A 69637-nucleotide genomic window follows, 5' to 3' on the forward strand; every position below is an offset into this window, starting at 1 on the left:
AACTCACCCGAAACTCTGGCTGATTGGGACCCACACCCAGTTTCACACCTTGGCTCTGGCGATTAGAGGATCATCAGGGGGTCCTTTTGTCCCTCTGTGGGGGGATACTCCCACTAGGTTTATATCTGGGACTCTCCACCATTTGACCTTAGAACTGAAGAAGCTTCTCGGATGAGAGGTGAAACGTCTTCAAGTAACTTAAAGAAGTCCAGACGCTTTTCTTTGCAAGCTCCTTTGACAATCACGTTAATCGTGATGACTGCTTAATCTGCGTTAACGCATTCATTTTGACAGCACTAATTCAAACACCTGTATGCTTCAGTGCTTTGGAATGCTCATGCTCCGATGGATGTGTCAGAGAGCAACTCAGCTTTAGTATCTCGTCATGGGATCGAGCCACCAAATGTCCAATCAGCTCTAGACAGTGGGCCAACTCTGGCCCCCGGGCCTCATGTTTGACACCTCTGATACAAAATAAAACCAAAGTCATTAAAGGCAAACCTGCACACGTGTGTATGCAGTTCTTTCTTAGAGCGATCAACAAGCAACCTAATGAGTTACCATGGAAACAGAGTTCTCAGGTATGTGTTTACAGACAGGTGATTGGCCTGATTCCGGGGTTTGGACATAACCTGTGATCTGAGTGGAAGCAGGTTCGGGCCAAACTGACTACGTTTAAAGAGTAGATCTCAGGTATGTGTTTACAGACAGGTGATTGGCCTGATCAACAGGAGCATCAGCCGAAAAGCTCCACCTTCCTGTTAATTCTGACTCTGGTTAATTGCTCCATGGGTGCTGCTGTTCTTATTCAGGTCAGCTTCAATGATTCATTTCCCCTGGGTGCTGTCTGACAGGCTGCTTAAACATTAATGAGGCTGAGCATTTGCCTTCCAGGAGCTCGGCCAATCAAAGCGTCTCAGAGGCAGAAGTGCAACAACAGACCCAATCACAGCAGAGCAGGAATGAGGTCAGACTTCCTGCTGCTCCCTCTACAATGGCGTGATGAACCTGGAGCTCGAGCCTGCCTCTGGCATCACATCTGTTTATTCACGTCACAAAGTTTGAGTTTACTGGACGTTTACAAATAAAAAGCTGAATCACCTGCGGACTGCACGTAGGTGCGTCTCAGGTGAGCCTCACTCTAATAGTCCTTTTTTTTCCCCTCTCAACTCTTGTCTGGCAGGAGCAGCTGCTCGCACACCTGCTGAATTTTCTTGGGACTTCTTCTTTTCTGCAGTCTCGCACTCTCTGCGGCTTCCTGTTTCCACTCAAATGCCTCCATGCACATGCACAGTGTTAACCACAGACGCATGCTGCTCTGAAGCAGTCGACTTCCTGTGTGTTCACCTCTTGATGAACCCTCTCTCGTGCTTTTTGTTGAGTTCTTCATAGAATTATCTTTGTGATCACTGATGTAAGGCACATCCAACTTGCCATCCACTCTCACCTTATCTGTGACCCTGAAAAGTCTCAATGTGACAGAAAATAAAGTTCCTGAATATTAAAACTACAAAATAAACTTCACTGTCACCAGCCATCAGATTAAACAGGAAGTGATTCCATTTTATTTTTAGTTAGTTTGTGGGTGATCACAGCCAATCAGTGAAGAGGTGATGACGATGAGACGATTCCATCCCATAATTCATAGTAGCACTCCATCAGATTAAAAAAGAAAAAACTATCAGCAACTCAGATTTGTTGATAAATGCCTGACGCACCTGAAGCTTATAATTCTGTTTATCTGAGCTTCTTTTTGGACACAATACTGTTCACTCTCTTAGTTGTCAGAGGTCAGGGTAGGTGGAGCCTTCAGTGGGACTCACAGCTTTCTGTTTTTATTATCTTTATTCATTTCTAATGTGGTTCTGTTAATGTTAATGTGTTTTAATGTTGCGCTCTGTAAACTTTTCCTAGCGTGGACGCTGACATGTGTTCTGTATAAATAAAGTTGTTCTTAAAAAAAACAAAACTGTAATGTCAGCATTTTGTAGTCCGTCTTCTGGGTGTTGTAGTTTTATGCTTCCAGCATTGGGTTATTATTCTCCAGGTTCTCTGATACTCTCGTTATCTGATTGAGGAAATGGAGGTGGTTTAGGTCACGTGATCATACGATGGTTATATGGGGGGGGACAACTAAGCTGTAGTGTTTGCACAATAGTCGAAAAGTGCAATAGACAATTGGCTGCTACATCTCATTAATGAGTATTTTTCACTGCCTATTTATATATTCTGTATTTATATATGTGTATATATGCTATATTTATCCTTATGCTTCTATTCACATTCTCTTTCCCCCCTTTTTTATATTCTAATTTCTTTACTATGCAAATTTCTGTCTGTGTCCTGCTACTGGAAACTGATCACGGTTACATTTCAGTCAAATTGCTTTAAAAAAGTCCACATGAGTGAAAATGAAAAATTTACATTTTTTAATGATGACAGAAGACATTAGCCATTCACTGAATACAGTTTAAAAACTGTGAGACCAGGTGTGTGATGTAGCTACGGTTCAGAGAAAACAATAATGTGAGGTCACCTGTCTGTCCGGTTGAAGTGCTACAGTAAAAACATTCACACCCTGCAGGTGTGAATGTTTGAGATGCAGTTACATGTTTCTGTGTCTGCGGGAGTGGCCACGCACTAGGTGTTCGGCCATCAGGTACGATGCTGCTGTTTCAGTCTAACACGTGGCAGCAGGGAGGCTGACAGTGTGCAACACAGCAGTGCACACAGAGCACTGCAACATCACAGATCAACGTCTCTCAGGCCTTATTCAAGTCCTCGTGTTTGTGTCACCTTCTTTACTCTAGCTTCTGTCTCTAAAGTTCTTGTTCCAAACATTTCTGTTTTTGTTTTTCTGTGCATGCGTAGCACTCAAAGCCCCCCGGTTCTTGGTCCTGGCCCTCTGCGGTCACCTCAGGACACTGCAGTGTTGGGGAACCGCTACCTCAGGTCCCGGGTGGTTTTCCTGCTGCCAGCCTCTCACTGCCCGTGTTGAGCTCTAAAGAGTTGTTGATCGGCTGGATTTTGTTTTGGCTGGTGTTGGACGGAGTTCTCACCAGCACTCTGCCACAGACCTGTGCAAGTCCTCGCCGTAGATCCTTTCGAATGTTGTTGCTTGACAAGACGTACAGGATTGGGTTGACAGCGCTGTTGATGGTGGACAGGCCCAGCGATATGGTGTAGGGTGTGTACATGGCCTTCTGAAACGAGCAGTTGTCAAGCCACGGGAAGTGGAAGATGATGCCTCGGACCAGTAGGATGATGTGGTATGGGGCAAAGCACACCAGGAACAGAACCACCACACCCACGGCCAACTGCCGGACACGGCGTTTTTGTGCCGACTGCAGCCCTGTGCTGCGCTGCACATTAGCCAGGATGCCGCGGTTGGTGACCACCAGCAACAGCAGCGGGAGCAGGAAGCCGATGACGAAGCGAGCGTAGTAAAACCCTGTCACCATCGCGCTGCTCTGACTCGGCTCGAAGCAGTGATGCGAACCCTCTGTGGCGCCCTCCTTCATGGTGAAGACAGGGGCGTGTCCGATGGCCACCACCAGGATGATAGCGAGAACGACAAAGGCGGCGTGGCGTTGCCGTCGCAGGCCACGGGACTCCAGGCTGTAGACAACGGCGACACAGCGGTCGAAGGAGACACAGCAAAGCAGGAAGATGCTGATGTACATGTTGTTGAAGAAGATGTAGCCCGTCAGCTTGCAGAACGCTGACGACCATGGCCACCTGTGACCGCTGTTCACGTAGATCGCCCACAGCGGCAGCGTCCCCAGGTAGGTAAGGTCACAGACCGACAGGCTGCACAGGTACACGCCCAGCACATTCTTCCTGCGCACCTGCAACCCCGTGAGGAGGACTGTCAACAGGTTGGCGGGCAGACCGACCAGCAGCACGGCGCTGTACAGCAGCACCAGCGGTAGGCGGCCCTCATCATGCGGCAGCGTGCAGTTCAGGTCACTTCGATTGGTCGTCTGGGTCACCATTTCGGTGACTGCCAGCATGATGTCTGCGGGGAGAGACAACCAATCAGAGCCCAGGGCTAATCATCTGCAGAGAGATACAGCCAATCAGAGTCTTTGGCTGTATCTCAAAGACTGATATCAGCATAAATAAAAACGTAACTTAAAGCACAGAGAAAGGAATCACACAAGAAGGTCAGACAGGATCCATGGAGACGGCAGCAGAATCCGACCCAGCTGAGCATGCTCAGCAGCGAGAGCTGCTCTGATCAGTGTCACGCTGAAAAAGCACCTGAAGGTGTCAATCAAACGGCGGTCTGAGAGGAGGTTTTCAGCTGCTGTATGTGGGCTGCACAATTCATATAACACCTGGCACAGCCCTGAATAATGACCTTCAATGGAGAGAGTGGGGATAAAGAACACAGGCCTTTTGGTTTCTGCATGATTTTAACACCAAATGAGGCCAAAAACAGCTCGATCATTAAAAAAAGGTCTGAGCTCTCACATCTCACCCACACTCTTATTCTGAAACTTGATTTATTCATCACTACATACTTGAATGAAAAGAACTTTCCCCTCACAGACGAGCGCAGGCTGAGTGGCTGATCTGTGACAAAGAGTTAAAGCCATACTGGTGAGCGCCGCAAAGCAAGAATAAACCAGGTGATCAGAAATCTGTTAAATGAGATTAAAATAAACTAAACCCTGAAAGAATTTGAGACTGTAAAGTAAATTTCACTTCCCCTTCCTTCTAAAGTCAAAAACCTTCAGTGTCGTAAAGGAGCTTTTAACCATCTAAATTCTGAAAGCTGGATCACCAGCTGCCTGCAGGTAAATTTGGGATTTCTGGACTTGTATCAGGACTGAGCTGTTATCAGGAGGTAATGAATTCACTTTAAGGTGAGCCGACCTGTTCCAGATCCAGGTCTGGGACTATTTATTTATGCTCTCCAGCCTCAAGTATGCAGATTTTCATGATTTGCTCATGTTCATTAAAAAAAGGAAAAGTTCCTCCGAGGTCATGAAATAAAGTCATGTCAATTCATACAAGACATCGTCAGAGGTTGAATCTGTTTCTAGGTGTTCACACGTTGTTTTTTTAAATCTTAAAGGGTTCTTAAAGGGTCTTAAAGGGGTTTTTTGTGCTCGCTGTTTATAAACTCATCAGCGAGTTCATCAGCGACCTGAATCTTTCCTGTGGGCGCAGTCAGACACTGTTAGCTTCCTCTGACCTTTATACCACCTGATCGATTGGTCATCAGGCTGACCGATCACGATTATGAGATGACTTCCTGTCTGAAGTGAGCCTGCACAGGAAACTGCTGCAGGAAACCTTGCCACAATAATGGTTCTCACGTCTGTCATGCTGAAACCTCACCTCATCGGCGCATGGAAACCACGCATCTCTGGGTCTGGCTAGGTAAGCTTTCTTTTTCTGTGGTTTCAATCTGAGCACTCCACAGAGTGCAATGTACTCAGAGAAGACAGTTTACCTGAAATGATCCTCCTCTTCCTCCTCCGGGAATATAATGAGTCTGAAATGTGCAATCAGAATCCATCAATCAGAGGTCTCAGCTGATTCCTCCCCTTTACACACCTGACACAGGAATACATACTTGAAATGGCGATCGATAACTTCACCTCCATACTGATCCCTCATCAGTTCACACATAAAGTCATTGTAACAGTACTTCAAAGGAGAGCTGCAGAAGTACTGTGTACAATGCACTATTAGTACTCTAAGTGCACGGCAAGTTTAAAGTGTACATTAAAGTACTCATTTGTTACTGCAGTAAAAATACACAAGTACTCAGTACTACAGTTATTGTTACATTATTAACCAATCAACTATCTTCTGTTATTACTCTTACACATACTACAAGAAGAGCTGTTTCTTCTTCTGCTGACAGCTCTATGTCACACTGCGTTATCTTTGGCGTGTTTCAGAGTCACTAGAGAAACAGGAACAAAGAGCCCAGGGACAAGGCTGCACTTGAGGTTCAGTGTGAATATTTGATGCTCTTTGTTCTCATCCTCCTCTTCATCACCGACTGACTCACTTTAAACGAATATTTCGATCAGCTGTGTGTCCCGCTGATCGATCGACTGGATTAATAACTCGATCAATAATACTGGTTCTTCATCAGTAACCTCTCTGTACAGTACTATGTATACTGCAGTACTACGTGAACTGAAAGTACACTCAGAATATTTGAAGTACACCAAGTGACTTTAATGCTATTACAGCAGAATGAAGTACTCTGTCTAATAAACCTGGCAGCACTACAGTGTATTTGCAGTAAGTGTATGTCTCTGTACCTGCACGCGCTGCCTGCTGTCCTCAGGTGAAGCTTGCGTCTGTCCTCGTGCTGCTCCTTAACGAAGTGATGCTCAGTGACGTCCCGCAGAGTCACGTGACTCCTAACCGTCTCATCGACACCTCGTTTTCGTCTGTTATCGGAGACCATCGATAAACGCCAGCCTACACGCGTTCAGTCTCCTCAATGACGTGAAACCGCGACCGCGCGCCGCCTGCTGGCAGCACGAGGAGTCTCATAAAATGCACGGGGCTGTAAACACAAACCTGTACAACACGTGTAAAATAAGAAGGAAGCGCCAACATTCAGAGCCAGCGGAGTGAAAAATATCGATGTTTGGCCTGAAAACTCGATAAATATCTGAATGTTTGCTCTTCAAAGCTGCTGTTTATTTCCCTTTAATCTCTCATGTGGTGATGAAAGAAATCGTCATTATATACAAACGAGGAGAGTCAATAATTGATATATAAATGTTTATTGGCTGTTTGTAACAGACAGATGGGTTTTGGGGATGTTTGTGTTTATTTTGCACTTTATGTTTGTGAACAAATAAAAGGTTAAAAAAATCCATTGAGCAAAATTCAGCTGTTTCTGATGTCTCTTAATTAAAAGTTATGATTTATTTTCTCACACAGTACAGGAATATTTAATACATCAGTCTGCTCTTCATGTTAACAGAAACATGGGATTGATCACAGCTTTTGGATTTTTGTTTTACTTGGGAAACTTTTAGACAAACTTCAAACCCGATCACTTTAGGACAGATCTGTCTATGAGAGGTGGCAACCTGAACATTTGAGAGCACACATACATTCTCGGACAAATATGGCAGCAGCATCTGTATGCCAGCATGCTGTCCTGAAGCATCAATCTGTGTTTTTATTTTATTTGGCGTGATGATGTCAGAATTAATGTCAGAGGTGTGTCCAATTATCTGATGAAACATGAAGAAATAACTCCGTCCACTCTTTCTCACATCAATACAGTCACTTCCTGTTTTCAAAGGAACATCAGAGTCATGACTCTCCCCCTTCCTGGGTATGTAGGCAGAGCTACATCGATTCAGACAGCCACAGATGGGCTGGAAGGACATTCATGTTGCCATGGTGACAGCCATGTTAGTTTTTCCAGCGAATTTGCTGAAAGAAAAGAAATAGTTTAGTCACATGTCAAGTCACATGATATAGTTCACAAAGGAGCCCTCCTCACCGGGTTGCTGAGCAGGTCATCAATCTTCCTCTCCTCCGCTGAGCCCCTCACCACCTTCCCACGGTATCCCAGCAGCAGCTGCCGGTCCTTCATGTCCCGGTATGTCTGATTTGCCCAGAGATACAACATCATCATGACATCATACAAAGTATTGTTCTCTGATTGGTCATTTTTAAAGCAGCAGTGTGGTGGGGCGTGGTCTGTGGTGCCGTGCGGACGCACCTGCACGGCATCTGCAGATCGCACCTGTGGTGTTAAAACACGGGGACTCAAGGGTTGGTTGTTGTGGTGAGAAGTGCTCAATAAAATGGCTCAAAACTATGATCCTTGGACCCGTCGTGCCTTAATTCCACCACAAGCAGCTAAATCAAATTTGGCAGACTCACACTGATGACGATGTCGTGACATTTATGTTTCTGAGCCAAAGTGAGCCTCAACTCTCCGTCGTCCACGAGTGCCACGTAGTCCTGCAGCACCTGACAGTAATCAATAACCAATGATCAAAAGTCAATAACAAGCTGATGGCTACGTCTCTCTCTACCTCTGTACCAGGTGTGTTACAGTAGCTCACGTGTGTGGGGGCGGAGTTCTTCTGTAGGATGTCAACAACTCGCTGGAAGCTCAGTGGTGATTTCTTCCTGGTGAACCCGAGCCAATTCCTGCTGGCAAACAGAGCGTCCACGTCCAGCCATGCCTTCAGCTTCGCCCTTGCAGCCAAAGCAGTCACAAAGTACTGCTTTTCTGAGATCTGAGTTCAGAGGTCACAGGTCAGTGAGTCAAACAGATCAAAAGAGGTCAAAAGTCAAAGCAAACCAGTCAGCTCTCACCTTAAAGGTCTGACGGATATTTAACGGACTGCTGAAGGTCCCCTGAAATATAAACACTGTTGCAGGTTACTGCTAACTCAGGCTAACAGGGGCTAACACTAACTCAGGCTAAGAGGGACTAACACTAATTCAGGCTAACAGGAACTAAAACTAACACAGGCTAACAGACTGACCTCTGGCTCAGTGTAGTGGTAGAAGCAGCAGTAGTACAGCGTGGTGATCAGCGGCATGTTGAGGATCAAAGCTTTTCTGGGAAACTTCTGGAAAATTTCCACCTTCCCTCCACGCTCAGCCTGCCGGTCTGTCACCTAGCAACAACAGTGATTAAACTGGATCTAGTCAATCAGAAACCTTCAACCTCATCATGAACTTAATTAACTGGTTACTGACCTCGATGATGATCTGCCTTTCCAATAGAGTGTAGTGATCCTGAACATGGGCCAGGTCCTCAGCAGAAAATGGGAGGCTGAAAACAACGAACAAACAACTGTAAACAACAAACACTAACAGTTACCTGAGTGTAATCAGATTACTGACCTAAGGCAGTTCTTCAGGAAGTCCCGTCTTTTGTTTTCATCTGTGATGCTCAAGTGTTCCTTATACTGAAGCAGCTGTTGCCATGAAAACAGGAAATGGCATCATCATCAGCCCAATGAACGCCAGAAGAATTAATGTTGATTTGTTTATAGCTACAGAGTACTACATACCGCCGCATCCTCAGCTCTGCCCAGTGCTCTGAGGAACAGGAAGAAAGCAAACACATCAAAAGAGTTCTATCTGTACAGGTGTACACCAGATACCTGTGACACACCTGAATGTCTACCTGCCGACCTGAACCTCATCACTCAGTCACAAGAACACTTGCAGCATGTTCAGCATCACGCTTCATACAGACGAGGGCAGTAATCAGCAGGGACAGGTGTACTTGTAGGTGAGAGCAAACCTGTGCAGTTCCAGCAGCAGCCTCTGGTTTTGGGTCTCACTCAGGTAGTGGATGAAGTGTCTGAGAGCTGTCTGCCTGGACTCCAGCTCTCGAAACAAAACCTCTGAGAACAAAAACAGAGTCAGTGGGAGAACCAATCAACCAGCAGGACCGGGATCAAGACCACACTCACCTTTACAGAGCGTCCTCTTTAGATAGATTAAAACCTGAAACATAAACAGAGCATGCTCAGTTGTGTCTGATGGGATGGTTAATAAAGTTTAAATGATGCCGTTATGAATCAGATCAAGTTACAGCCGTGATGACGTTTCCATCATGAGCAGCAATGGCGTGATCGAGCAGCAGCAGTTTGTCCTGCAGTGTGCGGAACCTCTCCAGAGACACAGCCTACAATGCAGTACAAATAATCACAGTACTACTACTATAGAGTACTGACGCTCAGAGTACCACACTGAATTTTTCCAGAGACACGGCCTGCCACACAGTACAAATACTTACAATATTAATACAGAGCAGAAATACTCAGACTTGGGTGAACAGGTGTGTTACCTTTCCTTGCTGAAGTCTCTGAACCGTCTCTTCAGGTGACCAATCACTGACATAATCCTGACATCACAATAACCATATCACCATTAGAAATGACAGCACAGGACTACAGAACTGTAATCACATTACCCCAGAGTAATTAAATTAGCATCCATCCATTCGCTACCGCTTATCCTTTTCAGGGTCGCGGGGGGGGGGGGGGGGGGGGGGGGGGGGGCGCTGGAGCCTATCCCAGCTGTCATAGGGCGAGAGGCAGGGTACACCCTGGACAGGTCGCCAGTCTGTCGCAGGGTCAACACACAAGGACAGACAACCATTCACCCTCACATTCACTCGCACATTCACACCTAGTGACAATTTGGATTATCCAATTAACCTATCCCCACAAGCTGCATGTCTTTGGACGGTGGGAGGAAGCCGGAGTACCCAGAGGGAAACCATGCAAACACAGGGAGAACATGCAAACTCCACACAGAAAGACCCCGGCCTGATGGTGGAATTGAACTCAGGACCTTCTTGTAGAATAAGGAGGGGATGTTTTTCTCATTATCATTTAATATTTTAATATGGCATTATTAGTTCATTAGAAGTATATAACCAGCTTTGCATTAAGCATGAATTGAAGTTTTTGATCTTACATTATTCTTTGCATTACAGTGATGGTGATAACTTTAGTTTGATCTTTTCTTACAGGTACCAGAATAATAACATGATTTTCCATTGCAGATGTAACCATGATCATTCCATACACATTGCAGTTTGTTGCTTATTCTAGAGTTGTGCTCAAGGTAATTAAAGGTTAAAAGCTACAGCCAGCGCGAGTCTGGCTGATCTATGGAGGGCAAAGGCTTTGAGCTTGGAAGGCCGCACGCGCTTACACAGCACTTATAAGATGTTATTCTTGGTGATTTTGTGCTTAGTCATGTTTTAATATGTTTTAAGTAGAAGTAGCTGATCCAGCAATATTCATTTAATATTATATACTTGATTTAGAGCAATACACACTGATGGTCTTAATAAATGAAAGAGTCCTTGTAGCTGCCATGTTGTGTCTTAGCAGGGTACAGACGGTTCCAGGAGACGGGGGCAGTCAGCGTCTGCCCTCGGGAAGGAGACAATGTTATTCTTTGTGTTAAATAAAATTGTCAACATTGATTGTATTACACCTGTCACTACGCATGAGGGGGCGTTCTAATACCCTGATTTCATAAAACTATGGTGATGTGTTTTTTGAGATGAGATCTGAGACTGTCTGCATACAGTGTCCATCTCCCACGTGTGTGTGATCATTAAATCATCGTTTGACTCAACCCGACCGGACCAGTGTTGTTATTGTGGGTTTTTTCCTCTGGTGTCCATCCCCAATATTCTGAACCTTAACATTTTGGGGGCTCGTCCTGTGGTATTGGGGTGGAAGTGTGAGGTGTGGACGGTCTGAGGTTGTCGAGCGGACAGGCACGGACCAGGGATCTGATGTGAGTGAGCTTCCCGGGTGCTTCTAAAGGTAAGGCACTGCCTGTTGAGTTGATTCCCAAATTGTGCCAAATTGGGCTGCATTAAATTAAAAGCCTACTCACTGACGTTGCTGGTGGGTGTCTGTTTTGATTTTGATGAGAATCACCGTGTGTTATGCAGTTAAAGTTGTTTAAGAGTGTTTAATGAAGTTGAAGAAATATGAAACTGTTCTGGAGGTAACAGATATAATGTTGGGTTTGAGTCCCTGGATATTGAGCTGAAGGCTCAGGTAGTTTGGTAGGGAAATTAGGACAGAAACTGTTCCCAGAAGTAACAGAGACTGGTTAATAGTTTTACAAATTAGGTCAGAAACTGTTCCCAGAAGTAACAGAGACTGTTTAATTGGTCGTAAAAAAGTTATCTTTCTTCGGTGAGACCTGTTATGGTAAAATTTCTCAAAATTGGTTAGGTGAAAATTGTTATAGGACGGCACTGGAAGATGCTAAGAAGCACATAGCCCGGAGGTTACGCTCCCTCCTGGCCGTGGACGCGCGGTCTTGACCTGTCGGCGAACAGGGTTAGTTCAGTTTGGCTTAACTGTGGGGTACAGGGCATCCTGAAATAAGCTAGGAGTTACCGAGTCTCCTCATCGTTTAAAACGGTGTCATGTGCTTGTTTGGACACAGTTAAATTGAGTTAGGGATTTTAGAAATCAGGCCATAGGCTGTTCTGGAGGAAACAGATACTGGTTAATTGATTACAGAAAAGTTATCTTGCTTCGGTGAGATGGTAAAATTTGTCAAAATTGTTTAGGTTCTTTAGAAATCAGGCCATAGGCTGTTCTGGAGGAAACAGATACTGGTTAATTGATTACAAAAAAGTGAGACTTTCTTCGGTGAGACCCGTTATTTTAAATTTGTCGAAATTTGTTAGGTGCTGAATCTGTCAGGCCTGTCAGTGATTGTAAATATAAGACGTCTTTTGTGAATAGAATTCTATCTGAGCTTTGTGTGACCCTGTGTGTGATGAGAGCGCAGCTGCAGCGCTGCGAGCTATTTTTAGACGGTGTGAACAGGCAAATGAGCTGCATTTGCAAGGGAGGAGAACGGAGCTTTTCACTTCCTGCACAGAGTGTGTGTGAGCCTTATAAGCAGAAGGCTTTTTATTGCTGAAAGTTTGTAAATATGCTGCTGGTTTTGATGTTATAACAATGTAAATAGTTTTTGATTTAAAAAGAGTGGTTTAAATAATTTTCAGACACACCTTGCAAATGTGCTTATAATGAGTTGGCACTCGGCCTTTGAAGGTCAGAAGCTTCATTCGGCGTGACTGTCCGGATTGATAAAGTGTAGTAAATGCCTTGAGTGCAGAGGGTTAAACGCAAACAAGCTTACACACACATAGGTTATGATCAGAATAGGTCCCTAGAAGGCTTTTGAATGTTTTAAACCAAGTGTGAATCATTAGAAGGTTATTAGTTAATCACAGTTGATTTATGTAATGTAAAAAGCATTTAAGACTGAGTAACTTCAGTTTTTGAGGAGGATAAGAGAGCGTTCCTAGATCAGAGTAAGTTGCTGTAAGTCAGTTGAAAATAATTTAATTAAATCCTAAACATTTTATACTGATAGCATAACTGATTTAAAGCTATATTTCGAGCAAGTAAAGTTCATGAACTTTTCTGAGCTGCCATGACACAGAGAAAGTGGAGTGTTTCACCCTGAAAGGATGAAATGATGCTCTGCCTTTGTTGTCAAGTTCAAACATAGGCCGTAAATAAATATGAGCCACTAATAAGCGTGACATAATTAATAACTTCAAACAATAAAGCATATTGGGTGAGTGACCCAGATAACAATAATTTATGAGCACGCAATAAAGTGGACCTGTTAGAACCCCTTTGACATTTGTCCCTTCAACAATAAATGATTATATTGTGTCCCATGCATTAAACAGTCCCATTTAACACAGATAATTTCCTATTTATATAAAATATAAGCAAACATGGCAGCGCTGCATTCTATCACTTGTTGTATAAAAATTACTGAAATGGAGGGTGTGCTGGGGGTCGGCTGTGAGTGTCACATTGTTGCACATGAAGGTGATGCACCTTATGAGATGACAGTGTGGTCTGAGATTGAGATGCATGAATTAAGTGCCTATGTACAACGTTGTCTTCTCCTATTTCGAGGCTTAAAGGACATAACTGAGAATGAAAATGATCCAAATTGGGTGCCTACAGACGCGGCTCATTTTGCCTATGCTACGGTACAACACGGTGAATTTGTCACTTTGTGAGCAAACATGATATTGCTTTGGGGCAATTTTCTGTGAAAAAATTTAAGGCTGTGTGAATGAATTCGAGCTGTGTTATTGTTTTGTGCCCCGAGGTCAATATGTAGTGTGTATGATATTATAACATTTATATTACAGTGTGAAAAGTGGTCATTAAAAGCGAATATTGAAAGAGGCTTGGTTAAGACTAGACACACTGCGTTGGCGGTGTGTCTTACCAAGCAGATCATAAGGAGACAGTGACCCTTGGAGGAGCGAAAGTAATTCTGAAAGCTAACAGGCAGACATTGCGGAGTGATCCAGAAGGAGGAGCCGTATAACGTCACAAAAAAGGGAGGTAAGCTTGTGTTCTAGGATAATGGCTGACGGCCCGAGCACGACACCTACTGGGCACAGAGGCTATAAGCCTCTGAAGGAGCAGCAGGAACAGTTAAAAAGAGCTATTCGCTTAGCTTGCCCTGGATCATCAAAGTTAGCTGAGAAGGAATGCAAAGCAATGGAAGCTGAGCTAAACAAGCTTATTGATTCCCAACAGAGAGGGCTGGATGACAAAATAGCCCTAAGTCTTGTGCTCAAAATAGAAGGAGAGAGATGTGAGCAGCAACTGGAACAACTGCAAACCGAGGCAGAGAAAAGTTCAATTAACTGGAGAATTAACCAACAAATCAAGAAACTACAGCAAACTCATGCAAAGTGTTGCAAGTGGATGTTCTTGTGGAACGGAGCATCTTCCTGGATGGAGGAGGATGACACAGCTGAAACAGAAGATATGGAAAGCATAATGGAGGCTTTGAAACAACTGAAAGAGCAAAATAGGAAGCTGGAAGACCAAATGAACAACTGGATTCCAAAACCAGGAGATGCTAACAAGTATCACACAGCAGAGATTCTTCCTTGGGCCACATTAACATCTAATGCCGTAGGACGACAATATGTCATGCCTGTAATGACCCTCAGAGGAGGACAAGTACAGGGCGCAGATGAACAGACGGCAGCGGTTGTGGGAAGAGTAGCTGATGTTGAATACACCAGAGCACAACGGGTGTTTCATAATGAAGGGCATATGACAGTTAAATGTCAGTCCCTGAGTGGGGAAGGGAAAGAGATAATATCAGCCGCAGAGGAAGGCTTGCCTTTGCCTTCTAGTTCACATGAGAGAGGAGACAGGCCAAAAGCCGAAGCATCAAGAGAGAGCCTGCCAGACCAGACTGGAGAAGCGGATTGGACCCCAACAAACGAGGAAATGATTTCACCGGTGGAAAGGATGGCACAACCGGCTTTCATCGGGCTGCCAACACCAGCAAGAGAAGAGCAGGCCCAAACCAGGACAAAACATTCCAAAGCAATGGCCAAGTCAGACACATGGGCAGGAGAAGTATTCGGACGAATGCTTGAAGCCCCGCAAGGGCTATTGGAAGTATTAAATACGCTGAAGACCGTAAAGGACAAAATGACCAAAAGCATGGCAGAAGAGGAGAGCGACAATGATTCATCTACCTCAGAGGAGGAAGATGATGACGAAGATAACGACAGAGGAGGAGTCACGTCAGAACCAAGTATAGCCAGGAATTTTAGGTCAAGACAGGTGAAAAAAGAGCAGGGACAGAGGAGGCCTATTTTTAAGAGTTCAAAAGGCAAGAGAAAATTGGGACAGTGTAAAACTGTGACCAAAGCAGAAAAAGCTGCAGGCACTCATTATAAGTTGCAAGGTGGTTGCGTGAATTAGGCAGACTAACAGAAGGAGAGGAGCTTGCGATTGGTGATTTTCGCGCCATTTCTGCGCGGTGTATGCTCGGTGGTGGGTTAGCAGATGTAGAGGCCATAGCTCGCACAACTCGCTATGCAAATGATTTGCCTTATCATGAAGTGCAATGTGCTTTGTCTGACGCAGTCCGTGAAAAGTACCCAACCCCTAACACAGGAGCCATACCTAAAATAATTTGGGACCCCCAAAACACACCTAGAGAGTTTTTAGAAAAAGCCAGAGATCAGTGGTTGTTAGAAACAGGTACCCATCCGGGTAGAGAAGGTGAGCATCGGGCGTGGTTTCGCTCAGCGGTGCTGGCAGGGCTGCCAAACCAGGTCATGGAAGATCTACACAAAAACCCAGATTTTGCCGTAGCAGATTCGGTGCAGTGGGAAAGACACGTCTCACATCGTTTGCAGCTGGAGCAGGACAGGGCGAACAAGCAGAAAAAAGAGTTGGAGGAGGCACAAGCGTCTCTGCTCAAACTACAGTTGGCGGAGGCTAGAAACAAAGCCTGCGAAAAGAAAAAGAGGAAAAAGAAAAAACAGAAAAAATTATGATAGTTGCGACCCAGCCTGGTCCTGGGCCTGAATGGCCAGATAGTGGCCCGGGTCCCTGCACTAATGACGGATGACCCGCCAATGCACCAAGGCAGAACCAACCCACAGGGAATTGGGGAACCGGTGGATCGCACAGAGGGCGTGGTGGCTCAGCGGGGGGAGTACAAAGAGCTCGTGACACGGGGAATCTCAGCGGAGTGCCTTGGAATGTCTGTTGGAGGTGTGGAGCAGAGGGTCATTGGAACAGAAATTGCCCAGAACGTCGTCAGAACAATCTAAGAAGAGGCTACCAATCCCAGGCACGTGGAGCTCCGAGAGCAAGAGATGGCTCTAGGGGAGCATATCAGGCCCCAAACCCGAGTGCAGCACCAGCCGCGCAGTATCCAGTGGCAGACTGGAGGGAGGACCAGAACTGAAGGGACCCGGAGGGACCAAACAGCATGGGGATGGCACATCCCATGCTGTCAATGACTGTAGAAGGGACAGAATTGCCCTTCTTAGTAGACACTGGAGCAACATATTCAACCTTGAGAGCAGCACCAGACAGTGCAACGTTGTCCTGCCACACAGCGAACGTGGTGTGTATTTCCGGGATCCCGACAACTCTGCCAGTGACTGACCCAGCTTTGACAAAGCTGGGCAAGCAGACTTTGAAACACAACTATGTGGTGTCATCGCAAGCGCCAGTAAATCTTATGGGCAGGGACCTGCTCGTGAAGTTGGGCGCCACAATCACATGTTCAGCAGATGGATTATCTGTGACTCTGCCAGGGGGCCAGCATTTTCCGTGCCTGGGAACAAGTTCAAAGACTCAATATCTGCTTCAAGACTGTGAAAGAGCAAAAGTCAATATCTACTGGGGGAGACTAGTGAAAGAGGATGTTCTGAGGCAATTTCAGCTGTGGAGACCCTGGATAATGAGCTTGGCAGTTTACTCCCCTCCGCGCGACCCTTACCACGTTACCCTGTTTTATGATAAAGAGAATGACACACCTATCGTGAATTATTTCAAACTGATCTTGACGGTCAGACGTGGAATGTGCAAACACATGGCATCTACATTGGACCAGAAGGTGTAGCCGCGGCTGTGAAATTAACTGATGAACAACTGCCTTGGTACAATGTGGAAGAAAATTCAACCCCTCACATAACATTGGCGGTCCACCAAGGTCATGGTGCAGGTGATCTAGGTCCAATGGTCAGGCAAGCACTGGACGACACAGGGTGGCAAAGAACCCAAGTTCCTAACTTATCTTATGCTCCAAATTGTAAAACCTATCGCATAACTTGTGCCTGTGAGGGTACAGTGATTTTGGAACATAAAGAAATTTCAAAAACACATGGTGAGGAGTGTGTAGATCATCCTCACGCAGTTGCTGGACTGTCGAATCTGCCTGACAGTCTATGGTCAAAAGGGCCCACGGATGTTGGCCTAGCTAAGTGTCCTCCTGTCTTGTTCCAGCTCAAGTCACACACACCAATCAATAGACCACAGTAGAAACACAAACCTGAAGCAGAGGCAGGAATTACAGAAACAATAGAAGGCCTGCTAAGGGCCGGGGTGTTAGAGCCCTCTCACTCACTGTGGAACACACCAATTCTACCAGTGGAGAAACATGGAACAGGAAAATACCGTATGGCACATGACTTGAGAGCCATTAATGAAATATTGCTCTCTACTACTGCACCGGTACCAAATCCGTACACAGCTTTATCAGCTATCACATTTGACCAAAAGTGGTTCACGTGTATTGACCTGGCAAATGCATTCTTTTGTCTTCCTCTGCATGAGTCACTCAGAGACATTTTTTCATTCACATACAGAGGCCAACAACTCAGATACACACGGTTGCCACAAGGCTTTGCACTTTCTCCAGGTATTTTCAATAAGGTGCTTAAAGAAGCCCTGTCGTCATGTAATTTGCCTAATGATTGTACATTAATACAATATGTTGATGATCTTCTCATTGCACCCCCGTCAGCAGCGGATTGTACAGCGGCGTCGTTCGTTGTGTTGAATAGGTTGGCGGAATGTGGCTTTAAAGTAAGTAAAGACAAGCTGCAGTTAGTTCGCCCTGAAGTGACCTTTTTGGGCCGGGTAATCGCACACAAATCAGTGGGTTTGATGAACACACACAGAGACCAAATTCTGACACACCCAAAACCGCGAACTGTGAGAGAAATGCTTTCTTTTCTTGGTTTAACAGGTTACAGCAGGCAGTTCATTCCGGATTATGCAGGTAAAACTGCCCCTTTCAGGGGCCTAATGAAGCAAGTTGGCGTTCGAAACTTTAAGGCTGAGCTGCCTTGGACGCCTGAAGCTGAAGCCGCATTTATTAGGGTAAAACAGGATTATGCAGGCACAGATTTAGCCACACCCAATTATAATGAGCCATTCTATTTGGATGTTTCTGAAACAAACTCAATTGTAAATGGAGTGTTGTTTCAGAAAAAAGGGGGGGGTAGAGATGTGCTCATGTATGTAAGTGTAAAACTACATCCAACAGAAGCAAAGCATCATACATGCATACAACATGCAGCAGGGGTCGCTAGAATTATCCAAAAAACAGCACATGTAGTGAGAGAACACCCACTAAAAATACTCACTACACATAGCATAGTGGCATACGTGAATTCACAAGCATTTTGTATGTCACCACGGGCACAAAAGAGACTGAGCAAAGTCTTAGAGGCCCCAAATTTGACATTCACACATGAAGGAATTAACATGGCAGATTTAATGGGTGTAGGGGAACCACATGACTGCGCCAAAAGAGCACAGATTGAGGAAAAGATTAGAGAGGACCTGAAGGCCGAACCCATACCAGGAGCTGAGGACTGGTTCACCGATGGATGTTGCCACCGAGACGAAGGAGGACTGAAAGCAGGGTATGCGGTGGTCTGCAGAGTAGAAGGAGATTATCAGGTCAGAGAGTCAGGAAGGATTGAGGGAAAGCAGTCGGCCCAGAGAGCTGAAGTGATAGCCTTAGCTCGAGCTTTGAGACTAGCCAAGAACAGGAGAGTGAACATCTACACCGATTCGGCATATGCGTTTGGAGCAGCGCATGTGGAGCTGCCTCAGTGGAAAAGAGCAGGATTCAGAACAGCAACCAATGCACCTATTTCCCACAAACATGAAATGGAGGAACTGGAAAAGGCCTTGGCTGACCCAGAGGAGGTGAGCATTATAAAATGCAAAGCTCACTCCCAAGGAACCAGCATGGTGGAAAAAGGAAACCAGAGAGCAGACGAAGCCGCAAAGGAGGCCGCAGGCTACAAAGGACAGAGACAAATGATACAGGTAACATCAGAAGAAGAGATACCTGTTGACCTGATTGAGGAAGTCAAACAGGCCCAGGAGGAGGCATCCCCAGAGGAAAAGGGGGTGTGGAAAAACAAAGGAGCCTGGCAGGATGGACATTTGTGGAGGGGGCCAGACGGGCGCCCCGTGCTGACAGCCAAAATGGCAGAACAGAAGGTGGATGAAGCCCACGGACTCGCCCACGTGGGGAGAGCCCAGATGGAAAGAAATTTGTGTCATTGGTGGCATCCTGAGCTGCGAGGAATGATAAGAGAGAAGGTCAGGATGTGCTTAATCTGTGGGGCACACAATCCTAAGCCAGCAGTAAAACCGGAAGTGGGTAAGTTTCGGCCCCCTGAGAGGCCGGAGGAGGAGATTGTTATTGATTTCACTCATATGATTGATTCCGGGCCGGGCGGTGTAAGATATTTGTTAGTGTGTGTTGACGCTCTGACCGGCTGGCCAGAGGCCTGGGCTACAAAAAGGGAGGATGCTAAGACTGTCGTTAAGTGTTTAATCAATCATTACATTCCCCGTCATGGGTTCCCGAAAAGAATTAGATCGGATAATGGAACCCATTTTAAAAATCAAGATTTGGAAAAAGTAGAAAAATGTTGGGCGTCCAGCATAAATTTGGAACGGTCTATCATCCTCAGTCTCAGGGGAAAGTAGAAAGAATGAACCTAAATTTGAAAAACAAATTGGCAAAAATCTGCGCGCAAACAGGGCTAAATCGGGTCGCAGCCCTGCCGGTTGCGTTGATGACCATAAGATGTTCTGCTAATCAATCCACAGGTTTTACACGATACGAGCTGCAAACCGGGAGACAGTTTCCGGCACCTTGGACGGTGGGCTCGGTTGAACGGGACGAAAAGGGGAACCGGTCCCACGCAGACTACTGGAACGAGCTAAAGGCGCTAGTGTCCAGTTTCACGAAACAGGCGGCTTGTAAAGGGCCCACAGGAGAAGGAGAGGTCCCGGACGCGAAAACGGTGTGGCTGAGAGTCATCAAACGAAAGTGGAAGGAGCCCCGCTGGACTGGTCCATATGAGGTATCGGCTCGGACGGCGACAGCGGTCCAACTGAAGGGGAAAGGCGACACCTGGTATCACTGGACGCAGTGCGCGGCTGCGCACGAGGGCTTGGTGGGGAAGGATCAATCTCAACCCAACGCAGGTGAAATTGAGCGGCAGAATAATCCCTCACACCTGTGCAACGGGCCGACCGGTGGTCTACCCGGAAGGTCGAAGAAAGAAGAGCAGCCAAGGAGGAGATCGCCGCGCCAACGAAAAGGAGCGGTACCACACTGAACACCTAAAACAAGAGAGAGGCTCTGACAAAGGGCTTTGAACTTTTTACTACACCATAACATTCACATACCACCATGCCATCACAACAATTAGACACTGGTGATGAAAGAAGAGTTTCAAAAGCCATCACAATGTTCAAAATTATTATGAGTTTGATGTCAACTATGTTGCTAATCATGGCTATTTGTTTTTTGATTTGCTTGTTGCAGACCGACCCGGGAAACCAGTCTGAGCACGGAGGCCATGCCAGTCCGGCGTTGTTTGATACACCAATTACATCACGCGTGATCTATAGTGATTTAAAGCTGCGGGCAAGAGTGAAGCGCGAGGTCTCTGGTAAAAAGGATGAGTGTCTCAGCACATATGGTGGTTTAGAATTAGATTATGTTATTGGCGCCACAACTTCCTTTACGTTTGATCTGTGTGATGTTGTTAATTGCAGGGACGTCGGCAGTGCCTGGAGGGGATACAATGTGTGGGTCTGTTGGGATTATTCAGTGAGTACGCACTAAGAGAGGGGAAATCGTCCTTATGACAGCTGGTGCCGTAATTGGGACCAGGTAAGGGGTTACACTGGGCAAAATTGGGAACTGTTAGAATCAGGATCAGAAAACGGGCTTAAACTACAGAGGGATTTTAGCCCCTCTGGAAACGCGTTAACTTTATCATTGGGGAATTGGCATCGCAAACAATCTATGTATTTGGTTCTGGGGGTGGAAATAGCGGGGGTTGATCCAAAAGGGTTAAGAACACAAGAATGTAGATAGGATTAATTATGTTCACTATAATGTACTGAGGCTCTCTAACCTCACCAGAGACGGCATGGAGGGGTTGGCGGAGCAGGTGGGTCCGACCTCGTTAATGGGAGCGCAGAATAGAATGGCCCTTGACATGTCGTTAGCGGACAAAAAGGGGGCGTTTGTCCTATATTGGCCGATCAGTGTTGTAATTTTATTTCAAACAAGACTGCTCCAAATGTGTCGGTAACCAAGGCTCTGGAGGGCCTAAAGAGCCTTTCTGAAACTATGCATGATCACTCCGGTGTTGGTAATCCGTTGGAAGGCTGGCTGACCTGAGTGTTCGGACGGTGGAAGGGGGTCATCGCTTCGGTCATGTTTTCTTTGTCTGTTGTGGTGGGTATTATGGTTATTTGTTGTTGTCTCATCCCTTGTGCCAGAAGAATGTTTAAAAGTATGTCTGTGAGGGCAGTGGACCCTGGAGTCATTACTCGAATGTCAATGATGCCAAGGATGCATGTGGAACTGACTGTGTAGGCCAAGGAGGGACACAACTGTTTGTGACCTCTGGATTCTCCAGAGGTCAACAGAGGGAATTGTAGAATAAGGAGGGGATGTTTTTCTCATTATCATTTAATATTTTAATATGGCATTATTAGTTCATTAGAAGTATATAACCAGCTTTGCATTAAGCATGAATTGAAGTTTTTGATCTTACATTATTCTTTGCATTACAGTGATGGTGATAACTTTAGTTTGATCTTTTCTTACAGGTACCAGAATAATAACATGATTTTCCATTGCAGATGTAACCATGATCATTCCATACACATTGCAGTTTGTTGCTTATTCTAGAGTTGTGCTCAAGGTAATTAAAGGTTAAAAGCTACAGCCAGCGCGAGTCTGGCTGATCTATGGAGGGCAAAGGCTTTGAGCTTGGAAGGCCGCACGCGCTTACACAGCACTTATAAGATGTTATTCTTGGTGATTTTGTGCTTAGTCATGTTTTAATATGTTTTAAGTAGAAGTAGCTGATCCAGCAATATTCATTTAATATTATATACTTGATTTAGAGCAATACACACTGATGGTCTTAATAAATGAAAGAGTCCTTGTAGCTGCCATGTTGTGTCTTAGCAGGGTACAGACGGTTCCAGGAGACGGGGGCAGTCAGCGTCTGCCCTCGGGAAGGAGACAATGTTATTCTTTGTGTTAAATAAAATTGTCAACATTGATTGTATTACACCTGTCACTACGCATGAGGGGGCGTTCTAATACCCTGATTTCATAAAACTATGGTGATGTGTTTTTTGAGATGAGATCTGAGACTGTCTGCATACAGTGTCCATCTCCCACGTGTGTGTGATCATTAAATCATCGTTTGACTCAACCCGACCGGACCAGTGTTGTTATTGTGGGTTTTTTCCTCTGGTGTCCATCCCCAATATTCTGAACCTTAACACTTGCGGCAACAGTGCTAACCACCGTGCCACCGTGCTGCCTAATTATTAAATATATATAATTAATTAGCAATGGTGACTAATTTCTTAGTCAACTAAATGAGGGAAACATATTAGAGTAAGCCACTGGTCTAAAACTAAGAAATACGGATATGGAGTTAAATTTGAGAACCATTTAATGTCAACATAAGCCAGAGGTCACTAATAGGCGGACTGGGGTCCTGAGCTGCACCCACAAGCGGTCCCATATGGAACCGGACTTCCAGTAAAAACAGAAGGCAAAAATTTCAAAGCTGATAGGGTGCTTCTGTTTTAACTGGTCCAGCATTTTCTGGTCTTTACGGTAGTGGTTCAGTGGCTGAAGAAATGCACAGACCAGTTGGGTGCAACTTAAGCCACCCCATGTGATACCACTCAGCCAATGAACTCTGTATACTCCAGGCGGTAAATCTGACAGCTGAGACTTAGTTACACATGAGAAGACAGTGAAAAAGAAGAAAGACAGCGATGGAGAAAAAAGAAAAGGAGAAACACAGACAACTGTGTCTGAAAACTCTGAATAAAGAGAGACTGGTGGCACGAAACAATACGAACATGCTGTGCAAAAACAAAAAAGTGTACAGTGACAATAGAGCAACAGATGAATGCTGGGCCTCTGCAGATGCGATCTCCCAGCAGATGTGGACTCAAAAGAGCCATTTGCATAAGCCGACCTTCCACAGGTGTGAGGAAAGTCACCATGTTTGGCTCCACACACAAAAGCCAGGCAGTTTTCTCCGTTGTGAACATAATCAACACTAAATATTGTTTCCGACTCATCAGTGAGCTCCTCCTCATGCGTATCAGGATGGCCCTGATTCAAGCCTGGTTTAAAAATTCACTCTGACCGGAAAAGAGGGGGGTGATTAAATACGGAGAGGAATTTTCCACAAAAGGGTTGCAAATGCGTACGACATGACCCAAAAGCATAAACTAAGATTTACAGATGTGTGCAGTGATTTGTGTGTAACGTACGTCAATCCACACAAAAATTGGAAGCAATCTGAGCAAGAGTATAACTATTTTACAAACGCATACATCCAAACCTGAATAAATACTAATCATTTATGCATGATTTAAGTTCAGCTTCATGAATCCAATAATTGTTTTTTCAAAAAATGGTCTGTGCAAACAGTTACACGTCACACCTTTCATCAGTCAGAAAACCTTACAGAGTATAAAAGCGCTATATAAGACTCCGTCCATCTACCATTTACCATGACCTAAAAAGCCAATTGAGATGGTTTGGGATGAGATGGACCGCAGATCAAAGGCAAAAGGGCCAACAAGTGCTCAGCATCTCTGGAAACTCCTTTAAGACTGTTGGAAAGCCATTTCAGGTGACAACCTCATGAAGCTCCTCGAAAGAATGCCAAGACTGTGCAAAGCAGTAAGCAAAGCAAAGGGTGGCTGTTTTGAGGAATCCAAATTATTGAAAACATGTTTTGAGTTCACAAAACATGACCCATGTCTCAGGTGTACACAGCGGCCTCCTCCTGGCAGGATATCCCTGGTCGGACCACCTTACCCAGTTGGTGTCTACCTCGACTGGCTCCTTTAAATGTGGACGAGCATCGACTCTACTCTAAATCCTTCCCAAACAACTGAACTCCTCGCCCTATCGCTAAGGATTGTCTGTGATCTCACTCTTTTGCCTTTAAAAGAACTAGAAATAACAGTGGTGACTAAAATATGAGGCTGATTTTTGGCGTTTCTCACCTGGTGGCAGATGGTTCCATAAGATTAGGACACAACTATTTACCAGCAGTGGGGATTAATTCAAATGTAAAACAACTAGGTTAAATGACTCATATGTCTGGTACCGACTAGTGACAACAGTGAAGATTAGTTGTCCAGTCGACTAGTCGTGCACATCAACTTACATCAGGTTAATGATATTATAATTGAATTACTCATGGGTAATCAGAATACCCAAGAGTAACTGGATTTTGAAGCATAACTGTAATGAGATTAACAGTTATCACAATATTTGAACAGCCATATTACACACCCATAGTAATTAGATTACTAAATATAACACCCTATTTAACCAGGGTAATCTTACCTTGTACTCAGACTTTGGTTTTCGGAGCTCAGGAGCGTAGAGCCTGACAGACGAGTCAGTAAGTGCTAAAAACCCCAAAAAACAAATGTCAGTCTGAGCGAGACATCCAACCACCATACATCCTCTATCATCTGACTATCATTAATGACCATGCAACCACCAAACAACATCCAACCACCATCAGTCAACCAGTATTCACCCAGCCATTATCCAAGCGCCATCAAATCAGCATTCATTATTAATCGAACCATCAACCAATCACTATCCAAACATCATCCATCACCATCTAATCATCACCCACTATTTATACAACCATTATTTGACCTTTAAATACCATCCAATATTCATCCAACCACCAACCAACATCATTGCATATTCATCCAATCACCATTCAACATCATCCCATATTCATCCAATCACCATTCATTTATATACCCTGATATACATGACCCTGACTAGGTGAAATATCGTAAAAGTATAAGAACACCACCTGAGTCATCTGAGGACTCACCGTCACTGAAGGTCTGGAAGTTCCCTACCTTAGGTTTTCCTGCACAGAATCACATGACAACTGCAGTGAATCACATGATCAGGCTTCGGTCTATCTGAGTCATGTGACCGTCCTCACCTTTGAATAGAGAGCTCAGCGAGTATCCTGATTGGCTCCTACTGATCGATGGCGTGTCAGTGCTAATTTTGGGGAAGGCAGGCTCTCTATCTGCCCTCTGACTGGAGGCAGCTGTCTCTTTAACGGACCAGGAAATACCTGTGGACACAAGTATGACAGGTAACCACCCTATAACCAATCAAATCTCAGCATTCTCCAAAGGAGTGACCAATGAGGAGAATGTAGGGGTCTTACTGCCGACTGGCTCGCCACTCCAGCTGACCCTCTCGACATCATCTTCGTCATCGTCTTCCTCCACCAGCCGCCGTATATTGTTTACGGCCTGCCGAGACTCCTTCAACTGTTAGACAACAACACCTAAAAATCACACCTGAGAGCCACATCAAGTCAATGACACACATGCAGGGCTAGAACAATTCACTCTGGCTTCTGGTTCTGGAGGTCTTACCCTGCTTAACTCATCATCTTCATCATCGAAGGTGAACGCTTTAAACTTGGAGCTGTGCCAGTAGTCTTCCTCGTCAACTTTACTCTTAATCATCTGGACATAAAGAGTTAGTGACTCTTTATTTAAATTGTCAACACAGAAAGGAAGGAAGCTATTAGCTGGTAAGACACAGCCTGCATCACATGATGTCATTCTTTTTCTCCTTATTGATCATGTGATGAGATCACAGGTCAGGAAGTGGCGCACAGTGAGAAACACTGTCTCAGCATATGCTAAGCTTTTCATATTTTTCATTTTCAGTGTGTATTATTAGCACTATTATGTTATTGGTCAAAAAAAATCTGTTAAACATTACTCATTACTTTTCATAAAGTACGTTACTTAATTACTCGCTAAAGAAAGTAATTTATTACACTACTTGTTACATTACTTTCTCATTACTCCAGAAATGACCTGAAACAACTGTCACACATTTACTTTTAACAGTATAAACCTGACACAGATCTCTATCCTAATGAGGATACAATTTTTACACATAAACACAAAGTAAAACCAAAAATCGGCCAAAGCACACTGCAGAGTGGTTGCCAGGGTGATTCTACAGTACACACATGGACAGGTAGAAACAGACGCTGCAGCCTGACTGCTCATTACTGTCTTTGTTACATGATGAAGTTCAGGCTCTGGCTGCTGGGTTCGGGTCTGCATACAACTCAGCTTTAACATCACTCTGCGCTCTTGGCTAGCTTTGTGTTAGCATGCTCTCAGTGCAGATGTTATCAGATGTTGTGTTAACAGAATAATGCAGTTGTTTCTTTACTGAATGTAGTTTACTCTTTACCATCGCGCTCTTGTTCTTTTGTGCATTCAAATCTAAAGGCCTGTCCATATCCCCACCCCTCAGCAGCTGTAGACCATGCCACCATTTTTCTCTTCCCACTCAAAAACTGAAATCAGCTTTGACTGTAGCACGAGTGCACAAAGAAAAGCATTTGTCTGATGTTCCTTTCACCTACATATCCTTTAAAGTCCGCTCCAATCACCACGCTAACCGTGTGGGAACACTCTCTACCACTTCACACCTTTTGACTTTTAGCTTCAAAATCATGATCCTTTTTCAGACTCTCCTTACTGCCACAACCCTATTTACATATTCTACCTCGAACATTACCACTACTTTCTTTCTCTTTCCATCTACACCAAGGTACAGCAGAATCCACCTCCACTGCTCCTGGCCTTTGCTGGTCTCTCATAGTATATCTACCCTCTTTCCCTTTCCCATCACAGTCCCTTTCCTTCTGTCTCGCTGCCTCCTAGTCCTAACATGCCCTCTCAGAAGGACCTGGACTTTAGGAGGATGAGGAATCCTGTGACCCCTGTTTCAATCCAGGGAGTCGATGTGGACTTTGTGGAGGACTATAAATACTTTGGAGTACACACAGACAATAAACTGGACTGGGTTAAAAACACCACTGCACTCTACAGGAAGGGCCAGACGTGTCTCTGAGGTCTTTCAACATCTGTCGGACAATGCTTAGGATGTTCTATGAGTCTGTTGCCGCCAGTGCCATCCCATGCTGTTGGGTTGAGGGTCACAGATGCCAACAGACTAAATAAACTGATCCCCAAGTCCAGTAATATTGTGAGGATGGAGCTGGACTCCCTTAGGGTGGTATCTGAGAGGTGGATGTTGTCCAAGATAAGGACAATGCTGGATAATACCTCCCACCCATTCCATGATGTGCTGGCCAGTCCCAGGACCACGCTCAGTGAGAGACTGCGATTACCCATAAGGCACCACTGAACGACACAGGAAATCATTCCTGCCTGTGGATATCTCCGTACAACTCCTCCATCTAATGCACAATGCAGAAGTTACACCCTTCTGCACATCCTGTACAGTAAAATAACAACGTTTTACAGGACAGAGTAAAATGTCAATCATGTATATGTCATGTCTCTAATATTCTTGATATTTATGAATATATTTGTATACATTAGAGCTATTTCTTATATTTTGTAAACATCCATCCATTCGCTTCCGCTTATCCTTTTCAGGGTCACGGGGGGCGCTGGAGCCTATCCCAGCTATCATAGGGTGAGAGGCGGGGTACACCCTGGACAGGTCGCCAGTCTGTCGCAGGGCTAACACACAAGGACAGACAACCATTCACTCGCACATTCACACCTAGTGGCAATTTGGATTATCCAATTAACCTATCCCCACAAACTGCATGTCTTTGGACGGTGGGAGGAAGCCGGAGTACCCGGAGGGAACCCACGCAGACACGGGGAGAACATGCAAACTCCACACAGAAAGACCCCGGCCTGATGGTGGAATTGAACTCAGGACCTTCTTGCTTGCGGCAACAGTGCTAACCACCGTGCCACCGTGCTGCCTAATTATTAAATATATATAATTAATTAGCAATGGTGACTAATTTCTTAGTCAACTAAATGAGGGAAACATATTAGAGTAAGCCACTGGTCTAAAACTAAGAAATACGGATATGGAGTTAAATTTGAGAACCGTTTAATGTCAACATAAGCCAGAGGTCACTAATAGGCGGACTGGGGTCCTGAGCTGCACCCACAAGCGGTCCCATATGGAACCGGACTTCCAGTAAAAACAGAAGGCAAAAATTTCAAAGCTGATAGGGTGCTTCTGTTTTAACTGGTCCAGCATTTTCTGGTCTTTACGGTAGTGGTTCAGTGGCTGAAGAAATGCACAGACCAGTTGGGTGCAACTTAAGCCACCCCATGTGATACCACTCAGCCAATGAACTCTGTATACTCCAGGCGGTAAATCTGACAGCTGAGACTTAGTTACACATGAAAAGACAGTGAAAAAGAAGAAAGACAGCGATGGAGAAAAAAGAAAAGGAGAAACACAGACAACTGTGTCTGAAAACTCTGAATAAAGAGAGACTGGTGGCACGAAACAATACGAACATGCTGTGCAAAAACACAGAAAGACCCTGGCCTGATGGTGGAACCAAACTCAGGACCTTCTTGCTGTGCGGCAACAGTGCTAACCACCGTGCCACCATGCTGCCCGTTATTATTTTGTAAACATTGTAATATATTATATTATTTAATTTAGTTTAGTCTGTTACTGTTATTGTCTTGGAGCAACTGTAACAACATAATTTCCTTAGGGATTATTAAAGTATTCTGATTCTCCCTCTCCTCTTCCTTCATCTTCAATAGTAGTCAGTAGTAGTAGCCAATAGTAGCCCAGTTTGCACCTGCTGGCCAGCAGAACCCAGTCAGTCATTGTTAACCCGGGCCTGACCGATCCGGTATGGAAATCTGATTTTTTATGGCCTGCATGCCTGATCCGGATGTCCTTCCTGAACCCTCCACATTTACCTAGTCTGGGCCCAGAGGTGGGAAGTAACGAATTACAAATACTTCAGCAGAATCTTCAGGTATCTGTACTTTACTTGAGTATTATTATTATTTATTTATTTTTACAACTTTTTACTTTTATCCCTACATTTTATACAAATATCTGAACTTTCTACTCCTTACATTTTCAAAACGGCTCCTTACTTTAGTTTTAACACATCTGAGGGGAGTAATTATTTTATATCACTGCGAACCTTCATAGTCATCGCCAGGGGTGTCCATGAATTGTGTTTGCGGTACTTCAGCATCTAGCTAGCCCTGCTGAAGAGGAGCGAGCATAAAGGGAGTAACGTTTTTTTAAGTGTCAGGCAGTTTGAAATGCAGCATTTCTATCAGCTCAACAAACATCAGCAAACATATAAAAACTGTTTGTGTGCAGTTTGTCCCACAGTGTGTTACAGCTAAAGGTCCAGCTGCATTTCACAGGGAGAGAAAAAGATAAACAGGTTGGTTTTCTGCACTGTGGTGGATACAGTAAAGGTGCACAGATGCTGTGGTTTCATTTCAGTTAGCTTACATCAAGTGTAGCAGAGATTCATATGAATTTCAGTTGATGATGTTTGTATAGTGTCTAACATAAAGACAACATAAACAGTGTACTGTCAGTGTAGAGGATGAAATCAGCTAGGACAACTCAGGAAACATCGGCTCACATCTTGTTGAATTCAGGTGTATACATCCATAAAGAGCAGCAGATCAGCTGATCACAGCCTGTACATTAAGAAAATCTACTGAAGCTCTCAATAGAAATTATTGTGAGATATGATTCGTTCCCACACCTAACCACTACAATTTCGCGGGGTTGCTGGGAGTTGTAGTGCGCTGCAGTCTGCCGTAGCCCGTGTTGGTTAGCCTGATCCCGGACCCACATCTGCTATGCACGTGTGCGTTTTCTAGTAACGAGCTCGGAAAGAAAAGCGTCTGGATTTCTTTAAGTTGCTTGAAGACATTTCACCTCTTATCCGAGGAGCTTCTTCGGTTCTAGGGTCAAACTGAAGAAGCTTATCAGATGAGAGGTGAAACGTCTTCAAGCAACTTAAAGAAGTCCAGATGCTTTTCTTTCCAAGCTCCTTAGACTACGATGACCTGGATGACTGAGAACCTTTACAGACACGTTTTCTGGTAACAGCTGCAGGTTTGTTATTAGCATGTTAGCATTAGCTAGCTAAATGAAAAATCCGCATATTAGTGTTTTTAGTGACAAACGGTGGGAATGTGACGTCACTCCGCAGGTGTCTAATCTGTAGACATCAAGCACAAACCGCTGGTTGTAAACCTGATAATCGATGAGAATCAATCAGCTGTTTGTTTGTTTTTTTTTACCTTCACCTGCTTCTTCGTCCCTTTCTCTTTGACCGAGGATGCTTCCGGCTGCGCGAAGTTTGCTGGGAGCTGTAGTACGCTGCACCAGGAAGTCCATTTTTGATCTAATCAATAATTCGATTAAAGGAGCAGGAAACCAGACAGATATTCTTTTTAATTTGATTGTCTTAAAACATCACATAAACCAGAGGAGTCGTTCTTCTAAAAATGGATCTGATTGGTCTGTTACATTCAGCATCAGTGATGTGACTGTCAACAGATTGGTTGCAGACATCAGCTGATTTATTTCCACCTGGGAGGCTTTAGGTTATTATCACCTGAGAGCAGCGTGCAGGTATAGCTCTGCTGGTTCTCAATCTGGGAGCAAAGACCCACAGCTGGCCTCAAGGTAACTGTCGGTCCCAGGTCCTCTGTGCTTTTACTTTGACAGTGCTAAGAGGAAGTGGGCGTTTCATTTTTCAGCTGGTGTCAGGCTTAGGGTTTTACCAGTGTGAGCAGCAGTGTCTCATTGGCCCTGTATTGATCAGCGATCGTGATGGCTAAGTGGGGTGAAGGAGATCCTCGATGGATAGTAGAGGAGAGAGCTGACGCCACCAACGTCAACAACTGGCACTGGTCTGTTCATCTTCATCAATGCTACCATCACTGCAGTACTCATTATACTACTATTATTATTACTACTACTTATTTATTGTAATAAATATAAACTGGTCCATGTGGCAGACAGACAGACTGATGAAGGTAGAATTCAGGTAATGCTGTTGCTATAGAAGTTGCTTCAGCTCAGTGATAGAAAACGCGCAAGAAGTTAATTTTTGAGTAATCTTTGGGGCTTCCTGCAGGTAACTGAGGGCACTGGCCTCATTTCCATGGTAACAGCCTGAATGTCATGACTGAGTAAGAAGAGGACATTTCCAGAATGATCTCAGTGTGTATGTGATACTGTAGGATGAGCTATTTTAGACTCTCAGTGTGTGTTATGTGAGCCGCAGCTGGTTCAGCACATGTTTGGAGGTATTTTTGAACTCTGTGATGTCAGAGGTGGGCGTGATTTGGTACCCGCTGACCCTCCTCTCTCCCCTGGTCAGGACAGAGCGAGATGTGTCCTCCTGGTCCTCGGAGTGCCTCCATCAGTTGCTGCTCGGTGTGCAGGTGGAGGGACCTGAGGGTGTCTGCCATCTGACCGAAGTCACTAAGCTGGAGGGAGAAGCTTCCATCAATAACCGCAAAGGGAAGCTCTTCTACTTCTACGAGTGGCAGCTGAGACTCAGCTGGCTGGGTCAGTGATCTCACTGATGATGTCGTCCATCCATTCATCATGGGAGACCATCTCAATTTGGTTCATGTGACTGACTTTAACCTTCACGTAGATGCTGTAGATATGGGGTCTCAAACTCACAACCCAGGGGCTACTTGCTGCCCCGTATATTGACAGTTTGATCCTTGAAGTGACTTTTTTTTTTTGTTAAAATGAGTTATTTAAGAAGCCAAAAATGATTTAATATGAAGGCAATATGAGCAGAGAGTACAAATATGCTGAGGGATTGGCTCTGTTAGTTCAGTGAGAGAGTCAAAAACTAATGTGTACACTTATGTCTGCATATTTGTTAAATATGAACAAAATGATAGTAGAAGTGCTGCCATGTGTCTGGCCAGGTAGAGAGTACTGATGTGTTTATTTGGTGGTTCAATGAAGGGCTTCAGTTAAGAGTGAGAAAAAAAACGTTTTGTCTTGTTATACAATATTTGAAATTTAAAAATACAACACTACATTTTAGAAAATATTTGTGTGTGTTTTCTTATTTGTTTGATTTGTATTACTTGAACACTGAAGTGGCCCTCCAATAAGATGACAGGGCCAGCAGTGGCCCATAGCTCATTTAGGTTTGAGACCCATGCACTAAACCCTTTAGCCAAAGTTCTTCTAGAAGCACGTCGCACAACATGGCAGCTATCATGATGATAACTCTCGGAGCATGTTTGAGCAGTTATTTTGAAATATTATCAGCGTTAACCCTAACTTCAGTGGTCACTGGGGAAAAACTGTAAAGAATCTTCATTGTGAGTGTTGAATAGTCAGGTGTTCATGCTTTACTTTTATTGAGCAACAAATTATTTTTCCTGCTAAATGAAGATCTTCTAAATCAGCAAGACACCATTTCCTCTTTAGCTCACAGGTTATCTGGTTGAAAATGCACATTATTCATTTATACCAGGGAGTCAAGTGCTTTTGATTTCAGTCTTTCTTTTTCAGAATCAGGTAACATTTTAAACAAGATAATCAATCTCTATGGGAGTAGAGTTCAAGCAGTGGCTCTGCATTGTGTTGGCACATGGTATTGAAAAAATATAATACTGAAGAGTTCTTCCCCACTGCTGTGTAAGCCATTATTGTAAACCAGGAGTCTTTGCTGATGATATTAATTATAACTACTAAATCTACTCTTATCCTGAATGAAAGGTTTCATTTTGACTCAGTGTCACCCGCTCTGGCCCTTGGAATACATTTGACTATGACTGCCAGAATCTCTAGCCACGTGTACAGCGGGGATTTTAACATAGGGTTGCTCTTTTTCTGTAGTGCCAACTGTTTTCTGTGTGCAGGGATGTCCTGCAGGGGAGTGAAGTTCAGAGGAACTATTGATGTGTCCAACCTGTCTGACGAGAATGACGAGGATGACCTGGATGTGAGTTTGACTTCTGATTCTGATCACATACCCTGCAACCCAGTGATGACTGCACAGATGAGTGTATTGATAATTATGTTGCTATCCAGATCTGCGTGGCTCTCTGTAAAGACCAGCCCAACACACCTCTCCTGGACCTCATGAAGACCTCCGGCATCCAGGAGGTTCGCAGGGTTCTGGGCGAGTATGTCCAGCGGCTCAAATCAGGTGTGTTACCTAGAAGACATCAGGCAGTTTCTGACCATAAGGAGTTTTTAGAACTGTTCGTGGGTGTCTCCTCTGTGTCTCTTAAGTAGATCGGTCAGTAACTATCAAAGCCTTTTAGGGGTGGGTCTAAACAGGAAAAAGCTAGAAGTAATGTGGAAACTTGAAACCATTAAAGTTCTGTGAAATTCAGCAGTGAGAGGTGGGTGGGTCCAGGCTTGAGATAATAGTTGGAAGTGAATACTAAAGTGTTAAGAATACTGCTGATATGAGGGGGTGAGTTACTGAGACAACCAGAGTCTACAATTAACTCTAGCACCCAGCAATCCTGTCAGAGTCTGGCTGAGGCAGACTGTATGTATTGCGAAAAATAACTCAAATGCAGACCAAAACAGAATGTGAAACGTGACATGGAATAACAAAACCGAGCCGTTTATTAAGGCTGGCAAAGAAGTACAAAACAAAAGACAAAGGTGAAACTAAACAATAAACTAAACTGGGTGAATTAAGATTAAAGCATGAAAAAACCTTCAACATGAAACCTGGCATGGAGACATGGAAAAAAAACCTGGATGCATGACGTGAAAACAGCAGACGACCTGACAAGAAATGACTGAAAACACACAGACTAAGTACACACAGGAGGATAATGAGGGAAGTGGAAACACATGGGGAAACAAGTGAGGATAACGACATCACAGGGGAAACGTAAAGCTAAACACATAGAACACAGGAACACAGAACCTCTTCAAAATAAAATGGGAAAGATAATGAAACGCAGATGTGTCAAGTTCATGTTGTCACAACAAAAGACATGAAGACATGAAACACATAAAGGACAAGGGATACTTAATACAGGGGTTGAAAACTTAAGGGGAAACTAATAAACAAATTACCTTAGAAAACCCAATGAACTTAAACATAAACCATAAACATCCAAATTAACAAAAACTCAAAACGCTGGGTAAAAAGACCCAGGATTGTGACACATCCACTACAAATGCATGTGAGCAAAACACGTTAAATCTAAGTGGAGCTTTAGTACTCTGTTTTGAGCTTCTCCTGGTGGTTGGAACGTTTGTTGTTTCAGCCCTCAGCAAGCCATTACTCTGAGACAGTCCCTAAAACGCTTCATTATGAAATTTACACCTGTAAAGATCAGCCAGGGAGATGACCCATGGGGTAACTGTGACCTCTGATCCCACAGAGTTTGGTCAGGGAATGATTCTTCCCACCACCAACGCACTGAAGCAGCATTCATCTGTGTCGACCAAGAAGAATGAGGTTAAGACCAATAAAACCCAAGTAGGATGCTCCTCCTGTCCTGACTTAGCTCCTGTTCAGCCTCACTGTTGAAGTGCTGACCTTTGATTTTTCTGTGTTGTCCTGCAGATTAGCCCCGCCCCCAAGTGCTCCTCCAGTACCGCCCCCTGTCCCACAGGTGATCGTAACCAAACCTGCAGTTTCGATCTGAAAGAAACATTCCAGACCAACGCTCATGAACTCTACAGGACATTCATCAGCCAAGAGGTACTCGAACAGACTAGGAAGGACCAGACGAAATCAGAACAGACCAAGAAAGACAAGAACACGTTATAAATGACGCCCTATGAAAGACCCTGTTCAATTTATCTAAATGAGTCATGACCAGCCAGCAAGAAAAACTTTGTTTGATTAAAATCAGGTCAAATCTAGGCTAAAAATTGGTGTCAGACTTTTACGAGTTCAGTATGAATCCTAGGCCTGAAACTGACTGAAACCAGACAATGAAAACAGAAATACAATTAACCAGGTGATCAGAACTGGGCCCCGGCATTACCTGAAATTAGGCTGACACTATCCACTCTGCCATAGCCCAGTTACAGACTTAGCACCTGAGTGCCTTCATTGCAATCTTGGGGAACTTCAACCATGTCATCTTGGACCCGCTAATCTTTATGCAGACATTCCAGGCCACAGCACTTGCCTGCCAGTGGCCTGAGGAGGAGTGGGCTTCCAGGCTTCTGCCGCTGCTGTCAGGGGAGGCACAGATGGCGGCCCAGCCTGCCTCCGGCGTCCCGGGGTGTCTTTGAGGATGTTTGCAGGGCAGTATTGGATTGGCTCGGGTTCACCCCGGAGGACTACCGGAGGCGATTTCGGGCTAGTCAGATGTCAGCGGGGGAGCAGCCGTTCACTTGGGCTCGACAGCTGGAGGACACGGCAGCGAGCTGGCTGCGTCCGGGGCCAACACTGGCGGAGGACCAACCTGCCGGCAGGACCGCCGCCGGTACTGCGGGCAGGGGGGGGGGGGGGCCCTCAGAGCGTCAGCTGCTGTTGTCTGCAGCTCAGGGGAGGGGAGGCGAGATCAGCAGGACGGAGAGAGGCATGTCGCATCCCATTTTGGGCACAGTTCCACAGCTTACTGGGGTAATAAACTGGGTGAAATCGCAACCAGTAAATTTGTGTAATGTTTGCCCGGCACTTAGCAGTGACACTGGGTCGACTGATACTGACTCTGGGGGGGAGGAGGTGGCGGGAACCTCTACAGAGGCCCCACTGCCTCCGGTTATGCACCCCACAGAAGATTTTTCCCTAGAGCAGTCTCGGGATGACACCCTACGCTCAGCCTATGACCAGGTGATAGATATTGATGGTCTGCTGGTGCACCCTGAAGCCTCGCGGACTTACACCCATTTCCAGTTACGGAACGATCGGCTTTATCGAGTGAGTCTTGACACTCGCACGAATGAGATCTGCACCCAGTTGTTGGTGCCACAAAGCCGCCGGGAAACATTTTCCAGGCGGCTTATTCAAACCCCATGGCAGGGCATTTAGGATGCAAGAAAACTCTGGAGCGCATAATGGCCTAATTCTATTGGCCGGGTATTTGGGCCGATGTGCGCCGCTGGTGGTGCCCAGAATGCCAGCTGGTTAACCACCCAGCCATTCCAAAGGAATGCGCCCATTACCGCTGATGGAGATGCCGTTTGAGCGCATTGGTATGGATATCTTCGGGCCATTCCACCGGAGTGCACGCGGCTATCGCTTTGTGTTGGTGCTGGTGGTTTATGCAACGTGATACCCGTAAGCAGTACTGCTGCACACCATTTCAAGAGTGTGGCCCAGGCATTGTCTTGCGAGTCGGTATTCCGAAAGAAATGCTGACTGACCAGACCACGTCGTTCATGTCTCGCACTCTGAGGGAGCTATACAAATTACTGGACATTAAATCTATTCGGACCAGTGTCTAATACCCTCAGACTGATGGGCTGGTGGAGCGGCTGAAAAAGACTTTAAAGTCCATGATTCTTAAGTTTATTCACGAGGATGAACGAAATTGGGATCGGTGGCTAGACCCCAGGCCTCCATGGGATTTTCTCCCTTTGAGTTACTGTATGGCAGGTAGCCGCAAGGGGTGCTCGACTTGATTCAAGACAACTGGGAGGAAGGGTCGAGCCCCACAAAGAATAAAATTCAATACGTGCTGGGCCTGAGAGCAAAGCTGCACAGGTTGGGGTGGTTATCACGGGAGAATTTACTCCAGGCCCAGCAACATCAGCAAAGCTTGTACAACAGAGGGGCTAGGCTCAGGCAATTTTCACCAGGAGACAAAGTGCTTGTATTACTACCATTCTCCAGCTCGCCAAGTGACGAGGGCCCTTTGTGGTCACACAGCGAGTGGGGGACGTTGACTATCAGGTTGACCAGTCAGACAGGAGAGGAGCGACGCAAATTTACCACCTCAACCTCCTTAAAGCATGGAGGGAGGCTGAAACCACTGCTCTGTTGAGCCTGGTTAAGGAGAGAGATGAGTGTGGGCCGGAGGTGCCAAATTCCACCATCCCCGCCTCCCTCCATTGTGATGACCACTCACACAGGCCCAGAGAGCAGATGTTGCTGCACTGCAACAGCGCTTTGCTGATGTGTTCTCCCCCTGCCCGGCCGAACGTCTCTCATAGAGCACCATATTGAGACACACCCTGGCGTGACAGTGGGTTCATGGCCCTACAGGCTCCTGGAGCATAAAAGACAAATTGCTGAATTGCAGAATTGAACAATATGCTGAGGCTAAAAAGTAGCCCCATAGTTATATGATATATAAGATATATGCCCATAGTTCTTGTGGTGAAGAAAGATGGGTCTATACGGTTCTGTGTGGACTACCGCAAGGTGAATGAGGTGTCACGTTCGATGTGTACCCAATGCCCCAGGTCGACGATCTCCTGGACTGGTTGGGCACTGCTTGTTTTTTCACGATGCTGGATTTAAACAAGGGCTACTGGCAGATTCCCTTGTCTGCAGAGCAATCTTCCCTCTAAGCTGCACGCGTGTGCAATCGCACACTGCTGGCACGGTCTCTGCTCACAGAAAATCTGCATTGCGCACAAAAAAAAAAAAAAAAAAAATCTAACCTGAATTGAAATTAAAATAAATACTTTAACAATTCATTCTGTTTTGCAGTGTGAGTCAGTAAGTGACGGGTGACTGGCTGCTCCAGCCAATGATGCGATTCACATTCGTATATACGCAGCTAATCAACGTCGTTGACAGGCTACGTTGACAGCGTCCTTATGTGCTGACACCAGTGTTTTAGCTAGTAAAGCGGCATGGCTGATGTGGAGTGAAGCCATGTTAATGACATGTACAACCATTGGAGATGTGAGCAGGACAGACAGAACACTTGACGGAAAACGTGTGGACTTTATACCAGTTTTTAAATTGTGTTGATAGGCCACGTAAAACCAGAGTTATGATAAAAAATATATGCAATGTTTGTTTTTTTTCCTGAATACTATTATTGTTCATTCAATTCAAGAACTTAATTAAAAGTACTCTAACATCAATGTAAATGCTGTAATTTGATTATTTTAATAAACCATGTAACTTGGATGGATGTGATGCTGGCATGACCACAGTGCACATGACTGATGTTGCTCACAGTAAGGAAGTTTGTGTGTTTGCTCAGACACAAGAAAAATTAGAGGGAACATTGCTGTGGAGTCTAAGGAAAAAATGGGCTTCTCCACTCCGTATGGTTTGTACCAATTTGTTACATCTTATAAAGAAATTCCTCTACTACATGTTGGACGCTCCCGTAACGCATTTACTTTTTTGCTTTATACCAGTTTTTTGTGTTTTACCTGTGTCATAGAAAACAGATTATGTTGATCAGGACTGCGAGAGATGCTTAAAACAAACAGAGAGAATGCTGCTGGATGCAGCGATGGAGCTCCTACATATGGTAGGATTTTTTTCTCCAATATTGTGAGAATAGACACTACAGATTGACAGGGCAATGTAAAGCCCTAGGAGTGGAATTTAGGGTAACATATGTTCAGTTTCTGTGGTTATTTTGTTCTTATAGTTCTTACTATGTTCAGAGCGTCGACATAAGTGGTTGGGAATACTGGTATGAGTAACTGTGACTTTAGAGCAGCTTCATGGAATATAAATGGACTTAACAACTCTGTTAAGAGGAATAGAGTCATGTCTAAGATAAAGCTGGAACAAATACTGATTATATTTCTCCAAGAAACTAATTTATCTCAAGCAGAGCATGAGAAATTAAAGAAATTTGGATTTACAAATACATTTTACAGCTCTTTTAAAACAGGTAATAAAAGAGGACTTGCAGCAGGCCCGGCCCTAACCAATCTGGTGCCCTAGGCAAGATTTTAGGTGGCGCCCCCCTACATCGGCAGTGTAGTGTATGTACTCACAAGAAACCGAATAGCTTTGTCTTTGACCTTTTTTTTTTTACTTAAAGAAAGCAAATTCACAATCAGAATAATTAACAAGATAAAAAAATATATGAATAAATAAATGAATACAAAAAATAAAAAAATGAATATATGAAATACAATAACACCGCTTGATTCAATTTATTGTCATCATTACAGTGAAATGCTGAATAGCAGAATGCAAAGTAACAGTATAATATCATATGAGAATGTTATGTTATGATTATCTTTGACCGAATCACAGCAGTGCTCATATTAAAAAACAGCATTCCCTCTCATGTGATATTGCTTAATTAACATTAATGATGTGCACTTTAACAACTAGGCTTACAACTATAATATATACAGGGGTGGAAAAGTGACTATTACCTGCAGGGTAAACGTTAGCTAACCAGAAGGCAATAACAATGTAAACAAAAAACACCTGCTTAAAAGATGAATACAAATGAGGAATGGTGGGAAAGGTGGGAGTACTGTAATTACCTAACCTTACATTATTATTTTCCATAACAATTTAGCCCCCTCCACAATATTAACTGACGTTAAAACAGTTAACTAGCTATTTATTGATTAGCAATTAGCGAATCATGTAACATTAGCTTAATGCTAAAAATTTAGGTTACTATCACATTCAGACAAATAATTTCATGTAGGCTAACGTTACCTACCTCTGTCTTTTTCTCGTTTCTCCTCCTCTTCTTTTCTCTTTTTTCTTCCCTGGGCACCTGACAGTTTTGGCCGTTTTGACATCTTGTGTTGACTTTTTGATGTGGTGACGTCCAAAAGGAACCATGATACGGGAAGGGAGGGGGCGCACCGTGCGGGGAGGGGTGGGGGGGGGCGTAATGTTGTAACAAATAATATTTCTATTAAATAAGCTTTACTTTGCATTTTAATTAACGTGGGATTATTTTTTGTATTTAGAAATAATAGTACCAACTTTTTTTTTTTTTTTTTTTTCAACATTTGTGGCACTGGCGTGGCGCCCCCTGATGGACGGCGCCCTTAGCATTTGCCTATACGGCCTATGCCACGGGCCGGCCCTGACTTGCAGTATTGATACACAACTCCCTACACTTTGAACCTACCAGCAAGTAAAGGATAATGAAGGCAAATATGTGTTAATTCAAAGCAAAATGGTAACTCTTTACTCAGTCTACTTACCACTAAATTATGATTTGAAATTTCTTAAAACAATCCTTGAATTAATCTCCTTGGACTCTCAGGGTGTATTAATATGTGCAGGGGACTTTAATACAATCATGCATAAGGATGTTACATCTAATAATAACAGGATAGAATAGAATAGAGTTCACAGAGTAAACTGCTAAGAAAGGGCCTGGATGACTTGGGTTTATGGGATATTTGGCGAGAAATGCATCCCCCATGGAGTATATTCAAGAATAGACCTTTTCTTTGGCTTTAAAAATGATAAACATAGGGTAAAAAGTTATGACATAGGCACTAGGAATATGTCAGACCATTGACCAATTTACCTAACAATTAACCTAGAGACCAGACCGAAAAACTTTATGGAGATTTGTCAGGTCTCTTGACAGACAGGTCCATTTAACAATAAGACTATTATAAAATAGATAAAAGCCGAAATAAACCATTTTCTAGAAATAAATGATATTGGACAGATAAATCCATGGGGCATTATGGGACACCTTAAAGGCAGTTATTTATGGGCAAATTCATATCACTAAGTGCAGCTATGAAGAAAGCTAAAGAGAATCAGCTAAATGGACTTGAAAACACACTAAAAGACTTAGAAAGTAGACACAAAAAGACTCAATCTGACCAGACCTTGAAACAAATTTTTGATGTATATCAGGAAGAAGAAGAGAAAAAATACAAATTTTTGAGACAATCAAACAGGGCCAAGGGCAACAAAATGACTTGCTAGGAAAATTCGTAAAAGAAAAGGATGCAATCTCAGCTCAGCTCTTGATCCCCAAACTGGGAAATTACAAATTTACCTGGGGGGAATTGACTTTGCATTCCAAACCTATTACAAAATGTTATACACTCAACCTGCACAAGCCTGCTGTGGCTCAGGTGGTAGAGCAAATCAGCTACTGGTTGGTGGTTCGATCCTAGGCTTCCCCAGTCTGCATGTCAAGTGTCCTTGGGCAAGATACTAACCCCAAATTGCCCTCCAATGTGTTCATCAGAGTGTGACTGTGTATGAATGTAGATTAGTTTGCACTTGCGTTTAGAAGTGCTTGCATGAGTGGGTGTGAATGGGTGAATGAGGCATGTTGTATACAGCGCTTTGAGTACTCTGGGAGAGTAGAAAAGCTATATAAGAATCAGACCATTTGCCAATACAGAAAATATAAAAATGTTTCTTAACTCATTTGATTTGCCATCAATTGGAAAGTGTCAGAATGAATGCATATCCAAACATATCCAGAAAAAAGAATTGGAAATGGCCTTAAAGAAACTAAAAAAATAACACAACACCAGGTACAGATGGCCTCCCGGCTGAGTGGTGTGAGGCTTTTGAGGTGTAGGTGCTTCCAGTTTTATTAAGGTCTTTGAACTGGACATTAGAGAATATGTCCACTCCCCCATCATGGTCTGAGGCAATCATAACAATTATACCTAAAGACGCCAAGAACAAAATGCTGTGCAGCTCATACAGGCCGATATCAGCTCTAATCAAAGATTATAAGATATATGCATATCTAATAGACTGAACTAATTTATCCCAGATTTGATTAATGAAGATCAAACTGGGTTGGTTGGGGGCCGGCAAACCCAAGACAACATAAGACGCTCTCTTCACATAATCAATGATATAAGAGAAAATAATCATAAAGGAATATTAATTAGTGTGGATCCCAAAAAGGCCTTTGATTGTGTTAGGTGGATGTATTTGGTTTTGGTCCCAGAAAGATTTAGTTTTGCGGAAAACTCCATTAACAGTATTAAGACATTATATTCAGTGGCTACTGCGTAAGTCAAGATAAATGGACGAGTCACAGACCATATAAGGTTGGAAAGATCTACTGGTCAAGGTTGCCCCCTGTTTCTGACTCTTTTTGCTCTTTACATTGAACGTTTAGCACAAGCAATAAGAGAAAATAATAGTATTCATGGTCCAACGGATCAAAAATCTCACGGTTCGGATAGGATCACGGTTTTAAGTCACGGATCGGATCAAGTTTTGGATCAGCAAAAAGAGAAAAAAGACAAAAATTTAACATTTACTTGTTTTTATTGAAGTATTTTTTGCCTGTTAAAAACATTCACAGTTTTTAACACAGTCACGCAGTTATAAAAAATAAATAAATTATGGTACAATATAGGGCAGTACAGGGCTTTGTATCTACCATTCAATTCAATTCAATTTTATTTATAAAGCACCAAATCACAACAACAGTCGCCTCAAGGCGCTTTATATTGTAAGGTAGGCCCTACAATAATACATACCGCTCATTATATCTCACTCTGCTGTGATATAATGAGCTGTCATGGTCACGTAGCTTTCCGTTGCCCTGGAGGTCCACCCATTTGTAGTAGTTAGGGCAACAGAAGATGCCTGGGACATTTCAGCTACAACTTAAATCTTTTCCTGCTCATACATGCTTGGAACGATCTTGCCACTAAAGTGGACGCGAACGGGATATCATAGTGTGGCTCAAGCATGTTCATCATAGTTTAAACCCCTTGTTTTGCACAACAGAATACGGCCTCCCGTCTGCAGCTAAACACCCCAATAGCTTTTGTAATAGCTTTAGCCCGGTCAGATTGGGCAGCAAAGGGCTGCTTAAACTCCTCTGCTCCTCCACTTGGACCGCTAGCACTGGCCATAACTATCGCTTGACAGACCCACCACGTGCACCATACACATACTGTACTTTTTTTCCTTCTGTTTCAAATCTTCGGATCACATGGGTGCCAAACTGTGGAGTGGGATCGGTTCGGATTACGGATCAACCGTGATCCGCTGCAACACTAGTTGTAGTTAATTCAAGAGAACACAAAATAGCATTATATGCTGATGATGTCCTCTTGTACTTGTCAAATCCAGACCAGTCCATCCAGACCCTCTAGACTTCCTACCAATGTTTGGGGCGTATTCTGGTTATAAACTCAACATCAAAAACACACATTTTAAGTTTTAACTAAAGACTGTTGAGTGAGATTAAAGGAAAAAATTCTGTTGATTGGTCTCAGAAAGCAATTAGACATTTAGGAGTATGGCTGACTAAATCTTTAGATGACTTGTATAAAAAAAACCTTTGAGCCTGTGAACCAAAAGATTAAAGAGGACCTCATTCTATGTTCAACACTTATTCTTGATTTTAGTGCAAGAATGGAGGTCATTAAAATGCCAGTCCTGCCTAGACTACTGTATCTGTTTATGTCTTTTCCTATGAAAATTCCCAAATCTCAGTTCCATGACTGGGACAAACAAATATATCAATTTATTTGGAGGGGTGGAAACCTATAATTAAATATAGCACATTATTAATTCGTAAAGATAATGGCGGCTTCTCTCTCCCAAGTCTCCAAGATTACTAGTAGTCTACAAGATTACTACCTTGTTGCTCAACTAAAAATAGTTATACAATGGTGTGGTGATACTTGTGAAGCCCGATGGAAAGAAATGGAGAATATGTGTGGGGTCATTCCAATACAACCCTTGATAGGAGATCAGAAACTGACAACAGCTTGTCAGAAAGAACTGAACCCCTTGGCATCTTTTACATTGCTTATTTGGTTCGAGTTAGTAAAAGAACTAAACCTAAGTAAGTGGGTGGCTTATGACTCTGAGTTTAAACCATACCAAATGGATTTAAAAAAATTTTTTTTAGTTTTTTATCTGTTTATCAAGAGATTATACAAACTTATATACATTGTATGCATGTTACATGACATATTTTCTCAAACATTTATTTCCCAAACATTTTACCTTTTCTTGTTAAACAAAAGACAAATTAAAATACAAAAAACATTATACCAACACAAGAACAGAAAACTGAGAAAAAAGAAAAAAAAATGAAAAAGGTGAGTAAATTAGAAAAAATATTAAATAAATTTAAAAAAAGTAAAATTAAATAAAAATTAAATTAAACAATAAATACAAAAAATAGAAGGGGAGGGGGGTGCTTAAATCCCATGTTTAAAAAAAGAGTGAATTTCAATTTTTTTTTCAATCTAGTATAGGGTGGGTAAATTGCATTATGCTAAATACTAAGGAAAAGATTTGAGATATTCCACAAAGGGTGTTCACTTGTGGAGAAATTTTGCAGAACTACCTTTCACTGTGAGTCCGATCTTCTCCACCCTCAAGAATGTCCGGACAGTATTAAGCCATTGCGATGCAGATGGAGGCGTGGGAGATTTCCAAAGAATTAAAATACAGCGTCTAGCAAGAAGGGAACAAAAAGCCAAGATCTCAGTTTGCTGGGGAGATATATTAAGAGGGGTCTTTGGAACTCCAAATATGGCAATTAGAGCGTCTTCTCGGATCTGAATTCCAAAACCCCCTGAAAGTACGGAAATGAAATCACTCCAAAATCTTTTCAAACTTGGACAGAAGAAAAACATATGGCTTAGATTGCAAGGGGAGGTGTCACATTGGTCTATAATTAAAGGAAATTTTTTTAGATAAACGGGATTTTGAGAAATGGACTCTGTTTATTACTTTAAACTGTATAAGCTGTAACCTAGCACATGGTGTACTTGAACGTATGATGAGATTCACCTTATCCCACCATGATTCAAACAGTTCAACACTAAATGGATTTAAAATTTAAAAACTGGTCACATAAAGGGATTAATGTATATTGTAAAATAATGGATAAGAACGGCCTTCAAAGTTTTAAAATATTACAAAAAACAATTACGGCAATATTTTTCCTCAAAAGTGACTAAAGAAATTAATACACAACCTAATGATATAATTAATCTGGTTTCACAAATATATTTTAAGGGATGTAAGTCAATTATCTCTAAACTCTATCAGGGTTTATCAGGGTTTAACTCTATTAAAAAGTAGTGGAACTTCAACAGATTATATGAAAAAAAGATGGGAGAGAGAGTTGTCCATTGTTATATCTTCTGAGCAATGGGACAATATGTTTGTTTCTACATGAGCCTTGATCATTCTCTTTAAGATTAAGCTCAGCTATTGAATGGTGTATATTTTAAAGTAAAGGCTTTAAAACCAAGTTAGTACAAACGTCACCAATGTCACATAACTTTGCCGACACGTGGCCAACAGTAATGTTTTAATGTTCTTCGTTATTAAACATTTGCACATAAATAAGTGACATAATATTCAGTACTTACACACACACACACGTAGAAGCTTTAAGTGTGTGTGTGTGTGTGTGTGTGTGTGTGTGTGTGTGTGTGTGTGTGTGTGTGTGTGTGTGTGTGCTAACCACAATTGCACCCTATTTCACCTCGTCGACTAGCTCCTGACCTCTCACCAGACAGAGAGACAGAAGCCACTCTCATATATGTAATAACTGAACTGAAACTATGTATATGTCATCTACTAAATAAATGTTTTAATCAAGAACCTCTACTAAAGGCTTAATACAAGAATATGAACTTATAAACGATAATAAAAATGACCTGATATAAGTGTTTTGTAAGCATGTATTGCAATTCCTTCTATATTCTAGTTTCCCTCAGCATGTATCACCTGGACAGTCACGCCAGTGAAGCTTAAGACCCTTACTTACTGTATGCTAACGTCAAGGATGCATACAGCTCCTCCTCCCTCCCCCCACTTGGTAGGTCAGATCATAACCTGATTCACCTCACCCCCCGCTATGTGCCAATTGTGAGGAGGGAACCTGTGACCACCAGGACTGTTAGGAGGTGGTCAGAGGAGGCAATAGCGGAACTACAGGGCTGTTTCGAGGTGACCGACTGGGAAACACTCTGTGAGCCTCACGCCGAGGACATCAATGGGCTTACTGAGTGTATCACAGGCTACATAACTTTCTGCACCGACTCCATTGTTCCAGCTCAGACTGTTCATTGTTACCCAAATAACAAGCCGTGGGTGACTAAGGACATCAAAGCCCTTCTCAACAACAAGAAGAGGGCTTTCAGAGGGGGCAACAAAGAGGAGGTGAGGAAGATCCAGGTGTTACTAAAGGACAAGATCAGAGAGGCTAAGGACAATTACAGGAGGAAGCTGGAGTGGAAACTCCAGCAGAACAGCATGAGAGAGGTGTGGAGGGGCATGAAGACCATCACTGGATTCAGGCCAACCAACAGCAGGGGAGCTGAGGGAGGTGAGAATAGAGCCGACGAGTTGAATCTGTTTTTCAATAGATTCGACACCACAGTGTCTGCTCCCACCCCCACAACCTCACCTGCAGTCAGCCTGGAATCCAGAGCCACACCACTGTGCCAGCCTCTCTCTTCACATGTTGCCTCCTGTGAGATTCCTGACACCCCTCCCCCACCCATCACCTTCACTCAATACCAGGTTGAGATGCAAATGAGGAGACTTCACTCAGGCAAGTCTGCTGGACCAGACGGAGTGAGTCCCCTTGTCCTCAAGACCTGTGCCCCCCAGCTGTGTGGAGTCTTTCATAAACTGTTTATGCTGAGTCTGAGTCTGCAGAGGGTCCCGGTGATGTGGAAGACATCATGCCTCGTCCCTGTACCAAAGACGCCTCGTCCCAGTGGCCCCCAGGATTACAGGCCCGTGGCACTGACCTCCCACATCATGAAGACCCTGGAAAGGCTCATCCTGGACCAGCTGCGACCCATAGTAAGACCACATCTGGATCCCCTTCAGTTCGCTTATCAGCCTCGTCTCGGAACAGAGGACGCCATCATCTACCTGCTCAATCGTGTCTACACCCATCTGGACCAGCCGGCGAGCACTGTGAGGGTCATGTTTTTTGACTTTTCCAGTGCTTTCAACACCATCAGGCCGACCCTCCTGGGTGATAAGTTAGCAGCGATGCAGGTGGATGCTTCTCTGGTGTCCTGGATTGTTGATTACCTGAACGGAAGACCACAATATGTACGTCTCCCACAGTGTGTGTCTGACAAGGTGATTAGCAACACAGGGGCACCACAGGGGACTGTCCTCTCCCCCTTCCTCTTCACCCTCTACACCACAGACTTCAGCCACTGCACAGAGACCTGCCATCTTCAGAAGTTTTCTGATGACTCTGCGGTGGTTGGATGCATCAGCAGGGATGATGAGACAGAGTACCGGGCTGTGGTCGACTCCTTTGTCACGTGGTGTGAGCAGAATCATCTGCAGCTCAACGTGGCAAAGACCAAGGAACTGATCGTGGACTTCAGGAAGACCAGGAAACACTTGACCCCTGTTTCAATCCAGGGGGTCAGTGTTGACATTGTGGAGGACTATAAATACCTTGGAGTACACATTGACAATAAACTGGACTGGGCTAAAAACACCACAGCACTTTACAGGAAGGGCCAGAGTCGTCTCTATTTTTTGAGGCGACTGAGGTCCTTCAACATCTGCCAGAAAATGCTGAGGATTTTCTATGAGTCTGTTGTGGCCAGTGCGATCCTCTATGCTGTTGCATGCTGGGGGAGCAGGCTGAGGGTCGCAGATGCCAACAGACTTAATAAACTGATCCGTAAGGCCAGCAATGTTGTGGGGATGGAGCTGGACTCCCTCAAGGTGGTGTCGGAGAGGCGGATGCTGTCCAAGATAAAGACAATGTTGGATAACACCTCCCACCCACTCCATGACATGTTGGTCAGTCACAGGAGCTCGTTCAGTGAGAGACTGAGATTACCGAAAAGCACCACTGAACGACACAGGAAATCATTCCTGCCTGTGGCCATCTCCCTGTACAACGCATCCACTTAACACACTGTTTGCTGCTACAGCTACACATGTTTCTTTTCCAAATATTTATTTATAAGTGACTTATGTATGTATGTATGTATGTATGTATATATATGTATATATTGTACTATTCTTAGTTAGCGTATTGTCTGTCTTGTCTTAATGTTGGTTTAAAATGGAGCACTGTAACAAAAAATAATTTCCCCCAGGGATCAATAAAGTATTCTGATTCTGATTCTGATTCTGATTAATGAACCGAACATCCACTCAAAAGAAGCACAGATATGCAATGTGTATAAAATAGTTATAACTGCATCTGGAATACAAGGTTAATATGATAACAGTATGCATAAACATCTTAAGGCCATCTTAAAGCTATCTGTTACATTGTTAAAGCAATGATCATACTGCAGATTATATTGTGCTGGTAAAATACTTTTGTTCATCCCAAAACCACCCACAAACATGTTGAAAGATGCAATGCCAGCAATGTGGATTGTCAACACTAAAAACAATAATTAAGCAAAGACAACAGGGATCTTTTTTTTCCTGTTTATTTGGTATGCACAACATTAGTAGTCGTCTTTTTTACAGGGGAAGTCCACGAACCCTCTATGGTACCACTTTGCACAGAAGGTACATTCAATCTGCAGGAAAAAGTAGATTGTCAGAGTCATTCATCTGACGTCAGGCTGTTGAGTAAAGCAATTAAACATGTTCAAATGTGCAGGTACTGCAGATTTCTGTGCAAAAGCCTTATGTGTGAATCAGTCGATGTTTTCATGTGTCCTTTGTGTGCTCCAGTCTCTTTAAAGTGCAAAGGCATGCAGGTTACATGAACTATAAGTTTTCTGTTGGTGCATCAAAGTGACATTTCACCCAGTGATGTTTAAGTAACTCATTCAAGGTGTTTCCGTCTTAGGTATCGATCTTACACACTGATCATTTCTGCACCAAAGCTTCTCTCACCACAGGCACGGCATACCTGGGAAAGGTCATTGAAAATATATTCCACAATAGGGATAGACATATGAATGCTGACTGTGCTGACAGAAATTGTTGTGAGAACAGTGGTCAAACATTAATGTGTAATATATTTGTTGAATACATATGTCTTTGCTGTGAAATGATACAAACAAAAGGAGTGCTGATTTCGTAATCTTCAAGCAATCTTAAGCTCAAAATAAGCAAAATTGCATTTCATGTAGTTGACCTTTTTTTTTTGGAAAGAATGGAAAAGAATGACAGTTACAAATGTATTGTGCATGAAACAAATTCAAACGGGGTGATAGAGCCAGCTGCAGATGTGTGTCACAAGTCAATCTGGCTGTATAATAAACAGAAAAGAATGATCCCTGTTGTCTTTGCTTAATGACTGGTTTTAGTCTTTACAATCCACATTGCTGGCATTGGACCTTTCAACATAGTGGTGGGTAGTAGTAGTTCCATAACTATTTTTAGGAACAATTTAGTAAAGGTTTCGTTTTAACAAACACATTTCTTTTGAACTTGCCCAACGTTCTCAGTTTTTCAATGTTCAACATTTTCAGTTTTGTCCACATGATGGACAGAATGTAACTGTGTGCTTTCTGCAGATGTACTTCTTGCATTTCTGACAAAAAGTGCTTGTTTTAAAACATGAATAACTTCCTAACCTAGATTTAAAACAAAAGACCAATCGCCACACCTGAGTCACTGACTTTCTTGAATCCACTCACTTTCACAAGCTCCACTCAATCACACTGGCTCTGTTTATTACTAATCACTGTGTAACTGCTGTAAATTCACAGTAACTGTCATCTCCTTACAAATGTTTATTATATTAACCACACTTATACACTTATTTAACTACCAACTCTCCAGCCATGTTGATGGATTGCCTATATTGGCTGAAAATATTCATTTCCAGAGAAAAGACACAGGCAGACTATGCTTACAGGATGTGATGTGACAACACTAATGAAATATTGATGTGTCATATTTGTCCAAGGCGTATTTCATTGTTATGGAAAACAAAAATATTAAAATTATGACGACCAATTGAAGTGGTAATTTCTATGACTTTGTATATATAATTTGGCATTCCTTACTGATGTAGGCCAAAAATAAATACATGATATCATTTCATTCAGTTCAAAGGTTTATTTGCATGACGCACAAACAGACAGAATTGAAAGTTACAAATGCATCGTGCATGAAACGATTTCAAACGTGCTGCAGATGTGTGTCACAAGTTAATCTGGCTGTAGGCTGGGATGATCTGATATCCTCGTGTTGGTGTTGTTCCCAGACCATCATGAAAATGTTGTTCCAGGTTCAACATTGCAAGTGACCAATCATATTGGTGTGACGTTATTCTTTTGCACGCCAAGCCATTCGTGCATTTATGAAATTCCAATGTTGCAAGGACAATATCAATTCTGCTTACTGTTTATTAAAGGGTTACGGTTAGGGTTAGGGTCCGTTGATCGGCAGACAGAGGCGGTTTCACGCAGCTTTAGTACAGTTTTTTGTTTTACGCCGGTTTTTCCCGAAGTCGCAAAAGTATGACGTCACAACATTCTGATTGGTCACTTGCAATGTTGATCCTGGAACATTTAGTATGATGATCTGGGAACAACACCAACACGAGGATATCAGATCAACCCTGTAGGCTGTGGCACTTGGCCAGAGGTGGCGCTGGTTGACTCGACTCCACTGCGTGCAGTTTACTTTGTACTCAAAGTAAACTGCACGCTTTAGTTGTGAAGCGAAACTGCTGAAAACGGAGTAATAAAACGTACGAGGGGAACGATAATGACGACAAGATTCTCCCGATTGTTTACTCTTGCTGTCCTGTGAACAGCATCGGCGGAGCATTAATTGTTTGCTGTTTTCGCGATCGCGTCGCGCATGAGAATATCACCAGGTAAACTCACGACATTTTAAAACATTTTGTTGTTCAACAGCATTAAGACTGACGGAGTGTGTTCCAGGTAACCTCACATATGTCACAGATGACACATTTGGCGTTTTTTCGCTGGTTTGTCGGTAGCAGCTCCTGAAACGCAAGTCTGCCACACATCTGTTCGACCAACGCCAGTTAATCTGCGATGCCAGTTAATCTGCGACGCCAGTTAATCTGGAACACCGGCTCTACGTGGACGGACAGCTCTACCGCCACCCTGGTATCACTCCGTGGCTGTATTGACTGCACACCAGATAAGAGTCCGCTACACCATAGGTATGGGCAGAAATCTGTGGCATCAGAAACTGAATTTGAATAAGTTAAATTTGAATTTGAATTGCTCAGATTGAATCTATGGGCAGAAATCTGTGGCATCAGAAACTGAATTTGAATAAGTTAAATTTGAATTTGAATTGCTCAGATTGAATCTGAATTGTAACTTGAATAAATGCTTTTGAAAACTGAATTTGAATTAGTCTAATTTGAAATTGAATTTATGGTTTGAAAATGATCATCACTAAATTGAAATTGCATTTTATATTTTGAAAATGAATTGATTTGCTTTGAAACTGCATTTTATCCTTTAAAAATTCAGCTCTCGAATAATTTCAGTTTCACTTCTCACCATTCAGTTTCAGTTCCAAAATTCAGTTTTTTGGAACTTACATCCGGTTCCGGTTCAAGCGCAGATTAATAGAACTACGTTTTACTAGCGGACCGAAAGTGTTACTGACGGGAATCTACAGCGTCTTGAGCTGAATTAAGACTTCAGAAGTCATTCGTCATGTCGAATGACCAGCGGATAAACTCTCAGGTTGGTAATAAATGTATTACATGTATAAGAACAAGCGTCATGTTAACAAATGATAGCCGTAAGGTAACTTTTATGCTTATTGTAGCTGTTAGCTAAAAACGCTAATTTAGCGTAGTTTGCCCTGAATTCAGCTTTGACAAACAAATATGATCGACTGTTTCTAGTAGAATTCCAAAGTTGTCATCTTGTACCCTCTCAGAGTACCCCCTCTGTATGCTTGCAGAGACCCCTACAGTAGGGAAACATGCAAAACGGTGTCCAAACCTTTGTATTTTAGCTTTATTTATGTCTTACACAGCATCCCAACTCTTTAGCTAACTTAATAACTTTAGCTAAAGTGAATAGTTAGTCTAATTCATTAGTGCAGCATTACTGGGTCACCTCTGTTTGAAGTGATATAATATGATATACAACTATCAGTGTTTAACTACCATAATAATTCTTAGGGTACTGAGTGCATGCTTAATTTGATTTTTTTTTTTTAAAGCATACTGCTCCATTACTATGTTTGACAGGCTGAAGTTGTCGGGTCACCTCCTAAATCGACCATCTTTTACAGGTGTTTTGTGCCAGAAATGGAGTGTCCACTGAAGACTGAAGATACTGAATCTCTACGCCTTGCCATTGATCCCTCTTGTGCCTTCATCTAGACAAGAGACATTAACTTAACCACTCTCACATGCTCTGTACCTACATCACCTTCCCTGACAGTCGTAGCTTGGCTGAGGGTGAAATTATAAGAATGTGTTATTTTGCAAAGTGCTCTCTAGGGTTCCTAAATAAAATATGGCATTGAGGTCATTTCTTTTGAATTAATCCCTTCTTCTGAAATATAAGAACCGCTCCTGGTTTTAATGGCACTTTGGATTTCCTTACTTTCTGTTCCACTTCCAAACCCAAATAGATGCTGACAAGCTGACACAGTAACATGGAAGAGGGAAAGACGTTGGAAAGGACTACTACAAATAAACTCAATGCCTAACAATGAAAAATGTAAAATAAGAACAACAACAATAATAATAATAATAATAATAATAAAGATAAAAGATGAAGTAACAAGTTTTTAGTTTTGTTTATTCCAAATGATCATCCAGATGTCTGTGACATGTGATGACAAACACCATAATGGAAGGCCTTAGTCATCACATGTTTAAACTCATCATATATTTTTGCATATGCTGAACAGGCAGTCAGACATGCTGTAACTGTGGGGTGGAAAACAGCATGAATACCATACGGCAGGGGTCTCAAACTCCAGTCCTCGAGGGCATGGAAAAGTTGCATGACACTGGTCCTTGAGGACTGGAGTTTGAGACCCCTGTCATATGGAATATGACAGGTGTGGTTGAACTGCATGAAGACTCTGAAGTTTCTCTTCTCTTCTGGCAGGACAGGAATGTGGCCTTGTCCTGTGAGCCACTGTAAGGATGTACTTAGAGTAGAACTGGACTGTTACTGGCCTCAGGCTCTTCACCCTTTTCAAAGACAAAGCAGTCATTTAGATAAAATATTAGATATTGTTTACCTGTAAATGCACAAAGTAAATTTTGAAATGTAATTATTGTCAAGAGTGAACAAGCACTGATAGTGTAATCTACAGCTGTTGCCAAACGTTTAGAGAATGAGAAGTGTTGTTTGTTTATTTACAAAGTTTGCTGTTTCAGTGATAGTTGTATATCACATTATATCACTTCAAACAGAGGTGACCCAGTAATGCTGCACTAATGAATTAGGCTAACTATTCACTTTAGCTAAAGTTATTAAGTTAGCTAAAGAGTTGGGATGCTGTGTAAGACATAAATAAAGCTAAAATACAAAGGTTTGGACACCGTTTTGCATGTTTCCCTACTGTAGGGGTTTCTGCAAGCATACAGAGGGGGTACTCTGAGAGGGTACAAGATGACAACTTTGGAATTCTACTAGAAACAGTCGATCATATTTGTTTGTCAAAGCTGAATTCAGGGCAAACTACGCTAAATTAGCGTTTTTAGCTAACAGCTACAATAAGCATAAAAGTTACCTTACGGCTATCATTTGTTAACATGACGCTTGTTCTTATACATGTAATACATTTATTACCAACCTGAGAGTTTATCTGCTGGTCATTCGACATGACGAATGACTTCTGAAGTCTTAATTCAGCTCAAGATGCTGTAGATTCCCGTCAGTAACACTTTCGGTCCGCTAGTAAAACGTAGTTCTATTAATCTGCGCTTGAACCGGAACCGGATGTAAGTTCCAAAAAACTGAATTTTGGAACTGAAATTGAATTGTAGAACTGAAACTGAATGGTGAGAAGTGAAACTGAAATTATTCGAGAGCTGAATTTCTAAAGGATAAAATGCAGTTTCAAAGAAAATCAATTCATTTTCAAAATATAAAATGCAATTTCAATTTAGTGATGATCATTTTCAAACCATAAATTCAATTTCAAATTAGACTAATTCAAATTCAGTTTTCAAAAGCATTTATTCAAGTTACAATTCAGATTCAATCTGAGCAATTCAAATTCAAATTTAACTTATTCAAATTCAGTTTCTGATGCCACAGATTTCTGCCCATATAGTCAGACCTCAGAGCATCTCGCCACGCATTTTTCTTATCTTTATTTACAAACAAATAATGTGTTTCCATTTTCCCCACCCGTCTAAGCGAGACACACAGTGTACATCATTCGCCATACATACACAACTATGGCCACACTAAGGTTTGTCACATGGAATGTGCACGGAGCTGGCTCCATAGAAAAAAGGTTAAAAATATTTAACCAACTTAAAAACCTGTTGTTTTATTACAAGAGACTCACAGGCCGGTCACAGGTTTGAATAAATGTAAAACACCTGAGTGTGGCATCTACCTGACTGCAATCTGGAAATATTAAATATTTAGGTATCAATATCTCTCCTAAACTTGCAGAATTAACAAAATTAAACCACGTCCCACTTTTAAAGACAGTAGAAGGCGATCTGGCTAGATGGAAATCTCTACCCATATCACTTATGGGAAAGGTTGCTGCTATAAAAATGATGGTCTTGCCAAAAATAAACTATTACATCTTTGCAGGAGGTCTCCTCTCTACAGGAGCTCACTCTACAGGTGGGGGAGAGATATTGGAGACGTGGAGAATGACTCAACCTGGGCGTCTATTGTCTTGTGTAGTTTGGGAGATGATTGGATGATGGGGTGGGTGCAGTTTTCTCTGGGGTGGAGTCGGGTGGGCTGCCCCAGACTCTGTGGGGCTGGGCGGTGCTGCTGCTGCGGCCCCGTTCCGGATGGGCCTGGGCCCCCTTGCCACTGGATTCGCCACTGACGCCAGGTGAACTCCAGGAAGCCCTAATAGGTATGCCCAATAATAAGGCTCCAGGTCCAGATGGCTTTCCAGCAGAATTTTACAAAGAATTCTGGACAATTCTAGCACCAATTTTTCACAGAATGTTGCAGGAAATCAAAGAAAATGGGAGACTACCACCAAATATGAACTCTGCAAATATTAGTCTCATACTAAAACCAGGGAAAGACCCTGTATTTCCTTCAAGCTATCGTCCAATATCCCTTATTAATGTAGACCTTAAAATAATCTGCAAAGAGATTAGAGAAAATACCCCCCTTTTTAATTCATCCTGACCAAACTGGTTTCATAAAAGGCAGGCACTCATCAACAAATACACGTAGACTACTTAATTTAATAGACTATTCATGCAGTAAAAATACTGAAACCATAATATTGTCTCTTGATGCAGAAAAGGCGTTTGACAGAGTTAACTGGAAATTTCTATTTGCAATTTACACAAATTTGGTTTTGGAAAGTCTTTCGTAAGTTGGTTGAAAATATTATATAATTCCCCAACAGCTTGTGTCAGAACAAATGACCAAACATCCTCCAGCTTCTGTCTCCTAACTGGCACCAGTTAGGAGACAGAACTGGTCAAAATCTACAGTTCTTCCGATTAATTGCTCCTTCCATAATTTGCCGCTATAGGTATCAATATCTCGTTTTGCATACAGGTATAACAGAATAGCTTTAGTGTTTTTGTTTTGTTTTTTTAACTTGAGTATTAACTTATATAAAAAGCAGGTATCGGACATAAACAAGTGGTATCGTGCCATCTCTACAAAGGACCAAGGATAAAGGAGGACTAGATCTGCCTAACTTTAATCACAACTTTTTAGCCAACAGGCTTCAGTTCATCTCTAGATGGTTTAAACACACCTTCTTAGATGAACCCTGGATAGATGTAGAACAGGCACTATGTAATAATCTAGAAATTTCAGACCTACCATTTATCAGCTCAAACATCAAACGACATAAATGCTTTAAAAGCATCAACATCAGCTCTTCTCTAACAGCATGGTGGGAGTTTCTAAAAATAACAGAGTCTTCATTAATCCCATGCAAACGTACACCTATCTGGAACAATAGATAGAACAATAGTTTGACAGACTAGTTATACAATATGGGATCTACAAGAAAAGATTTTTGGAATATCAACAAATTAAATCCATTGTAAAAAAAGAAATGTAATCCCGGTGAAGCTGAATTACAAACACCACCAAGTGTGGTACAATTTTTTTAATCTAAAACCCCCAAATTATTGTCTAAAATATACAGAACACTTTCTAAAATAGATGAATCAATATCCCTTCCTATTGCAAAATGGAAAGTGGATTTATCGATCATCTTAGATATGTTTAAAAACCTTTCAAGGGATCAGAAATCCCAGTTTCCAATTAATGCAATACAAAATATTACATAGAGTGCACTATACTGGTCATAGGATGTTCAAGATGGGCTTTATGTCTTCTAACAACTGCTTACACTGTCAAGCAAATACACCGGACAATTATATCCACACTCTTTGGTTCTGTCCACCAGTTCAGAAGTTTTGGCGCAAGATATGTGAAGACTTATCAAAGTGTCTGAAATGTAACATTCCAGCCTCCCCTTTAGTGTGCTTGCTGGGCAACTTGGATGAGGTCACTACAGAAAGAAACAGCCCACATTGTCTATGCATTACCAAGAAAATGGTCCTCATTAACTGGAAAAATAATCTTAATTCTAAAAACCTTCTGATAGATCACATTAGCCTTGATACAGCCTCTGCCATCACATTTGATCAATCCCTCTGGGCTCCTTTGATCAGCTTCATCACCTAGTGGGGGTGGGGGGTCATGGTTTGGTCCTGCGTTCACTATTGTGGTTGATATGGGGGTAGGGATGGCCTTAGGGCGTCTGGGGATTCCCTAGGGACTTTTTCCCTGGAGGGCCTAACACGGGGGTTGTGGCCATGACCTGGTTAGGGGCTCTGGTGGCTCTTAGGCTACATTCACACTGCAGGTCTTAATGCTCAATTCCGATTTTTTTGATCAAATCCAATTTTTTTGTCTGCTTGTTCACACTACAAATAAAATGTGACAGCAAACGCACTCTAGTGTGAACCCTCAAAGCAGCTCGCATGCGCAAAAGAAGAGGTCACACACGACGCACTCTGGTTAGACCCAGACCACACACTATTGTTTGACTGATGACCCTTAATATAAAGACTTGTTTCGGACTTTACGTTTCCCAATTTTTCTTTAAGTTATAAAGTTATTTTGTTATTTACATATGGCCTAATAATAATCCTTATTGCTGTTTTAGAGAGAAGTGGTGCTTCAAAGGATAGTTGCAGATTTCTGTCAGAATGTGGAGATAATACAGTACAAATAAAATGTTCACGTTTCTCCAACGTTGTCTTCCCAACAGTTTCACTAACATCTACACTGGATGGCCAGGAAGCGTTCGCGATGTCTTATCGGGCGCATTTCCGGCGCTGATAATTGGCATCTGTCTTGTGTCAGTGACATAAAAGACGGATTTAATGCGGCATGACCATTCAAACAGCAGTCGCTTTCAGATATGTATTGGATTCAGTAGCACATATGAAAGTGACCCAGGTCGGATTTGAAAATATCGGATTTGTGCTGTTCACACTGTCATACCATGATCGGATATGGGTCGCATAGGGTCAAAAAAGTCGGATATGATGCGCTTTCGCGTGCAGTATGAATGTAGCCTTAGATGGTGTTTTCCTTGTAGCTGCGTACAGCAAACATGGGGGAGGGTCTGTGCTGGCGGACGTTGGTTACTGGCCTGGTAGCCTGGCTGCCCCTGGGTGGGTCCGGGACGGGCTTGGAGGCTTGTGGTTCTGGGGGTGCTCCGCCCCTGGGCTGGGGCTCTCTGGCTGGGCCTTGGGTCCTGGTTGTTGTGTTGCCGGGGTGGTGGGCGGGTGCATCAGCCCAACTGTAGGGCTCTCTAAATGGCCTGTATTTATATAGCGCTTTACTAGTCCCTAAGGACCCCAAAGCGCTTTACATATCCAGTCATCCACCCATTCACACACTGGTGATGGCAAGCTACATTGTAGCCACAGCCACAGCCCCAGCCCCTCCCTTTCTTCCCTCCCCATCCTCAGCTGCCTCCCTCTTCCCAATCCACCACACACACGCAGGACTTGGGGTGCAGGTGTGTCACCAGGGTGCAGGGGAGGCACTCCCCCTCTGCCCCCTTCTGGCCGCCTGTCCCTCAATTTTAATCCGCAACCTACACAGCAAATTCAAAAGTGTTAAATGTTTTGGTGTTAATAGTCTCCTTGCAAAAGTAGAGTTAATTTTACTCTAAGTAGAGTCACATTCTTTTAATGTAACTCTGAGGTGTAAAATGATAGTAGTTAAAATCGAGTGTTAAAAATGAGTGTTTCTCTGTCAAATCTGGAGGTGTTAAAATGGAAACATTAACTCTTGACCTCTTAACTCTGAACTCCTAGAGGGGCTATGACACCAACAGAGTAAATTCACAGACTCCGCCCCCAGCACGGCTCCAATCGAAGCTGAAGTGAAGCCGTTTCAGAACATTTTGCTCTACATATTTGAGTTGTTTGCCATGCTTGGTAAGTCATTTTTTCAAAGATTGTTTCAATTATTATTAGCTTTTACTTCTGTGGCTCTTTGGAGTTGAGACAAAGCTGTGTGAAAGGCATTAGCCATGTTGCTCGCTGATAGCATAATATTCTGTTTTAGCTAGCTGAAAGGTATTGTTTGCGGGCAAATACCACAGCCTTGAAAAAAAGCTTGCATGTGAATTTTCAGTCAAACTTTTGGTCAAATACACCTAAAACAATGTCTAGAATGTGAAATGTTGGTATAATGGTGCTACTTGAAGCCTGAAAACGATCGCCCATAAAAAAAACAAAAAAACGAGCAAACAGCAGTAGCAGGCGTCCTGACTGGATTCTAAGTTAGCATCGATCCCTCCAGAGTTTTGTGCACACGGTTTAGGTAAAAATGAAAAAGGTTGAGGTTTTACATTTAGTTCAGTATTACCTGTTGCCTGTGTCCTTGTCTTTTGGGAAAATACTTTACACAAGTAATGGCTCAAAGAGGATTCCTTTTTTTTTTTTTACTGTGCTGCAATTGTTTACTGGATTATTTGTGCCATTAATTAGTGTCAACTAATTTTTATTCGATCTCCGCACAGGATATGCTTGTGAAGATGGAATATGGGGGAGAGCAGAAGTGCGTTGAAGTTCCACAAAGTGATGAATGAAGGACATGCATATTGTATTGAAGAAATAAGTGTTGAGAATGCTGTTATTTGCATTTACCATGTCAGACCTTTTGATAAACAAAATTCTAATGAAAGTGAGAACATGTACACTGCCAGTAGCTGATGCCCTCAGACGTTGGTGTGTTGGTGGTTCTTGGTGTCTGGGGCTGGGCGCTCATGTATGTACCAACTCACTCCTGGTGGCCGATTGGCAGGACCTGGCGACTGTGGCCCGGCTGGGCCCCTTCCGGTGGGTGGGGTACCCTCAGGCCTCTGGGCCTGAGGCCCGGTCCTCTCTGGCACAGCTGGCTGCCTGCAGAGTCCGCAGGCACGTCACTGCAACCCCCTCTGGCCTCTGCTCCGTGGCTGCTGGGTGACCTCTCGTTTGGGGCTCTCCTCAGCTCTTCCCAGGAGGGTGGCACAGTTGCCCCCCTGGTGGTCCTCCATGGGTCCTCGTATTCTGGGACCTCTGGATGTCTGGGGCCTGGATCTCCTCCATACCTGCTTCATGCCCTGGGGGACGGTGCTGTGGCTCCCCACACTTCCTAGCAGATCGTTACATGGAGAAACCTTTTGAATTCAAGCATGCCGATCCACACAGGTGTACACACGGGTTTTCACAGACACACACTTCACCTTTCTTGGCTGCTACCTCAAAGCACATTGTGCGCTGTCGGTCTTGCGTACTGCACAATAACATGTCATATTTAGTATCGACTGTTATCTGCTGTTAGCTACTTTATTGTGATTGTGTTGTATTTATTATGTTGTTTTTTGTTTGTTTACTCTTCTGTTTTTTCTTATCCCCATACAGGTGATCCAGGTGTTTTGTTTTGTTTTTTTCTTCCCGCCTTTCTCACCATCTCTTCTCCCCTCTATTTTTCTTTCTCTCCCTCTCTTTCTTTCATCCTTCCTCCTTCTATCCCCCAGTCATGTCTGTCCCGTCTGTAACAACCGAAAATCAAATCAAATAAATACATAAAACTGGACAGTCAGAACCAAGATCGTCTGGTTCTGAGACCAGAAAAACTCGTCACCACTGTCAGTTTCTTTATTGTGAAGGAATGTTTGTCTTATTGTTTTCTTTGTATTGAAATACAGGATCAACAAACACACACAATTACATACACACACACAGCTGGTTTTAACGTCAATACAAAAGCGTCTAAAAACCTCAGTAGGAGGATCAATAAAAATGATCACGGATCAATTAAAGGGCAAATAAAAACCGATCAGTAACTCATTCCCTTGACACTGGTTATTGATCTGTGAGATATGGATCAGCTGCCTTGGCTCTGGAGCCTGGATGGAGTTTCTTCAGTTGGGTCAAAAGGTCAGCAAGCGGAGTCAAAAGATCTCCTCCTCATCTGCATCACAACCGTAATCTGGATGACGCAAATCAATAAAATCAATGAAATCAATCAATGTTACTGTAATGATTTTGAGAATAAAAGTCTGGACTAACCTCCCACCAGCTGCAGAGCGCTAACACACTCCTCCTCCTCCTCCTCTTCCTCTTCCTCCTCCATGGGGGATGGAGCAGTTGGGAGGGTGGGGCTTGTTTCTGCTGCAGAGTCAAGGGGTGGGTTGGACTCAGTCTCTGCTGGTGTTTCTGTTTCTGTAACCACTGTGACTGTTCTCTCTACCTGAAAGATTAACATCAGGTAAACCAGGTAAGAGGGAGTAACAGGTACGAGAGGTGAGGAAGGACACACAGGTGAGACATGCAAGGAGGATGCGCACCTGATGAGCTGTTTTCTTCTTCTTTGGTGTGGAGGAAATGAGGTGGCGGAACCTGAAAGAGCAGGAGAGAGAACATCAGGATAGCGTGGAGGACAGGTTGAAGAATATTCATTACTGATGACAGGTTATTGAGAGATCAGATCAGTTGAGATACCTCTTGCCCATAATGCTGGTGTTGGCTGCAAGGTCTTGGTTACTGTCACTGGTCTTCCTGCGCCGGCGGCGGTTGAGTCGTTTTCGTGCTACGGTGGTATCGGGGGTGTGGTCGGGGGACCTGGTCGGACTTCCTGTTCCTCGGTTAAGATCTCTAAGGACATCGTAGTTGATCTTACTGGAGATCTTCTTCTTCTCTAACATTCTCTCAATCGCCTCGCCCGCTGTCAATGCCTCGATCTGGTCCCGCTTCTTAGACTTCTTCTTCTTCTGACAAAATATTCACCACATGGGGTCACAGATTAGGTGGGTGGAGCTTCAGGTGAGGCTCTTGAGTGGATGCTGGTTTCACTCACCTTCTCCTTGTAGGTGCCCTCCTCCTTCTCTTTGTTTATCCGCTCCTGTTTCTCTGGAAACACAAAAACAAATCAATCAGAATCAGTAATCAATAACACCCATCAATGATTGCTGATGAGCACCTTTCTGCTCCTTCAGGTATTCGGCGTTCTGCTTCATCCACAGCTCCGTCTTCACCTGAACCTCCTTCTCATTTAGGATGTACTGTATCACACAGAACAGGCCAATCAGAAAAGAGCACGTGCAGTTGGGTCCTTTCACAGTAAAAGTTGCTCAGGTATCTTTGTACCTGTAGAACTGTGAACTGACCTTATCGATCTCTTGATCATCAATACCTTCCAGGTCCAGCTCCTCGCTCTGTGGGTGGTCACCTGAAGGTAAACGCAGAGCTTGATTTCTAACTGCCCTATGATCTAATGGTGATGTCACCATTCTGTTACAGTCGTTATCCTCACCGAGATCTTTCTCGCCACTCTCTGATGTGTCCGAGGTCTGGAAAGTCTGCTGGAGGCTCAGGCTGGCGGCGCTTGGCAGTTTTCCCAGAATGGAGGTCAGAGAGGCAGCCTGACGGTGTGGTCCCATCGACTCCTTCTCTGGCTCTGCCACCGGATCTCCCTTCATGCCACGTACCTCCTCCTCCTGGATCACCTGACACAGGAAGTCCTCAGTCAGGTGGTGGGTGGCCGCTTGTAATTCCACATCTTCGCTCTCAACCTCCTCGGGCTCTGATGGCATTGACAAAACCTCGCCGTTGTCCTCGGGGTCTGAAAACAGAAAAGGTGGGAGCAGCTGAGTGACTGTGTGGGCATGGTGAGACAGTCAGGTAACCCAAAGAACTGACCAACTTCTTTGGTGTAAGCGGCGTAGATTCCTCTGAGTTTGGGCCGACTCTTCTCCAGCTCGGTTTCAATCTCGTCTTTGTAGCAGCTGATCTCTCCTGATGATGACAGGAAATGCACTGTGATTCAAAGATTCAATACGTAACCCCCTCTCATCTGAGGCAGCCCACCCAGGTAAAAAAGACAAACTGACCTTCGACCTCATCCAGTTTCTTAGCCAGCTCCTGCTCTAACTGCAAGAAACCAGGAAGCACAGAGTGGTTAGCTAATTGGACACCTAGCTGCTGCAGCCAATCAGAGACAAAGATGTACCTGCTGCATTTTGGCTTTGTGCTGTGCAGCAGTGAATGAGGGGGGGTCGCACTCCTGCTCCAGATCTACTCTCATGAACTCATCAATGGTCAGCTGACTGGTGGGCGTGTCCTCAAACTCAGTTAACCTGCAGGGAGGGAAAGGCGCTGAGATCTGCTTCCTGTTTTGGTGGGGGTCAGGTGTATTCAGGTGTTTGTGGGGCTCACCTCTTCCTCAGTGTGGTCTGGCAGACCTTCACCACGCCAATCACGTCCTTCACTGAACGCCGAAACTTATGCATCCGAGCTGCTACCAGGAGTGCTGAGGAGGAGGAAGAGAAGGAGTGTTAATGTCTGCTTCATGCACATTGCCGCTGACGTTTGTTGCTATAGTGACAAATTCCAGGTTGCACCTGCTCCACAGAGTCCAGAGGGTCGGCGTCCTGTGTGCATCCAGTCCCTCTTCATCCTCTGTACAAGACGAAGAGCCGTCATGGAAACCTCATGAGTCTTCGCCCCAAACTCCAACATGTGCGCAAAGCGAGGAATGTACAGACAGGGGTCTGAGGAGGGGAAGGAGTGCTTCAATGTTAATAAACGTGGCCACACAGGGTCAAAGTTCATCAGCAGGCAAAAGATCGCTTTTTTGTTGTGGCATCAGCAGAGATTTATAAACAGTATTCAAACTTAAGTTCAACTTAAGTTAAAGGCCTTGTGTCCAGCTCCGCCCACTACATTTACTGTTGACTGTTAAATCCAGAACTGAATCAGCTTTCTGGGATTTCTTTACCTGAATGATTGAATCCGCATCAGGGCTCTGTAAGTTAGCTGTGAGTTACACTGATCACACATCATATCAGAGACTGCAGAAACTATGTGGGAGATTCCCCTCATGACTGCAAACCCTCAATAATCACCAAGGATACTGAAATTACACCGCACGTGAGGTGTGTTCACACTATCCCAGTGTTCAGCATCCACTGAGCCGCTTCTGCACTCAGAAGCTGCATTTCCGTGTGTGTGTGTGTGTGTGTGTGTGTGTGTGAGTGAGAGAGACTGCTTGTTAACACGCTTAGTATTTTTTTTTCTTCATAACAGTGGCTTGGACACAGACATCACCACACACTGTACGTAGCAAACATAAACATACGGACACACTTCCGTGTTTGGTGTTCATGAAAACATTTGCGGTTGCTCGATGGCTGCGTTCTTTTCCCGCGCTCTGCTGCCCTCTTGCAGTGCGGAGCGGTGGTGAAGGCGGTACTACAGTGTAAGATGGCGGCCGGAGGCAGGCTGCAGCGATCTGCTCGTTTTTAACGTTTACAGCGGAAGGACGCGGGGACGGCAGACGTCACACAGGTAACCCGCATACCAAAGCTCCATGACACGCGCCACAGGTCCAACGCTGAGAATCTGGTACGTGATCGGTACTCAGAGCTGTGATTAGTGATGATCGATTGTTACTGGACAGAGACCCGATCTCCTGTTCGCTGAAGATAAACAGATGTGGTGGGCGTGGCTTTCTGGGCCACACTGATGTTAATAATAACAGCGGTCTGCTGAATCCACACCTCTGCGGGTTAGATACTGTTTATTAGCTGGATCCATGTTAGTGATCAGAGATAAATGACCGCAGCGCAGACAGGTGAAGCATTACAGACCGCCTTAGTAAACACACCTGGACACCCTCAGATGAATGATATCAGCGATCAGATAATCCAGATTATGATGAGCCTGCAGCTGCTGTCAGTTGTCTGTGCTTTAGGACAAAGGAGACGCTCTGCTGTCAGATAATCTGGATCATAATCTCTGTGGATCATAACATCCCGCTCTCTCTGACCCACAGCAGGCTGCGATGCTGTGACTGCTGACTCTGCCTGCTTTCTGAGGAGGACATGGCAGCTGAGCTGTTCTCCACCAGTCTCCCTCAAGACGAGGAGGTGGAGGTTCTGGAGGTGAAGAAGAGCTTCATTCAGGTGAGCGACCTGCAGCTGACTGCCGAAGACATCTGTGGAGACAGCGGCATTGCCGCCTCACAGCCAAATAACCATGACGGGAACCCGGAGGAAACAGACAGCTGGCAAGCTTCCCACCCCACCCTCAGAGAAAGGTAAAAAAAAAAACCCCCAAAAAAACCCCCACCACCAACAACCACAAGCAGTCAGAGAGATAAACAACAACAATAAGAGGACAACAAATTGACTATGCAGACATTGCTTCTTTTTCATCTAAAGGACATTAAAATGTTTGTTGCTAACACAGCCCCAACACAAAGCCCCATCCAATTCAATGTTAATTTTACAGTCCTAAATTACAACAACTGTTGCCTTAAGGTGCTTTATATTGTTTAAGTAATCCCATATCAGGGATTGTAACATCTAGTTTCACAAAAAAGAAAGAGAAAACCCCATTAATCATATGACCCCCTATGAGTAAGTGCTTTGGTGACAGTGGGAAGAAAAAATTCCCTTTTAACAGGAACAAACCTCTAGCAGAACCAGGCTCACAGAGGGGTGACCATCTGCTGGTGGTGGTCAGAGGGCCCGGTGGCGCCAGTGTCCGGCAGCCTCGCCTCTGTCAGTGCGCCCCAGGGTGGCTGTGGCTACAATGTAGCTTGCCATCACCAGTGTGTGAATGTGTGTGTGAATGGGTGGATGACTGGATATGTAAAGCGCTTTGGGGTCCTTAGGGACTAGTAAAGCGCTATATAAATACAGGCCATTTACCATTTTACCATTTGCTGTGAACAGCTGGGGATGAGTGGAGGTCAATGTTATCCAGTTTCATGGATAGATAAAGCTGTGTCATCTGCATAGCAGTGAAAATGTATGCTATGTCTCTTGATGATAACAGAACCCTCATCAATTGTAACCTTCACTAAAGCTGTTTCTGTGCTGCGATGAGCTCTGAAAACTGACTGAAACTCTTCAAATAAGCCATTCCTCTGCAGTTGATGTGTTAGTTCTTTGACAACTACTCTTTCAAGAATTTTTAATATGAAAGGAAGGTTGGGGATTGGCCTATAATTAGCTAACACCGGTGGGTCTAGAAATGGCGTTTTAGGCAACGGTTTAACTACTACCAGCTTGAAGGCCTGTGATACATAGCTGATTAATAGAGATAGGTTGACCATATTTAAGATTGAAGCATTAATTAATGGCAGGACTTCTGAGCAATCTTGCCATTCCTGCATGTCCTCATGTGTTGAAGTTCAGGCTCTGGCTGCTGGGCTGGGGTCTGCATACATTCAGCTTTATCATCATTCTGCATTTTTGGCTATGTTAGCTACTAAGAAATGTGATGTGCTAACCCGAGTCTGTTGTTGTCCTTGTACTTTGCTGTTGTCTGTTGATTATGTTGTGTGGCTGCAGGAACGCTCTGATGTTCAACAATGAGCAGATGGCTGATGTCCACTTCATTGTCGGTTCTTCAGGAGAGACTCAGACAGTGCCTGCTCATAAGGTACAGAACCTGTTCCCACTGACACTTTGATCCAGAGCATACGGTTTGATGCTGTGGTCCAGATTCTAATGGATTCCTCTGTATGGCAGTACGTCCTGGCGGTGGGCAGCTCGGTGTTTGGAGCCATGTTTTATGGAGATCTGGCAGAGGGACAGTCTGTGATCCAGATCCCTGATGTTGAGCCGGCTGCTTTTCTCATCCTCTTAAAGTGAGTCAGAAATCAAGACCAGGCCCACTGTTAGTGAATTAGCAGCAAGCAGAGTCCTGAAAGTAGTCTCCTTCACTCGGATGACCCCCAGCTTTGCATTCTGCCTCATGTGGAGCTACAGCTGCCTTTCTAGTGTGCCTCATTGGGCTAGGATAGAAGGATAAAGGCTAGGATAGCAATGGAATCAGAGAGGCACAGGCTTCACAGAACTACAATCTGAGAAAACGTTGTCTGACAGAAAAAAATTATTACAAAACATAAAAAGTTTTGTTAGTATCCTGAACACTTGACTCCTGAACGTGACTATGAAATCTTTTTCAGTGCAGATCTGAGTACCGCCATTAGTGTTTCGACCAAATTGAAAAGTGTTCTGTGGCAGGATCTGAGGTAGGGTGGAGGTTTGTGGTGGGACGTGCTTAAAGACTGTAGACACCGTGGGCTGGGCAGAAGGAGTTCAGCTCCAGTGATTTTGTTTCTTGAAGCAGGATTTGGTTGAAGGGACAGGAGAGTAAGGCAGGCGTTGTAGTTTATGGTGTAGCTCGAGAAAAGGGACCACAGACCAGATTTCACAATCCATCATGTTGATAACATTGAGGTAACTTCTGTTTCTGCTCCACTGTGGTGGTACACAAACCCACTACAGTCAGCTATGGATGCCGCGTGTTGTACAATTTTTGTCGAAACATGACCTCATCCTACTATTTTCTCTATCTCAGGTACATGTACAGCGATGAGATTGAGTTGGAGGCTGATACCGTGCTCGCCACGCTATATGCTGCTAAGAAGTATATTGTCCCTGCTCTGGCGAGGGCCTGCGTAGCCTTCTTGGAGACGAGCCTTGAGGCAAAGAATGCCTGTGTGCTGCTGTCTCAGAGTCGGCTGTTTGAGGAGCCGGAACTGACGCAGCACTGCTGGGAGGTGATCGACGCTCAAGCCGAACTCGCTCTGCGCTCTGAAGGTTTCTGTGAGATCGACTTGCTCACGCTGGAGATAATCCTGCAGAGAGAAACACTCAACACCCGCGAGATCGTGGTGTTTCAGGCACTGCTGTGCTGGGCGGCGGCAGAGTGTCGGCGGCAGGGCTTGACAGTGAACCCCAGGAATCAACGCACGGTGCTTGGTAAGGCCCTGTACCTGGTCCGATTCCCTTCCATGACACTGCAGGAGTTTGCAGATGGGGCAGCGCAGTCGGATGTGTTGACGCTCAAAGAGGCCCACGACGTCTTTCTGTGGTTCACTGCTACCAACAAACCCAGGCTGGAATTCCCCACTGTGAAGCGGGCGGGGCTACTGCCACAGAGGTGCCACCGCTTCCAATCCTCAGCCTACCGGAGCAACCAGTGGCGCTACAGGGGGCGCTGTGACAGCATCCAGTTTGCCGTGGATCGCAGGATTTTTGTAGCTGGACTTGGTCTGTACGGTTCCAGTGGTGGGAAGGCAGAGTACGTTGTGAGGATTGAATTGAAGAGGCAGGGAACTGTTCTAGCCCAGAATCTCAACAAGTTTCTGTCAGATGGGTCAAGCAGCACCTTCCCGGTGTGGTTCGAGCACCCGGTGCAGGTAGAGCAGGACACCTTCTACACAGTCAGTGCCGTCCTGGACGGAAACGAGCTGAGTTACTTTGGCCAGGAGGGGATGACTGAAGTGCAGTGTGGGAAAGTGACCTTCCAGTTCCAGTGCTCATCAGACAGTACCAATGGCACTGGGGTGCAGGGGGGGCAGATCCCAGAGCTCATCTTCTACTGTTGAACTGGACCCAGGGATTCAGCCAACAGGCAGGAAGTCGGAGCCTGGAGCTCAGATTCAATCAACGGACCTGGCAATTGGAAATTGGCAGCTGATTGAACAATGCCGTGGACCTGAGAGCTGATTGGCTGTCAGGTTTTTAGAAGTGTTTGGTGTATATTAAAGTCTCCTGAATATTTGAGAAAATGAATAAAGGAAGTTGTAGTTTTTCTGCTGCTGCCACTAGATGTGGCTATGTGGTCTCACACTAGGGATGGGTACCGGTGTCCGGTGCCATGATGGCACCGGTTCTGACATAAACGGTAGTAACCAGACCGAAAAGCAGCGCACATTTCGGTGCTTTATTTCGGTGCTTTTTTTTCCTGAGCTGTGATACACTTCTAGCCAATCATTTTACGTTTCCGAGGATAGTAGGCGGGGCCAGGTACGTACGTTCTGTTAGAGCAGAGCTACAGATTAAAAATGTCCAAGGCGAAGCGGTCAAAAGTCTGGCTGTACTTCACAGCAAAATATGAAAACTCAGCAGCCTGCAACAAGTGCTTTAAGCTGATACTGTGATACTGTCAAAGGAGGTAACACCAAGAATCCGATTAAACAGCTGGCGACGCATAGCGTTTTTTTTAAAAGCCGAGAAATGCGCCGTATTTGATAGCTTGCTGCGAGACCTCACACCGTGCACGTCGGGTGGGTTGCCAGTTATCGGACCCGGAGCAACATCCCCCAAACACCCGAAGAATAGAGTCCTGGCCCCTAGCCCTGCCAGTGTAGCAGAAATGATGACGGATGATGATGGCAGCAGCAGCAGCCGTTCTTCTCTGCGTGAGTAGCTTGTTGTCCGTGTGTAATTTACGTTGAGTAGGCTAACCACGTTATTACATTAATGCATGTAAGGTGAACTAGCAAACATCATCATAGCTACATGCGGCTGTCTTCTTGTTTGATGGCAGATACTCCCTTCACCCTGGCCAAAAAGGCTAAAATGACCAAAGAAAAAGTGGGAAACAGTTAAACACGAGAGGTTTTTGGACAAAGTTTGTGTTTTTTCCATTGTTTAAGCACTGCTTCCAGCCAAGAGTGATGCCATATATGCCACATAGCTGCAGAAAAGGCTAACATTGTTATCTTTTTACAAAAAAAACCAGCTGAACATGAGAGGTTTTTGGACAAAGTTTGTGTTCTCCATTCTTTAAGCACCGGTTCGAGCACCGTTTAAGCACCGGCACCGTTTCAAAAGTACCGATTTGGCACCGGTATCGGATAAAACCTAAACGATACCCATCCCTATCTCACACTGTGGGGGATTTTCAACTTTTTTTGTGCTGTGGATAATGAATTTTACTTGTTGTGTTCAAGGTCACACGTGTAAAACGGAAATAAAAAATTTGAATGCAACAACAAATTATTTCAAGCCTGTATTCAGTAGAAAAGCATTGCAGACAAAAAATATAAAGTTGAAACTGATAAATGTGAT

General features: G+C 43.8%; 5 protein-coding genes and 1 long non-coding RNA gene across 18 annotated transcripts in view; 3 read left to right on the forward strand and 3 right to left on the reverse strand.

The window, feature by feature from the left end:
• Positions 1-2431: 2431 nt before the first annotated feature.
• gpr132b (G protein-coupled receptor 132b) lies at positions 2432-6469 on the reverse strand. 2 transcript variants are annotated; one of them, XM_080882517.1, is made up of 3 exons: positions 6291-6469; positions 5465-5568; positions 2432-4018 (listed from the first exon to the last, which is right to left on the reverse strand). In XM_080882517.1, the coding sequence occupies exon 3, from the start codon at positions 4011-4013 to the stop codon at positions 2949-2951; it is 1065 nt and encodes a 354-aa protein (XP_080738643.1). In that variant the 5' UTR covers positions 4014-4018; positions 5465-5568; positions 6291-6469; the 3' UTR covers positions 2432-2948. The 2 variants fall into 2 exon arrangements, with proteins under 2 accessions (XP_080738643.1, XP_080738642.1); XM_080882516.1 differs by having other exon boundaries at positions 5465-5506; positions 6291-6468.
• A 276-nt stretch (positions 6470-6745) lies between these two features.
• vipas39 (VPS33B interacting protein, apical-basolateral polarity regulator, spe-39 homolog) lies at positions 6746-30995 on the reverse strand. Of its 2 annotated transcripts, XM_080883597.1 has the most exons (19): positions 30594-30994; positions 25860-25975; positions 25646-25751; positions 25412-25549; positions 25295-25333; positions 24784-24848; positions 9818-9874; positions 9563-9655; positions 9441-9474; positions 9269-9371; positions 9033-9060; positions 8863-8936; positions 8716-8791; positions 8499-8633; positions 8326-8367; positions 8070-8246; positions 7885-7974; positions 7499-7603; positions 6746-7428 (listed from the first exon to the last, which is right to left on the reverse strand). In XM_080883597.1, the coding sequence occupies exons 1-19, from the start codon at positions 30688-30690 to the stop codon at positions 7408-7410; spliced, it is 1596 nt and encodes a 531-aa protein (XP_080739723.1). In that variant the 5' UTR covers positions 30691-30994; the 3' UTR covers positions 6746-7407. The 2 variants fall into 2 exon arrangements, with proteins under 2 accessions (XP_080739723.1, XP_080739724.1); XM_080883598.1 differs by lacking the exon at positions 9818-9874 and having other exon boundaries at positions 30594-30995.
• LOC308397620 (activator of 90 kDa heat shock protein ATPase homolog 1-like) lies at positions 27155-38366 on the forward strand. 6 transcript variants are annotated; one of them, XM_080883600.1, is made up of 7 exons: positions 27155-30405; positions 31121-31208; positions 31682-31872; positions 33198-33280; positions 33370-33487; positions 34692-34789; positions 34877-38365. In XM_080883600.1, exons 2-7 carry the CDS (start codon positions 31129-31131, stop codon positions 35081-35083), a joined length of 777 nt encoding a protein of 258 aa, XP_080739726.1. In that variant the 5' UTR covers positions 27155-30405; positions 31121-31128; the 3' UTR covers positions 35084-38365. The 6 variants fall into 6 exon arrangements, with proteins under 6 accessions (XP_080739726.1, XP_080739729.1, XP_080739728.1 ...); XM_080883602.1 differs by having other exon boundaries at positions 30300-30392; positions 31056-31208; positions 34692-34768; positions 34877-38366; XM_080883599.1 differs by having other exon boundaries at positions 30307-30392; positions 31056-31208.
• A 12300-nt stretch (positions 38367-50666) lies between these two features.
• LOC308396476 lies at positions 50667-60287 on the forward strand. 3 transcript variants are annotated; one of them, XR_013971572.1, is made up of 4 exons: positions 50667-50933; positions 51060-51248; positions 58590-58712; positions 59300-60287. It is a non-coding gene; the product is annotated as an uncharacterized lncRNA (long non-coding RNA). The 3 variants fall into 3 exon arrangements; XR_013971573.1 differs by having other exon boundaries at positions 51063-51248; XR_013971574.1 differs by having other exon boundaries at positions 50681-51248.
• A 118-nt stretch (positions 60288-60405) lies between these two features.
• brf1b (BRF1 general transcription factor IIIB subunit b) overlaps positions 60406-69637 on the reverse strand; it is a 14983-nt gene continuing 5751 nt past the window's right edge. For 2 of the 3 annotated variants that reach the window (XM_080881800.1, XM_080881798.1), the window contains 13 exons: positions 63164-63313; positions 62979-63072; positions 62773-62899; positions 62654-62693; positions 62463-62558; positions 62077-62385; positions 61931-61992; positions 61744-61825; positions 61621-61673; positions 61266-61534; positions 61112-61163; positions 60834-61010; positions 60406-60753 (listed from right to left, as the gene is read on the reverse strand). In XM_080881800.1, the coding sequence (XP_080737926.1) occupies positions 60703-60753; positions 60834-61010; positions 61112-61163; positions 61266-61534; positions 61621-61673; positions 61744-61825; positions 61931-61992; positions 62077-62385; positions 62463-62558; positions 62654-62693; positions 62773-62899; positions 62979-63072; positions 63164-63313 (1562 nt within the window). In that variant the 3' untranslated portion in view covers positions 60406-60702. Of the gene's footprint in view, positions 60754-60833; positions 61015-61111; positions 61164-61265; positions 61535-61620; positions 61674-61743; positions 61826-61930; positions 61993-62076; positions 62386-62462; positions 62559-62653; positions 62694-62772; positions 62900-62978; positions 63073-63163; positions 63314-69637 lie in introns of all 3 variants that reach the window. The other variant, XM_080881799.1, reaches the window with a different exon arrangement.
• Positions 63322-69637, forward strand: part of LOC308396474 (BTB/POZ domain-containing protein 6-B-like) — a 6438-nt gene continuing 122 nt past the window's right edge. The window contains exons 1-5 of one of the 2 annotated variants that reach the window (XM_080881802.1): positions 63322-64166; positions 64597-64860; positions 66122-66212; positions 66302-66420; positions 67137-69637. The exon at positions 67137-69637 is cut by the window's right edge and continues 122 nt beyond it. In XM_080881802.1, coding sequence (XP_080737928.1) covers positions 64646-64860; positions 66122-66212; positions 66302-66420; positions 67137-68169 — 1458 coding nt within the window. In that variant the 5' untranslated portion in view covers positions 63322-64166; positions 64597-64645 and the 3' untranslated portion in view covers positions 68170-69637. The remainder of the gene's footprint in view (positions 64167-64596; positions 64861-66121; positions 66213-66301; positions 66421-67136) is intronic. The other variant, XM_080881801.1, reaches the window with a different exon arrangement.

The sequence above is a fragment of the Rhamphochromis sp. 'chilingali' genome (genome assembly GCF_963969265.1).
Source record: "Rhamphochromis sp. 'chilingali' genome assembly, chromosome: 5".
Classification (NCBI taxonomy): Eukaryota; Metazoa; Chordata; class Actinopteri; order Cichliformes; family Cichlidae; genus Rhamphochromis; species Rhamphochromis sp. 'chilingali'.

Excerpts from the sequence above, each read along its gene's own strand:
- vipas39 (XM_080883597.1), bottom strand. The coding sequence starts at position 30,690 with ATGGACTTCCTGGTGCAGCGTACTACAGCTCCCAGCAAACTTCGCGCA. Across the intron at positions 25,976-30,593 it reads GGACGAAGAAGCAGGTGAAG|AGTCACTAACTCTTTATGTC; the intron begins GTAAAAAAAAAC and ends ATTTAAATAAAG. Across the intron at positions 24,849-25,294 it reads CTTCCAGACCTTCAGTGACG|CACTTACTGACTCGTCTGTC; the intron begins GTGAGTCCTCAG and ends TGGGGTTTTTAG.
- LOC308397620 (XM_080883600.1), top strand. The coding sequence starts at position 31,129 with ATGGCTAAGTGGGGTGAAGGAGATCCTCGATGGATAGTAGAGGAGAGA. Across the intron at positions 33,281-33,369 it reads ATGACGAGGATGACCTGGAT|ATCTGCGTGGCTCTCTGTAA; the intron begins GTGAGTTTGACT and ends GTTGCTATCCAG. Across the intron at positions 33,488-34,691 it reads TGTCCAGCGGCTCAAATCAG|AGTTTGGTCAGGGAATGATT; the intron begins GTGTGTTACCTA and ends CTGATCCCACAG.
- gpr132b (XM_080882517.1), bottom strand. The coding sequence starts at position 4,013 with ATGCTGGCAGTCACCGAAATGGTGACCCAGACGACCAATCGAAGTGAC.